Source organism: Trichosurus vulpecula, chromosome 6 (assembly GCF_011100635.1).
Source record: "Trichosurus vulpecula isolate mTriVul1 chromosome 6, mTriVul1.pri, whole genome shotgun sequence".
Taxonomy (NCBI): Eukaryota; Metazoa; Chordata; class Mammalia; order Diprotodontia; family Phalangeridae; genus Trichosurus; species Trichosurus vulpecula.
Window position 1 is genome coordinate 263,995,071 of NC_050578.1, and position 72,089 is coordinate 264,067,159.

Genomic DNA, 72,089 nt, shown 5'->3' on the forward strand with positions numbered 1-72,089 from the left:
AACTATATGAACATAAACATAAAACACTTTTTATACAACTCAAGTCAGATCAAAATGGTTGAAGTGATATTTATTGTTCATGAGTGTGTAAAGCTAATACAATAAAAAATGACATTTTTTTCTTTCTAGGCCAATTACATTACTAAAAATTGTCTACTGAGTTAAGAAAAATAAAAACAAAGTTCATTTGGAAGAACAAAAGTCAGGAATTTCAGAGAAATCAGGAATAAAAGATGTAAAGGAAGCAGATTCAGCTGTACCAGACCTTAAACTATAAGATGAGAGCATTGTTGAAGTAGAAAATGAATAATTCCAATCATTTTAAATTAAAATTTCCTTTTATAAGTGAAGGTAATCTAGTCAAGAATAGAAGGAATGCAGATAACTGGGGGGAGATTCATAGACAATCTCTCAGGTAGGATGTGATTGGGTTGAACTATTGCTGTGGTGTAGGAAATTATGAACCTGTTAGCTTAGGCAAAAAACATGGAAAGACTTGGACTTATGAAGAAAACTTATATCTACCTTCAGAGCAAGAGATGGCAAGTGAAAATATTCATAGTATTGTCTTACATATATGCATATGAGTGTTTATGTTTATATATCTGTATTTTTACATCTATTTATCTAATCTTTCTTGCCATCTATATCCATATTTAATTGTAGTCTTCTTTGCAACAGGAAGTTGGGAGTGATGGTGGAAATAAAATAAAAAGTACACAGCAGAGAATAAACAGAAACATACAAAGAAGAAAAGTTAGGTATTTTTGAAAACAATGTGCAGTATTTATTATATAGGTTTCTTAATGGAAATCTATGATTTTATATAGAATTGTCTCATTATCTACTGTCTATGTGATGTATCTTTGTAATGTGTGTCTATGTAATGTTCTTTTTTTTCCTCTCTCATTTTGTATTTAAGTTTTAAAAAATGAATCAAAAAGAACAAGACATGTGAGTACTGGTTGAAGTCTCTAAGCTGTTAGCACAGAGTAGGTTCATGGCATCATAGAATATAGCACTTAAAACTTATGTCATCAAACTCCAAACTTTTATAGATGAGTGGGACTCAGAGAAGATATTTTTCCCTCACAATATCATAATTCGCAAATAATAGAATTTTTATTTAAACCAAGGTTCTCTAATTATGCAGAATGGCCCCAAAGTCTGATTTACATTAAGCTTTAAAAAATTAAATCTGCCCTAAGATTTTTGGGACACCCTGTAGATCAGACTGTTCTTTTCCAAATGAAAAAAAAATCTGGGACTGAAGCTCAGGGAAGAGATAAAAGTTTTATTCTAGAATTTAAGCAGTTATTAAGAGGGAATCCACTATTTCTACTTCACAGGGAAGACTGGGAGTGACGGCTAGAAGACATAAAGGGGAAACTGAGGTTTTGATAAGGACTTCTTTGCAGTAAGAGATATTCAAAGGAGATTGGCTTTTCTATTGGATAGTGGCACTCTCATGTACATATTATTTTCCTTAATAAAATGTAAATTCACTGATGGCAAGAACTATTTCTTTTTTAGTTTACCAGTGCAGACCCAATGGATAGAATAGTATTTGGCACCAGCATTTTCTAAATGCTTGTCAATTGATTTTCTCAATCAAGGTGATGGGGTGCTTTTGCTTGGACCCTAATTCTAACATCACATTTCCCCTTAGCCTCTGCCTGGGTGCCTGTGCCTAAACTCCAGTTCTAAAAACACATCTCTCCCTAGCTTCAAAGCATTGGCCCTAGAAGTCTCTCTCTCCAGCTAAAGGGCAGTGTGCCCCAAATAACTTATCTCTGCTTCTTCCTCAGTAAGCAGCTATGCCCAACTATAGACTGATTTCCAGATGATACGCTAGATCTAACACATATCCTGGACACAGTCAAATGTATACTCCCTTACATTAATCGTGACTAACAAGACATGTGATGGAATCCACCTGGATATCCCCAGTCAGCCCTGAACTTTTGGTGACTTAGCAAAAACCACACCCACAGGTAGTCCCGCCTTGGGCTATTTACTAGTGAACTCTGGGTAAGATACCTGGTCAGTAGATACAAAAAGTGCATGTTCCTTTAACAACTGAACACTAAAGCTCTCCCTAATCCCATCCCCAAACACGTAGTTGACAGGTTTCACCCTGAAATGTTGTACTTAAACTTTCCCTGTAGCCCTGTATGGTTGTAGGTTCCCTAAGAACTCTTGCCTGCTTTATTTATGTAAAGCGTAATAAATCTTTGCCTCCTTGATTTAAGGAATGCTTGGGTCCACGAATTCATTCTAGGCAACCTGGGAACTTTGGTTTAGGATTCCTACATCCCTGAGTTTCATTTCTCCCTCAACAAAGGAAACTTAAAGCAAAGTTGGGCTATTTACTATTGTAGTATATAATGAAACAGATGGTTTTATTTTGTATTAATCCTCTAGTAGGTACCTTTAATTATATGGTCCATTAAGTAGGACTTATTGGAAGTTTCTAATTAAAAAAACACTAATTAATAAAAAGTCATTCATATTAAGAGAAATATTTTTCTCTGAAAGACTGAAGTTGAAAGAAATCTAGCACCTATTTACTTGCTTCTAATAATGCAGTGGATTCATACACTACGTTGGGCATTAAAAAGAAGGCTTACATGATTTTCTTCAAGAGCCTCCTCAAGGCACCTTTCACCTCTTTGTTCCTCAGACTGTAAATCAAAGGGTTGAGCATGGGGATGACCAGAGTGTAAAACACAGAGGCCATGTTGTCTGTATCAAAGGAGTGGCTAGATTGGGGCTGCAGATACATAAACAGAAGTGTCCCATAGAATATAACCACCCCCGTGAGGTGAGAACCAAATGTGGAGAAAGCTTTGTGCCTGCCCTCAGAAGATTTCATCCTGAGGATGGTCACAAGAATGAACATGTAGGAGAAAAGGATAATCAAGAGCGAAGAAAGGAAATTAAATGCACCAAAGGTCATAATGATTAGTTCAATCTCACTTGTATCTGAGCATGCAATGAATAGCAGGGGAGGACCATCACAGTAGAAGTGTCTAATCATATTTGATTTGCAGAAAGATAATTTAAAAACCTTTATTGTGACCAGTAGGGCTACCATGGTGCTATAGAGGTATGACATAGCCACCAAGAGGCAACATACAATGTTGGACACGATGACCATATAGAAGAGGGGCTTACAGATAGCAACATAGCGATCATAGGCCATGGCTGATAGGATAAAAAGTTCACTGACAATAAATATCACCAAGAAAAATAGCTGTACTGCACATCCATTATAAGAAATCATATTTTTCTCCTCTATGAATCCAACTAGCATTTTTGGCCCAATAGCTGTGGAATAGCCAAGATCAACAAATGCCAGATGCCTGAGGAAAAAGTACATGGGGGTTTGGAGGTGGGAATCAACGCTGATTAGGATAATCAGGCCCAGGTTCCCCACAACTATGGCCATGTAGTTGAGGAAAAATACAACAAAGAGGGGTCTCTGCAGCTCAGGACGGTTTGTGATGCCCATGAGAATAAATTCAGTCACCTGGGTCCCTGTGGTTTCATTCAGGTGGATCGTTTCTTCCATCCAAAGATCATACTCTAAGAAGAAAAGAAAGAAGCCTTCTTTGAGTAGTGTTTGCATAGATAACTAGGTAGCCAGAAATGTGTTAGATAAACACGTGCAGGAATTTCCTCACTCACTTACAATGTATTTTTATCCATTTAGATCCAATGTGGTGAATTCACTCAAATTGAAATAATAACACATTTCATCATCTGATATAATGTCATATCAGGTCTTATCATTTCATATCATGTCAATATCCTGTACCAAGGGGATAGTAAATGTGATTTTATTCTGCATAGTAGTAAATTATAAAACTACTTTTCTCCAAGTGAAGGGACAGGAAAATACTATAGAGATGTTTTTAATATATTTTAACTAGTTAATGGATCAAAAGATTATAATGGAATACTAACGTAGGATAGTGTATATAAGATCACTTTATGGGGGAGTTGTGATGAAGTACTATTTGCTTTGAAGCTAAGTTGAGATGAGCTAATAACATAAACACCACATCTCCAAAAATTCTGTGCTAGTCATATAATAACCTGGTTGTTGAGTCATTGTCTATGACTATCAATTGCAAAGTAATGGCCAGCGCTGAGAGATATATTTTCCTTTTTAGGAATGCCCTAAACCATTGAAGGTAAAGGTCCAGGATCTATTGTCGTCTGTACCTCATGCAGAGATTAATTGTATCATATCCAGAGAGACTCCATAAATCTATTCACTCTTTGTAGTCTCCCTTGCCTTTGTCTTAGCAGAGAGAAAATATTTTTCCACCTGGATTTTGAGGATGACCTAAGATAACGGTTTTGGTGTTTCTAATGTATCCTATTTCGAGACACATTAAAAAGCTTTTTTTAAATGCTTCTTGTTGTTCAGATGATGTCCAGTTACATAGCATTGATTGAAAGATCCCTCTGATCCCCAATATTATTAGTTATCAATATCCCTTAATAAAAGTATTTGATTTCTCTGGTTGCAGAAAAGTTTCTGTGACAACTACCACAGTTAGTAACTGTTATTTGATGGCTTTCCTAGAAAATTTTGTTATTTCAATGTGACCAAATTGTACCCAGGGACCCCAAATTCTTCTATTCTCCCCCACAGTGGGCATAGTAATCAACTTTTTGAACCGAGATTTTTTGAATTCATGTTTTGACATCTGCTGAACTGGAAGTTCACAAACAAAAAGAAACAACGTTACCTACTTATCTGGAAGGTAGAATCTTCTGTAGCTTGTTCACGTAATCTGTACTCTGAGCTGCTAGACTTTATGTTTTTCTCTGTCCCCATGAGACCATATCCCTAAAGGGAGATGTTTAATTAATGTTGTATGAACATGTCATGGAAATTGCCCAGACTGTAAGAACTGAAAATTTCACACACCTACCTAATTTCATGAAGAATTTGTTATATTTCAGGCTTCTGTCTATGGCTGATATGACATGGTTGCATCATGCCCAGGGAAACCGCACAGACCCCCGCAAGAAGATTGTGGCCAAAAAGTTTACTTTAACCACACACACACACTAAAAGCCAAGTAAATGAAGAACACCTAGAGTATAACAAAATATAACATGAAGTTAAATGGCCAAAATGGAGAGTTTGCCTTTTTGGATACATCTCTAGGACAGATGGTTACAAATGGATTTGATGTTGGTCACCAAAAACAACCTGGGGTAGATGAGCAGGCTGGTTTGCCTCTAGAGAATTGCAAGGTCTTTTAGAAGAAGCTAGGTGGCTTAGTGGATAGAGAACTGGGCTTGCAGTTAGGAAGAACAGATTTCTAACCTATCTTCATATACTAGCATTTGACTTACAGGAAGTACTACAACATCGTTCTGCCAACTACTCTTTTCAGTAAAATAGGGCCAAGAATAACATCAACAACAGAGGATCGCTGTGAAGATCAAATGAAATTTTTGGCAGGTAGCTAAATGGCCCAGTGAATTTGTCTCTGGGCCTAAAGTCACAAACAGCTAAGTTCAAAAGTTGTTTCAGATGCTTAAGGTCAGTGTGACCCTTGCCATTTATATTAGTGTTTGTCTAACTCAGTTTCTTAAGCTTTCAAAAGCTGATAAATACACTTCCTAGTCAGATTGTTTTGAGGATCAAATAACATATTATTTGTAAAGTGGTTGGTTAGTACAGACACTGGCCTCTTATATGCATTTGATAAACGGTGAAAATTTTCTTTCTTAATGACGCCAGTCTTTTCTGTAACAAGCCCATATATTAATAAAAAAACTTTTAACAACCTTTTTATTTTGACTTCAGACTTCTCTATCTCTCTCTAGTGCCTTACACCCCCACATTGAAAATAAAATAAACAATAATAAACAACATGTTACCATTATATATGTGAGGTTAGGCAAAATATCTTTCCATATTAGCCATGTTACAAAAATATACAAAATATATCAAAATGAAGGCAAGTAAATTGAAAAAGAATATTCTTCTGTCTTCACTCTGTTTTTATCTGTTCACTCTTTGGAGGTGGATACCATTTTCCTTCATGAATTCTTTGAAATTGTCGTGGATTATTGTAAGTCTTTCACAGTTTATTGTCATTTCCTGTATTGTTTTTATTGTATATAATGCTCTCCTCATACTGCTTGCTTCAGTTTGCATCAGTTCACATAAATTTTCCAGATGTTTTTCTGTAATCTTTTCTATCATTGTTGGATTTGCACAATTTTACATTCTTTTGGGCATGTTTTTTGACAGTTCTCTGGCATAAGACAGTCAATCCTTGGAAGATATGGCACTCTCTTTTTGGACATTTGTGTTGGTAAGCAAAATGGGCTCCTTAGCACTTAGTTCAACAAGTGCCCTTGAAGAGTTGGCTTTTGTTTGTGTAGCCAGAATGGACTTTGTTTTCTTTGAATGACTCAGCTCACCTTGTTGAGCTTCCCTGGACGCTGGGGCTTGCTCTTCTGGGGCAGGACCAGAGCTTCCTGTGTGATGAGTCATGGCGCTGGCTGAGGGGAGGTGTGTTAACCTGGTCTACGCTGGGGGAGGGGCCAAGTCAAGAACCAATCGGCCCTGGTCATTCAGGCAGCGCTTGAGGATATCGAAAACTCTATAAGAGGGGAAAGGACAGCTTGAAGATCCCTTTCCTTTTCCGGTTGGAGCCAGAGACGCCTACAGCCGAAGCTGAGCTGCCGGTAGCAGAGCTGACTAGAGGCTAGTGGGTAATCTTCTTACCGTAGAGGGGAAGCATGTATGTGATTTTGCCTTATACCATCTCGCTTCTCTGTGGCCTTTTGGTTACCCTTATAAGGCGGACTTATTGGGCCTGGAAGCTTTTGATGAAAATATCAAAATGGGGACGCTGGTTTGTGGGATTGTTACTGTGGAGTGTAAATACATGCTTTAGTTCTCCTGCCTTCTGCCTAGAGAATTCCTTATATCCTGCGGTTCCGGACCTTTTAGGCACATATGAGATTCTCTTTGAAATCATAAATTCTGCCTTCCTAATATATTTGGCGACGAGGTGGATGGGATCGCTAGATATAAGATCTCTGTTCAGAAGCAGAAGAACTTCAGAGGAAGAGATGAATATCCCAGGGTGGGAGGATCCATTTTATTCCTCCTTAGCAAAGGAATTGGCTAAAAAAGCCGGACCCTGTGAAAACTGGGAACCAAGGCTACAGAGAGGAGATCCTAAGGATTTGGAAAGGTGTTTACAAGAGGTTGGGATTCAGTCAGGGGCATCACTATCTAGGCAAAGCTGGATAGTGTTATCAGCCTACCGGCTAGTATATGAAAGATTGAGATTAAGTAAAAGAGATGGGGGCACTCCTACCCCACAGCAAGAAGGGGAATCTCAGATAGCAGGAGAACAAATTGCTGCTCAAGAACCCACTGACTCAGATGAGAACTTTTCTATTAATGTGGCTAGGAGCAGCAGGAGGCCAAATAAGCCAAGAGTGCATCCCAACTCAGCCCAGACCAAGCCTGACTGCCTGCTTTGTCCTTGCCATGGTGGCAGGGGAAGCGAGTGGAGGGAAAATGAGACAATGTTAGGGGCTGAGAGAGAAAATGCTACTAGGGTTCAGGACATCCCTCGCACAGAGAATGGGAGATGGTTAAATACTCAGACAAGCGTTCGCCCCGTAGAGAGGAGGAGGACAGAAACCAGAGGTGGCAATTTAGTTACGAGGGAATTTCAGGAAGATTTCTCACCACAAGAGGTCACAGATATTTTGAGTAGATTCAGCCAAAGAGTAGGAGAACCATTAATATCTTGGATGGTAAGGCTCAGTGATCAAGGGGCCGGTGGAATATTAGTAGATAAGAGGGACTGTATGAGATTCATAGGTATCAGCCACGATCCTCTAGTTCAGCAAGCTTTTAGGGAACATCATCAGCAAGGAGATGATGCTAGCAGGACTACTCTGTTGGCATTAGCTGCTGCGGGATGCAATAAGAGATATACTAATGATTCTATGTGGCCCACTGAGCACAGACCCTGGTATTCACTTAAAGATTGTATCATGAGACTAAAGGAGGAGGTAATGAAGACTGCTATTATGACAGGAACTGCAGACAAATATTACAATGATCCCATAGGAATCCCTCATAGGAATTTAATAATTAGGACAGCTCCCCCTGCTTATAAACAACTAATTTTGAATCTGTTACTTGGGGAAGTAGGGACCCATCTTACAGAGGTGATAAATAAGATTTTACAGTTACATGACTTAGGAGACTGGGGACGGGATAGATCTCGAGAGAGAAGGGTGAATATCCAGCAAACTTGGCGCCAAAATGGAGTGACAAGAAAAGAAATGTTTACTGCTCTATTGAGAGCAGGGGTAGGTTTTGAAATGATAGATGGCATCCCAACCAATGAATTGTACAGGATGTACCGAGATAAAGGACTCGATAACAGGAGAGATAGGGAAATAAGAACTGCTCCTGCAAATGCTACAGATGGTGAACCTTCATACCCAAGTGAATCACATGCCAAGGAATACTAGGAAACAGGCCAGGCCCCAGCCCAAATTAAGGAAATACGTAAGCTGGATTGCAGACCTCACATTAACTTGACCATATATTGGAAAAATGGGTCAAGTACAGTAACTAGGGCATTAATAGACACTGGGGCCGAGGCCACCCTTATCTATGGGAATCCAGACAAATTCAGCCATGGAACTACTATTACCATCACAGGACTAGGAGGGACTGAAATATCAGCCAGACAAGTTAAATTGATGATGAAAATTGGACAGTTGCCCAAGAAAGAATATAGTGTGGTTATTGTGCCTGTTCCTGAATACATCATTGGAATAGACATTTTGAAGGGTATGACCTTAAATTTACCTGAAGGGAAATTTGCTGTGAGGAAAATGGGCATTAATGCAGTCTTAGTGGGGAAAATCAAAATGGATCCAATCACTTTGCCCGAACCTTCTGAAGTAATTACTTTGAGGCAATATCGTGTGCCAGGTGGGCAACATGAAATTGCCAACACTATAAGAGAATGTGTTGAGGCAGGAGTGTTAGTCCCTACAACTACTCAATGGAACAACCCTGTCTGGCCAGTCCAAAAGTCAGATGGGACATGGAGGATGACAGTAGATTATAGACAGCTGAACAAAGTGACTCCTCCCTTGTATGCTGCTGTTCCAGACACGGTTACTTTAATAGAGAGAATACAAAAACATGAAGGGACTTGGTATGCAGTTATTGATTTGGCCAATGCCTTCTTTACGATCCCAATAGACCCCAAGCAATGGAACCAGTTTGCTTTTACTTGGCAAGGCCAACAGTATACATTTACACACCTGCCACAAGGATATATTCATAGCCCAACTATTTGCCACAGGATTGTAGTTGAGCATTTGGATGAATTAAAGCTACCTGGTGTACAGCTTACACATTACATAGATGACATCATGATACAGGGAAAGAATATAAAAGAAGTGGAGGAGAGTTTAGCATTATTAACTGACCATATGAAAAGCAAAGGATGGGAAATCAACCCCGCAAACGTTCAGGGGCCAGCTCAAACTGTAAAATTCTTGGGGATACAGTGGAATAGAGGACTGCGAGAAATTCTCCCACAAGCTCGCCAAAAAATTCAGGATTTTCCCACCCCTACTAATAAGAAAGAGGCCCAAAAGTTCATAGGGCTATTTGGTTATTGGAGACACCACATCCCACATTTGGGACAGATTTTAAAACCCTTGTATAAAGTCACCAGAAAGAAATATGAATTCGATTGGGGCCTTGAACAAAGTAGAGCTTTTGAGGAAGCAAAGGCTGCTATACAATTAGCTCTGGACTTATGGCCTATGCAAAATGGGCCAGTGGAGTTACAAGTGACTGTACAAGATGACTATGCAAATTGGAGTCTGTGGCAAAAACAACAGAGCCGAAGTGTACCTTTAGGCTTTTGGTCAAGGAAACTGCCCTCATCTGGAGTGCAGTATACACCTTTTGAGAAGCAGCTGTTAGCTGCATATTTGGCTTTAGTAGAAACTGAGCAACTAACCCTGGGTCATGAAGTGATATTAAGGCCTGGAATTCCAATTATGACTTGGGTAATGAGTACCCCAGCTTCTCACAGAATTGGACATGCACAAGAAGAGAGCATAATCAAATGGAAGTGGTATATTCAGAATAGGTCCAGAGCAGGCAAAAGTGGAGTTTCTGCTTTACATGAATCGGTGGCGAACATTGGCACTGAGAGAAATAAAAAACCCCTTGAATCTAAGCAACAGATGGTGCCATCCTTAGTGAAATGGAATAATGGGTATGATGGACTAAATGTAGAACAGAAGAAACACGCTTGGTTTACTGACGGGACAGCAAAATACTTAGGACAGAAGAGACATTGGAAAGCAGTAGCCTATAACCCCTGTACTAGGCGAACTCTGAAAAGTTCTGGGATAGGGGGAAGTAGCCAATATGCTGAACTGATGGCAGTACATCAGGCCATCAGAATGGAGAAAGGAGGACAGTGTCATATATTTACTGATTCATGGGGGGGTAGCTAATGGATTAGCTACTTGGATGCCTATATGGAGGAATCAGAATTGGGAGATTCATGGCAAACAAGTTTGGGGTAAAGAGTTATGGGAAAATATATGGGACATGTCTTTGGTTACGGATTTGTCAGTTTTTCATGTTGATGCTCACGCGACCCTGACCACACCAGAGCGTGAGTACAATGCACACGCGGATCGACTAGCAAAGATTGCTACTGAATGTATTGTCCCTACTCCAACTCCAACTGATGACTTAGCCTTAGCGAGATGGGTCCACCAGACCTCCGGCCATTTAGGGGTCCAGGCCACCCACCGATGGGCACAGGATCGAGGTATCAGTATCTCTCACGCGTTGTTAAAACAAATAACAGAGGGGTGTTGTATATGCCAATTAGAAAAAGAACGAACTCTTCCTAGGATAGTAACTGGAGAAATAGCAAGGGGAAAAGTTCCAGCCCAAATTTGGCAGATAGATTATATTGGCCCACTACCCCAGGATAAAGGATGTAAATATGTATGTATGTGTGTTGACACCTATTCAGGTGTCCTAGTGCCTTGTCCTTATAAGGATGCAACTCAGAAAAACACCTGTAAAACCCTAGATATTGTAAGTTTATACTATGGAACCCCAATGCAGATTCAAAGTGACAATGGGTCACATTTCAAGGGCAAAGAAGTGAAAAGATATTGTGTGTTGAATAATATAGAATGAATATATCATATTCCATATTACCCACAAGCATCTGGGCTAATTGAAAGAATGAATAGATTGTTGAAAGAACAGCTGAGAAAATTAAGCTCTAATAATTCATGTAGACATTGGAAGGGTAATTTGTTTATTGTTTTACGTAATTTGAATAATAGGCCCTTGGGGGGAGTACACCTCTAGCCGGAATGATGACCCCAAATCTGCAGATTAGCAAACAGCAAACATGTGAGATGCAAAATATTGAATTTTGCACTATGAGGGAAGATGTCCCACCACCATGTCCAGGAACACCTGGCTCGGCAGGATGTGATTTACATTGTATAAAGAATTTTAGGTTGAATAGGAAAGAAATAAGAAAAACCTCTACTGGGGTATGTGTGAGAATCCCCAAGCATCATTTTGGACTGATATTACCTAAACCAGGATTAGCAGCTCAAGGAGTACATGTATTGGCTGGAGTGATAGATTCTAATTATCAAAGAGAAATTGTTGTGACACTCCAGAATTTGGGTGAAAAACCTGTACAATTTTGTAGAAATGATAGGATAGTTCAAGTGATTATTATCCCCTGTGAAAAAAATACCCTTTGTGAAAACTGAACCTTCTCCCAAAATAACTACCAGAGCAACAAAAAGGGTCTGGTTCTTTTGATAGAATAAAATTGGGAGCTAAGGTATGGGTAAAATGGAAGCCCAATGATATTCCAAAGGCTGTAGAAGTCATAGCCCATGGGAAGGACAACACTGTAACAGTTGTCTATTCAGGGGAAGATAATTACTGAATTGTACCCCTGAACCATATATTTTACCGTGAATAAGACTATAATAACAGATTTGTGGAATTCAAAAGTATGGCTGATGCTGATAAATGCCACAAGCCACTCAGAGGGAAGGTGATCTTGTGTGATTAACAGGTGAAAGTTTGTATCTGGGGAGAAGGCCTGGAGGGCAATCCTAGTCTCCATCTAGGATGGGACCCTTTTGGATTAGTTTCCTTATTGTGTTTCCTTTGAAAAGAAACATTTTCTACCTGAGTTAGGCTATGGGGTCGAATTTTTGTATAATTGGAGTCTCAACCAGAATGGGGATGTTATTTTCTGAAGTATACTAGCCCATACTTGCTTACTCTTTTGTTCTTTGTTTTGGTTAACCTTGTTGTTAGTCCTGTCTCTTTTAGGCTTAAGTACCCTACACTTTCAGATGACTGCCTAAGCACCTAGCATTCTTGGAATTTCTGCCAGCTTGCTAAAGAACTGACCTCTGGAATGGGACTCTTGGGGCAGGGACAGTTCTATGTCCAATTTCAGCAAGAAGAAGCTTTGGAAAAAGAGACCTTCACCCCTTACCAAAGGATTTTGAGTCCCAATTGTTCGGGGGGGGGGAGGGGATGATGATGCTATTCTGTGTACTTATGTTGTATTATCCTTGCTGTATTGTTTTATTGTTATGGTATTATTGGCACCTGTTTCCTATGTAATGGATACAAAGATCTAGGGGCCAACAAGTGAGCCATGTGGCCACTCTGATGGTGAGATATTAAGTATTTTGCAAAAGTGATGTGTTCATCTCAGGGAGGTGTGGGGGGATTCTATTGTACAAAAAAAAGGGGGGGAAGAAAAAGAGTTTGTACCTATTTAGACACAAGTTGCCTGTGTAATGGGTGTAAAAGATCTTGGGGCTGAAAGTTAAGGCAATCAGTACATGAGAAGCTCTTCCCTGCCCATTTGAATAGGCTTAAGGTAGGGCCCAAGGTGGGGCTGACTAAGGGAAGGGACTAAGGGAAAGGGGCCAGCTAAGAAGGTCTGATTAGATCTTTGCTCCTAAGTTTGTTTTCCTAAGTTTGCCCCAAACCCCTAATTACTAGATGCTAAGCCCATGTGGGCATGAAGCTCCCAGGGTCTTAAGGTGAGGAGATAAAACCAGAGCCAATCACAGGAGCTTAAGTTCTGGTCACTCAGACCATGCTTGATGACCTCTGAAACTGTATAAGAGGAGAGAACACAGCTTTGAGACTGAGACTTGTTGGAGCCAGTGGCAGCAATAGCAACAGCAACAGACGAAGCTGAAGTCAAAGCCAAAGGAGCTGAAGAAGTAGGCGCTGCCGGAGCAGGGAGGCACGAATGTGATTTGGTTTAATGTCATCATGTTTTTCTGTAACCTCCTGGTTACTCTTGTGAGGCAGACTTATTGGGCCTGGAAACTTTTGGCCAGGATATCAAATTGGGGACACTGGTTCGTGGATCTGCTGCTTTGGAGCTTGAATAAATGCTTTAATTCTTCTGCCTTCTACTGGAATTCCTTATATCCTGAGGTTCTGAACCATTCAGGCATATATACGATTTTCTTTGAAATCATGAATTCTGCCTTCATAATATAGATAGAAGTTGTAAGAATCAGGAAGAGAAAATTTTAAATCATTAGATCTATCAAGAAGGAATATTCTTACTTAATCAGCCCACCAAACCTCCTGGGTTTCTTGCCTCTAGCCCTGTTTTTCCATACAAGCTAAGAAATTTCTCCTAGCCATTGCTAAACTTAATAGGCATTAAGATGAGATGTAAAAATAAAGGAATTAATATGGCACAATTCTCAATGCTTATATTTGATTTTGTCTTTAAATAAAAGCTTCACAAGGGGAAAAAGGTGTTTCGTAGGCGTTCTTTTGAAGAAAACTTGGCATTCTTAATGCATTCCAACTTCAGTAGAAGTCAAGGGTTTTATATATCATCTAAAGAAAGTAATATGATCTTAACTAAGATAGACAGGACATCCTGGCATAGGAAATTAAAAGTTAGACCACATTGGGACCAATATGTCCAATTTTAGGTGACAATGTTGAGGATGGAAATTCATAATTTCTAAAATGAACTGAAAAAAGAAACAAAAATACTGGAAAGACAACAACTCATGACATGTGATCATCAGTAGAAAACAGCGTGTTGTTATCACAAAGAATAGCTTCATGTCTTCATAAATTTTTAACTTGAATGCTGCTTAAAATTTATGTCATTAAACTCCCACATTTTATACATCAGTGTACATCAAAGACAATAAACTTGTTGCCCAAAATAATACAAATCATATGTAATAGACCTGTTATTTACAACCATGTCCCTGAAGGGCACTGAATGGCCTAAAAATCTTAATTCATTTTAAGTTTTAGAAACTAAAATTTGCACTAAGATTTCTGGGACACCCTGTATAACCCATTTTTCTTAACATTGAAGCACAAGAATGAAAGATCTGGGATTACAGGCTGAGGAAGAGATGGAATTTTTCCTCATGAATTATAATAATTGTTATTTAAAAATGTAATCAACATGTTCTGCTCAGAGGAAACCAAGATCAATGGCTAGAAGTAATAGATGGGCAACAGAGGTCATAAAAACTATAAATTTCTTAACAATAAGAAATATTCAAAAGGAGATAGTCTGCTGTGATGAGTAGTACAGTTGCCCTTAATGAAATGTAGGATGACAAGAACTATTTGTTTTACTTTATGTATACCCAATGCCAGGCACGGTACCTGGCAAAACCATTTTCTAACTGCTTTTTAATTGATCTTCCCACAGAAGAAAACTCCAACCATTGTTTTGATGTATATTAGTGTATTACAAAATGAACCAAATTTATAAAGATATTTTTGAACTAAGTCCTCTAATAGTTCCTTTCAATTAAATGATGTAGTACAGGTGGTTGGCAAACAAACTAACAAACAAACATCATCCTTTGACTTCATATTAAAGAAACTTTTTTTGTCTAAATGAAGAGAGGAAAATTTGAGATCAGTTCGCAAAGAAATCTAGCAGAAACTTATTTGCTTCTAATAATGAAATAGGAAAAAAAACATTAAACTGGTTATTAAAGAAAATGCTTACATAATTTTTAGATAGTCTTTTCAAGGCACCTTTAACCTCTTTGTTCCTCAAGCTGTAGATCAAAGGGTTGAGCATGGGGATGACCAGAGTGTAAAAGATAGAGGCCATCTTGCCTATGTCAAAGGAATGACTGGACTGGGGTTGCAGGTACATGAAGAGTAGTGTCCCATAGAACACCACTACCACTGTGAGATGAGAGCCACAGGTGGAGAAGGCTTTTTGCCTGCCCTCAACAGAGTTCATCCTGAGGATGGTCACAAGGATTATCATGTAGGAGGCAATGATAATCAAGAGGGAAAAAAGCAAACTAATTGCAGCAAGGGTCATAATGATTGCTTCGATCTCATATGTGTCTGAGCATGCAATGGATAATAGAGGGAGACTGTCACAGTAGAAATGTCTTATTACATTTGATGCACAGAAAGATGATTTAAAAATATCAGTTGTGATGCCTAGACATACGATGATGCTATAAAGATATGAGATAGCCACTAAGATTCAACATACCCAGTCTGAAATAATGACCATATAGAGGAGGGGTTTACAAATGGCCACATACTGGTCATAGGCCATGGCTGACAGGATAAAGAGTTCACTGGCAATAAATATCCCAACGAAAAATAACTGTACTGTACATCCCTGATAAGAAATGATATTTTTCTCTGCTATGAAACTAACCAGCATTTTTGGCTCAATAGTTGTGGAATAGCCAAGGTCAACCAATGCCAGATGCCTGAGGAAAAACTACATGGGGGTTTTGAGGTGGGAATCTACACTGGTTAGGATGATCAGGCCCAGGTTCCCCACAGCTGTGGCCAGGTAGTTGAAGAGAAACACTATAAAGAGTGGGCTCTGAAGTTCGGGATGGTTTGTGATGCCCATGAGGATGAATTCAGTCACCTGGCTCCCTGTAGTTTCATTCAGATTATTCTTTTCTTTCATCCAAGGAACATAATCTGAAAATAAAAGAAGGAAACTTTCTCTGAGTACTGTTTACATTAGTAATTAGGCAATTAGTTTGCAAAAATATTTTATATAAAATTATCAATAACTTTCCCACCCAATTACAAATTCATTTTTTCAATTTAGGTCCAACCACATCTTATGATTTCATGTAATAGCATTGCATATCCTATCATAATATATCAACCTCTTGTCAGCAAGAGGAAAGTGAATGTAACTTTATTTACAAAATAAAGAATGAATTAGGAAACTACTTATCCCCAAGTGAAGGGATAATATAATATCATGAATACGTTTTAAAACATTTTAACTAATCAACGAATCAAATAATTACAATGGAATCCTGATGAGCAACAGATTATAAAAAATATTTTATGGAAAAACTGTGGTGAAACAGGTATCACATTGGCTTTGAGGCTGACAAGATAAGGGATACACACACACACATATTATATAAATATATATATATGTATATATATATATATATATATGTGTGTGTGTGTGTGTGTGTGTGTGTGTGTGTGTGTGTGTGTGTGATGGCCTGTGACAGAGATAGAATCTCCTTTTAAGGAGGGCCCCAAAGCATTGAAGAGAAAGGTCTAGGTTCTATTGTACTCTTTCCCCCTTGAAGTTTTTAACTGTATGACATCGATGGAGACTCCATATATCTACTCACTCTCTGTAGCCTCCCTTCCTTTTGCCTTGTCAGAACGAAAATATTTTTCTACCTAGATTATGAAGGTGAGCTGGACATTTAATTTTAGTGTTTTTAATGATTTTCATTGCCAAAGACAAGAAGGGACTCTATGACAAAAGAACATGCTTGCCCTTCAGATGATATCTAGTTGCATAGTATCGATCTGAAAGATCACTGGGATCTCATTTATTATTCCCAATCAATGTCCTTTGACAAAAGCTCTTAGATATTTCTGATTGTAGAAAGCCTCTTTGACAATTACCATGGCTAGCTATGTTCATCTGATGGCTCCCCTATACTGGTTTTGCGCCATTACAATTTAAGCGAACTCACCACATGGTCTCTCAGTTGTCCCATTCCCCTTTACAGTGGCCATAGTAAATGGCTTTTTGAACTCAGCTGCTCAGACTCCATATTTTTGAAATCTATGGCAATGAGAAGATCACAAATAATATTACCTGCTTCTCTGGAAGGGAAAAATGTTCTGTGGCTTGTTCATGTTATCTACACTTAGAGTGAGATTTTATGGTTTTTTTCAGTCCCCATGAGGACCTGTCCCTGAAGCACTGGGGAATTTTAATAAATTTCATATGATCATTCCATGGAAAGTGCCCAGTTAGTTATAAGTGACAAGGTTCACTGGTTTATAATTTCATTCATTGTAAATAAAATATAAAATCTACTGCACGGTAGACGGTCTTTGGAAAACATAGGGTTCACCTATGGACCATTGTTCTTCATGAGTGGAGGCATACTTTGTACACAATCCTGCAGTGTAGGTGCAGCTGTCAATAGATTAGTGCCTTCTGTGTTTAGTAAATTTTTGTGCATACAGAGGTTAGTGGGTCAGCTAGAGCTAGGAAAAATATATACCTCTTGTTGAGTTTAGATGCCCAAAATAGTACATCAAACAATGGGGATCCATTTAATGCAATGTTTTATTAAAAAGTGATTGGGAAGACTGGACAGGAGAAAGAGGAAAGGAGAAGGGAGGAGAACTTTCATATAATTCAAAAATATACATTTACATCGAGTATGATATATTAGAGAGCAAGCGAAACATGAGTCAATTCAGCTTTGAAGGTTTTCTTCTATAGGAAGTTTTATTATCCCTGAAGTGGATGGCATGCTCCAAAATGCCCTTCTGAATATGTGATACTTAGCTCCACTGGTGTTCTACTGAGAGTAATAAACACATGCATAATGGTGAGAAGAAACAATCCCGAAAGTGACAAAAGGCAAATCGTACATATTAACTAAGAACATTGATGGAATGGCTCAGTCCAGATGAGGAGAGTATTATGTTTTCTTGAGATTCCCTAAGTACAAGAATTTGAGATCAGTGGGAAAACTACTTACTAGAGAGAATATCAATTCTTAGTTCACATAATGGATTAGGAGAAAGATATGGGGACATGTCAGCAAATTTTATTGTCTGAATCACTCATTTTATCCAACACTACCATAATTTAGGACTACAGATCTTGTTGAGCAGTGTATAAAATGCTGGTCCTAGAGTCAGGAAGATTCATCTTCCTGAGTTCAACCCTGGCCTCAGAAACTAGTTGTATGATGCTGGGCAATTCACTTAACCCTACTTGCGTCCATTTACTCATCTGTAAAATAAGTTGGAAGAGGAATTGATTAACTACTTAAGTATCTGTGCCGAAAAACAAAAGTCAAACAAGTGGTGGCCTGAAAAGTTGGATATGACTAAAAATGACTAAAACTCATCTCATTTACATGCATCTTTGTCATGCTGGACTGGATATACTTCTTCCATTTCTCATACAGATAAGCCAGGCTTCTATTCACTAAGCTTTAGGAATTCACCACAAAATTAGACCTTTGTAAAATGAATTGGACTGCATCTAGAGTTACATGTTAAGTATTTCTGACACTGCTGTGTTCCGTGTTTCAAAGTCCAAAGTCCAACGATATGATTTGCAAAATTTTGACATTTAAAAAGATTGCTTCATGTTGTTCACTCATATTCAACTTTTTGTAACCCGATTTTGGATTTTCTTTGCAAAGATGCTGGAGTAGTTTGTCATTTCTTTTTCCAATTCTTTTACAGATGAGTAAACTGACATAAAAAGACTTAAGTAACTTTCCCAGGGTCTCACAGCAGGTATCTGAGGTCAGATTTGAACCCCAGGCCCAGCCTTCTATCCAATGCACCACCTAGCTACCACAAAAATGATGGCATTTTCAGACACATACAGATTTAAACATTTGTAGAAATACTAATAGCTCTAATACAGGCTGAGTCAACATAATAAAAAAAATCATAATTATTTATAAATTCATTTCTATACCAGGTAAACTACAAAAGATTTTTTTATACAGGGAAGAGCAAATAATAAAATTCTTCTAGGAAAACAAATAATCAAGAATATCAATGAAATTAGTTTTAAGAAGTAAAGAATGGTAGCCTAGAAGTATAAGATTTCAAACTATTTTACAAAGGAGTAATCCTTAAAAACAATCTGGTACAGGCTAAAAACAGTGGTGGATCAGAGGGATAGATTAGGTACACAATACACAGTACTAAGTGACCACAATAAGCTAATATTTGATAAACACAAACTTTCAAGTTTTGGGGTCCAGAACTCAGCATTTATGAAAATTGCTAAGAAAACTGGACAGCAGTTTGGCATAAAGTAGGCATAGACCTATATTTCATATCACATACCAAAATAAACTCAAAATGGGTATATGTTATAGACATAGAGTACATCATAAACAAATTAAGGGAGTGTGAAAAAAAAAAAAAACTTGTCCTTTCTATGGATAAGGAAAGACTTTCCAACAGGAGATAGAGAGAATCATGGGACATCATATGTTAAATGTTGATTATTTTAAATTAAAAGTGTTTTAAACAAATAAAACCAATTACCATAAAATTAGATGGAAAGCAATAAATTGGAATATATAGTATGACAAGTTTCACTAATAAAAGCTTCTATTCTCAAATATAGAAGGAATTGAATTAAATAAAAATATCTCCACTTCATAAACAGTCAAAAGATATGTATAGTCAGTTTGTAGATGAAGAAATCAAAGCTATCAATGTTCAAAGGAAAAAAATTATTAATCACTAATAGTGAATTGCAAGTCAAAACAACTCATAACTACTACCTCATATCTATAATATGGCTAATATGAAAGAAAAGCAAGATGACAAATGATGGAGAGGTTATGGAAACATAGCTATACTAATTTTTCTTAATATGGTTGTGAACTTGTCCAACCATTCTGGAGACCAACTGAGAACTATGCTAATATAAGGTAAGGCCTTGTGATCTTGATACCATTATGGTAGTCTCTCTTTATGTTAGTCTGTAGTTTATAGAATTCAGCCATTGAGAAGTACTGGAAATTACAGTTTTTAAGGTTAATACAGCCCTGTTCGAAAAATAGTTCCTGTCCAAGCATGAGTTTTTGTTTCTTTCCTGCAAGCTCTGTAACTCCAAAAATCAACTAGGCTCTTGAAATCTTGATATATTTATCTATTGGCCAGCTTTAGGTGGTTACCAAAATCAGGAATGAAGTATCTTACATTCATAAGGACATTTTGAAGCATAACATCCTCTCCAGGAGTAAAAACCTTCCCAAAGAAAAAAATCATCCCAGCTAAACTGATCCATGTCTCTCTGCTCCCCCAAACATCACCACCACTACAGGAGTTTTACTCTATGTTAATGTGCAGTTTTTAATTTTATTAAGGTTGTCTCCATTCTTTCCTCCCTATTCCCTCTCCCCGTCTTCCCAATTATGTTTCAATAAAACTTTGCATTAAATTTACCTCATTGTTTTGTATAGCATATGTGATATCGAAATTTATTAAGGTTTTTTTTTTCTTAACTCTGGATAGCCCACTAACCTCTCCATAGACATAAATTTATCTTTCACACAACACCTTGATTTACTGAGAGTTCTTCATCTATTTGACTTTTAATGTGTGGGTGGCTAAAATAAACTGTTTTTGGCTCTAATCCCCTTGTAGAAGTCTATACAATTTTCCTGGGCATGATACAAATGTGGCATATCACCCACAAACAGAAGCCTGCAACATAACAAAGGCTTCATGAAATTAGGTGAGGTCACTCAACTTTATCACTTATTATTATCTGGTTAATTTCCATGATTCGGTCATACAAAATTAATTAAAGATTTCCATTGCTTTAGGCACATGGCCTCATGGGGACAGAGAAAACCATAAAGTCTGACTCTAGCAAGTGTCAGTACAGATTACATAAACAAGCTGCAGAAGATTCTATCTTCCAGATAAGCAGGTAGCATTAATATTTGTTTGTGAACTTCCATTTCAGCAGGTGTCAAAAATACGGGGTCCAAAATTCTCAGTTCAAAAACTTGATCACTATGATCATTATGGTGGTGAACAGAAGAATTTCGTGGCCTTCAATTGAACTCGATCAAATTGAAATGGCATAAAATCATTCCAGGAAAGTCATCAAATGACAGTTCCTAACTGTTAAAATTTTTACTGAAACTTTTCTGTAACTAAGGAAAGCAAAGAGTTTTTCTCAAGGAATACTGATCAATAATAATTTATGGGGTCAGAGTGATCTGTGAGTCAATATTATGTAAGTGGGCATCATCTGAAAAACGAGAAGCACTTTTTAAAATGTCTTTTCATGTTTCTTGGAATAAGATTTATTAAGAAAAACCAAAATTGTTATCCTAGTTCACCTTCATAATGCAGTCTCAAAAATATTTTCTTTCTGATAAGACAGAGAAGGGAGACTACAGAGAGTGAGTAGACATATGGAGTCGCCCTGGATGTCATACAATTAATGACTACATGTAATAGAGACTGTAATAGACCCTGCACCTTTGTTTTCAATGGTTTAGGGAACTCCTAAAAAGGAAATTCTGTCTCTTGCCACTGGCAATCACTTTGAAACTTATAATCATAGACAATGGCCTAACAACCAGGAGATTACATGGTTAGCAGAGGATTTTTGGAAATGTGCTGGATTTGTTATTTATCCTATCACTACTTAGCTTCAAAGAAATTTGACATGTACTTCATCACAATTCCTTCATAAAGTGATGTTATATTCTCTGTCCTACATTATTCGCTCATTAAAATTTTTGACCAACTAATCAGTTAAAATGTATTAAAATATATCTATAATATTGACCTGCTCCATCGCTTGGAGAAAAGATTTCATAATTTACTGTTTTTAGAATAAAAACACATTCACTACCTTCTTTGTGATAGGATATTGCCATGACATGATATGATATATGATATGATATGGTTTTCTATTATATCAAATGACACAATGTGATATTATTTCAATTTGAGTGAATTTACCACATGACACCTAACTAGATAAAATCCCATTGTGACTGAGCAGAGAAATTCCTGCTCATCTCTATCTAACACATTTCTAGTCATTAACTGCTTAGTTTTCTAGGCAAACTACTCAAAGAAGACTTCTTTCTTTTCTCCTCAGATTATGTTCCTTGGAAGAAATGATCAATCTTAATGAAACCTCGGTGAGCCAGGTGACTGAATTCATTCTTAGCAGCATCACAAACCGTCCTGAGCTAAATGGCCCCCTGTTTGTTGTGTTTTTCCTCAATTACATGGCTATAGTTGTGGGGAACATGGGCCTGATAATTGTAACCAGGGTTGATTCCCTCTTCCAAACTCCCATGTACTTTTTCCTCAGGCATCTGGCATTTGTTGATCTTGGCTATTCCACAGCTATTGGACCAAAAATGCTAGTTGGATTCATAGAGGAGAAAAATATCATTTCTTATAATGGATGTGCAATACAGCTATTTTTCTTTGTGATATTTATTGTCAGTGAACTTTTTATCCTATCAGCCATGGCCTATGATCGCTATGTTGCTATCTGTAAGCCCCTCTACTATATGGTCATCATGTCAGACAGGATATGTTGGCTTTTGGTGGCTATGTCATACCTCTATAGTACCATAATATCCCTACTCATCACAATAAATGTTTTTACATCATCCTTCTGTAGGTCAAATGTAATAAGACACTTCTATTGTGACGGTCTCCCCCTATTGTCCATTATATGCTCTGGCACAAGGGAGATTGAACTAATCTTTATTATTTTTTCTGCATTTAATTTTGTTTCTTCCTTTCCGATTATCCTCATCTCCTATGTGTTCATTCTTCTAACCATCCTCAGGATGAACTCTTCTGAGGGCAGACAGAAAGCCTTTTCTACTTTTGGCTCTCACCTGACTGGGGTGGTTATATTCTATGGGACACTTGTCTTCATGTACCTGCAGCCCCAGTCTAGCCATTCCTTTGATGCAGACAAAATGGCTTCTGTGTTTTACACTCTGGTCATCCCTATGATCAACCCTTTGATCTATAGCTTAAGGAACAAAGTAGTGAAAGATGCCTTGAAAAGACTTTTTAAAAAAATGATATAAGCCTTCCCTCTAATGCCCAATATAGTATTATGATTCCACTTCATTATTAGAAGTAAGTATGTACTACTTTTCTCCCAAATTCTCCCTGATTTTTTTCTCTTGTCTTTTAGAGAGAAAGCAGTTCTCTTAATATGTTGTTTATGAATGATTTTTGATTAGATGTTAGTAGTTTTTTTAGAGGTTTACCTCCAATAAATCCTAGTTTGGTGAACCTTTTAAGTAAGGGACCTTTTAGAGGATTAATACAAAATATCTCTATAAAACAATCTATTTCATTATATACTACAATAGTCAATAGCATAACTTTTTAAAGTTTACTCACCTAGGAAAATCAAGTAACAAGCATTTAGTAAATGTTGGGGCCAGTTACCATTCAAGGCATTGGGACTACACTGATAAATTAACAAAAATAGCTCTTGCCATCAGTGAACTTACATTTGAATAAGGGAAGCAATATATCCATGCAAGCCAACTATCCAAAGAGCAGCCAATTTCCTTTTGCATATTTTTTACTGTTAAGTCCTTATCAAAACCAAAATCTCCCCTCTAGGATTTCCAGACATTCTGGGTCTTCTCTGTCAAGTAGAACAAGTTGATTCCCTCTTCTTTATAATAATTCTTCGAATTCTTGAAGAAAACTTCCATCTCTTCCCCCAGCTTCATTCCCATTTTTTTTTTCACTTTTGTGCTAGGATAGAAAGAGTGCTGAGTTATACAGGTGGTCCCAACAATCTTAGGATAGATCTAATTTTCTAAAGCTTAAAATAAACCTAAGTTTTGGGACATTCTGTAGAGTTAGAGAACCTGGGTTTCAATGAAGGTCTATTACTTGTGACCTGTGATATTCAGGCTAATAGGTTTATGTTCTCTGGCTCCCACTCATCTATAAAACTTTAGACTTTGATGACAAAATTTTAAGTGCTTTTTTCAGTTCAAATTCTATGATGCCATGAACCTGTGTTTGCACCAACAGCATAGAGTCTTCAACCAGAATTCACATGTCATGGTCTTTTTTAAAAATTCTTTTTAACTTAAATACAAAACTAGAAAATAAAAGAAAAAATTACATTAGAGTTTTAACAATAGAATATAAGGGAGGATACAATATAAAACAATAAATTTCCATTTAAAGAAAAACTATATAAATACTACACGTTATTTTCAAAGCTGCTCAGCTTTTCTTTGCTTCCTTATATGTTTTAGTTTGTTCTCTACTGTGCAAGTTTTACTTCAGTTTTCCCTTCCTTCCCCCCCCCCCACCTCCTGCTCTAGAAAATGCTACAACTAAACAAGTGTCTAGACAGATGGGTAGATAGATACAGACAGATATAGAAATATACTGATAGAGATATAGAAAGATGTCATAAATATACACATATACACTCATGCACAAATATGTAGGAGTGTGCTATGCATAATTCCACTTGTCATCTCTTTATCTGAAGGTTGATAACACCTTTTTCATAAGCCTACATCTTTCCATGTTTTTCTAAATCAGCCAGCTCATCATTTCGTACACCACAATATTCCAACCCAATCACATCTTTTCTAAAAAATTGTCTATGAAAGTCTCCCCCACCCCCACAAATTTTCTGTCTTTCTTCTAGTCTTGGCTACATTTCCTTTATTTATACCAGAAAATTTTGAATTAAAAAATAGAAATTATCCACTTTATACTTCAACCATGCTCTCATCTTATTGTTTAAGGTCTGATACTGCTCAATCTGTTTCCTTTATAGGTTTTTTCACAGATTCCTTTGAACTTGCTGACTTCTTGTTCTTCCAAGTGAACATTGTTATTTTCTTTCTAATTGAGTAAGATAATTTTTTGGTAATTTAATTGTGATGGTATTAAATAAATAAAGTAAAATTGACATTTTTATTATGTTGGCTTTACCTACTCCTGAAAACAAATATCACTTCAATTATTTAGATCTGAATTTATTTGTATATAAAAGCATCTTGTGGTTCTGTTCATATAGTTCTTGTGTCTATTTTGGAAGGTTTATTGTCAGGTATTTTTTAAAATCTAGTTATTTTTAATGATCTAAAACAATATTAAATCATAGTGTTGACACAGTGTCAACTTTTGCTTAAGTCTGTTGTAGCTTTAACTTTCTCTGAGATCATGATTACTATCTCTGTATTTTTTAAACATAATAAAATCTTCTACCCTTTATTTTATATTTGTGTGTATTTTTTATTTTTATAGTGTTTATATTTAAATTTTTGTATTTATATTTTTGTAGTGTTTCCTGGGAGCAACAAATTGTTGAATTTGAATTTTTAATCTGCTATCCATTTCTGTTTTATGTGTAAATGCATCCCATTCACATTATAAGCTTTAATTATTTGTGCATTTTCCTCTTTCCTATTTTTCCTCACTATTTTTGGGACCCTATTTACCCAGTCCCTCCTCACTTCTCTACTTTACATTTATCTACTACTTTGCCCTCTTATTCTTTAACCTACCCACCCCTTCAAAAGTCCTTCCTTTAACCTTCCCCCCTTGCCCTCTTTTTTGGGAAACTATACATGCATACCTCCAGATATAGATATAGATATAGATATAGATATAGATATAGATATAGATATAGATATAGATATAGATATAGATATAGATATAGATGTAGATGTAGATGTAGATATAGATATAGATAGATAGAGATATAGATATATATAGATATATGGATATATATATGGATATGGATATAGATATAGATATAAATATAGATATAGATTATATGTACACACACAATGCACACATACATACATACATACACAAATATATGTGTATATACATTTTTACATGTGTGCATATGTATATGTGTGTGCATACATATATATATATATATGTATATCCCTATCTCTATATCTATATCTATGTAATTCCCTCTTGCACCCATTGCAGATGATAGTAAGGTTTAGCATTAAACACCCTCTCTCATACCAACTTCTACATCAATTTGTTCATTTGTACTTCATTTGTATCAATGACTACCTAGAAGTATAATGTTTGGCCCTTTTTGAAGACTACTCATAGATGATTCCCTCATCTTCACAAAATCCCTTAGATAGACAATGATGATGAGCAACCTGGTGCGAAATAAAAATAAGAAAAAAATACATGAAGAAATTAGAGTTTAAAAATCAGAGTTCATATAAGAGGATATATTTGTTGAAAAGGTACTAAATTTATTATTTAAAATATTGGAACTGAAGCATGGAGAAGGACCAATTATTGTGACTGAATGAGATGCAACAGCCAGGATATAGGGCCACCACGCAATTCTTGTAGAGGTTTTCCTCCCGATCGTTACGATGATATGCCATTGTGAGGAAACTCTGTTCCAGGAGTCCTATGATGGTACAGTTCCAAAGTATGAGATTCACTTGGGATCCTGCACAGCTGCACAAAGGAAGACCATATCCACAGAAATTTTATTGCAGACCAAAAGAACCAATATCAGTCATGCAGTGATGCACAGAAATAATAATGAATCATTTCTGCCCACTGTCGAACAATATTGAGATGGCACCATATTCATGATTCTCACATGAGACTTTGATAAAATTATATTTTGGGCCCCAAATCATCAAGAAAAACTCTAAAATGTACTTGAAGAGAAGATAAAATATGAAGTAAAATTTCTTTGGTAAATATATGTTTGATAAATTAATTCTTTTGAAATATTTTTAAATTATTAAAATTGACAAAAGTTCATCTTTAGGCTAATAAAAAAAATTAATTCTAGCCATTTTTTTTGGCCAAGAGACGCATCTCTGGTGTCCTGAAACCGAGCTAGTTTTAGAAGAGCATGGCACATTTGAGGAAGTAACGATCAGTCAAGTGGCCACCACAACAATCTAGGCCTAATTGCCTTGTTGAATAGGTATCCACCTCCATTGTCTGTATATGTATAAATGTTTTGGGATTGGAGATGGTGGGCAGGGGGGTCTTTGTCCTTACAATGTAATCAATAGTGCAATGGGAGGGCAAAAGAGTGGTGTATATGAATGATTCATCAGGATTCTAGAGGATCAAAGTCATCAAGGTCATTTGCTGCTAGTAATATATACATATACATATATATACATATTCATATGCATATACATATACACGAATTATATTAAAAAATTGCCCAAAGAGAAGCTTGCTTAGAGGAAGCTTGCTTGTAGGAAGGCTTTCACACTTTTTGCTAATTTCTAATTAGGCACTGAGTCACGAGGGTCATGATGTCTTCTGGCTCTGAGAAGTGTAAATATACACTGAGTTGGTATTTTTCTTTGGAAGTTCACTTATAAGAAGGATCTTTTGATTTCTTGGTCGAGATTTTGAGTAGCCATATGTTCAGACCCCCAACTGCTCAGATGTAAAGACTCTCTTGATCCAGTGATGTGTGTAAAGTGTTTAGCAATATTGCTTCGATTCAGGCCATCAGAACCCTGTCTGTTGGTCTTTGTGCTAATTTCTCAGCTTGTATCTTCTCTGTATTTTCTCTGCTTATATTTTCTTTGATGTTCAGGGTGCTGACTTTTCCCCTGAACTAATGAATGTAACTAAAAGTAAGATTGTTGACCCCTTTAAAGTTGCTTTCCTTTAAAAGCAGATCGAAGAACCTGTTCTAGCAGGACATCCTAGGTATGCTAGGGTGATTGCTATTACAGAAGGCTTTCACAGCCTTTTGGTACTAAACTAATCAGGCAATGAGTCATGAGAGTTGTGTTGCCTTCTGGTTCTGAGAAGTGAATACACACATACATACAAACATACTTATATATCTATATCTATATATCTATATCTATCTATCTATGTATCTATGTATCTATCTATACATATATATATGTATATACATATATGTATGTTCTGGGGTTCATATTTTGCTTTGGGGGTTTGCTTATGAGAAGAACTTTTTGATTCCCTGGACAGGACTCTGAGTAGCCATTTGTTCAGAGGCCCCTGACCACTCAAATGTATCTATGCTCTAAGGGGCAGCAAGGTGGTGGAGTAAATAGAGTACCAGCCCTGGAGTCAGGAGGACCTGAGTTCAAACCTGGGCTCAGATCCTTGACACTTACTAGCTGTGTGACCTCGGGCATGTCACTCAACCCCAAATTCCATGCTTTCCCCCCTCCAAAGAAAAAGATGTATCTGTGCTCCTCCATTCTGGTAGTATATGTAGGCAGTTGTATTACCTTGTTCAGACAGCTGGAGCCCTGTCTGTTGGTCTTTGTGCTAATTTCTCTGCTTGTATTTTCTTTGCTTGTATTTCTCTACGTTCAGAGTGCTGACCTTTCCCCTGAACTAGTGAGTATAATTAAAGATTGTTCCCAAAATGAAACTAATGCCGTTTGGGAGCTTCCACCCAGGACCTCTGTTTGTTTATTTCCCTCCCCTATTATTCTTTTTAGCTTCTAGATCATGTATCCTGTCTCTTTCTTGATAATCCATTCCAATTCACCATTATCTAAGAGCCACTTATTAAGCAACTTATATGCTGGGGACTGGAATAGGTACCGGTAATTAGAATGTAAAAGCAAAACTGTCCCTGCCTTGAAGAAAATGTATTCTACTGGGAGTAATCAACACATGCATAATGCTGAGAATGTACAATATCCTTAAGTGACAAAAGGAAAATTATAGATCTCACACCATGTACATATTAACCAAGAACATGGATGGGATGAGTGTGTGTAGGTTCGAGACCACTACCAAACATTAAAATTGGGTTTGAGTCAGAATGCAGAAAAAGTCCTTTATTCTCTCTCATGAGAAAGGGCACGGCCCTAGTCACTCAATCAGCGTCAGCCAGGGAGTACAAAAGTCCAGAAGCTCGCGGGCTTATTTTTACCCTATTCACTAATTCAGTCCCCATACCTGTACTATCCCACCTTTGGCCAGTTGGACAGACTCACAATCTTTTAGCAAGAAATTAGCTAATCATGGCAAAGCAATTTCTATCCTTCATTAACATAATTAGTCATTGAATTAGTACCCTATCAGAGGACAGCAGTTTCCAAAACCTCATTATGCATTTCCTTTTACCAAATTTGGAGGCAACCAATTGGAAGAGGGTAGAACATTAGTACCCTATCAGAGGACAGCAGTTTCCAAAACCACATTATGCATTTCCTTTTACCAAATTTGGGGGCAACTGAGGCAGAGAACGCTTTTTCCAATCAAAATCATAATGGTCTCAATCCTATAATCTGCATATCCTGTGTCCATATAGGGAATCTACCAATTCTAAGCCCCACCACTTAAGTTTCTTTTCATCAATACAGAGAAATCTCTTGTGTGATCAACATTTCATACCACATGCTTATATAAAGTTAAAATTGGTTTATATTGTAGACATAAAAGATAATTTTATAAGCAAATTAACAGAGTATGAAAAAAATACTTGTTAGTTCTATGGATAAGGGAAGATTTTTTGAACACATGGGAGATAGAGAAGTATCATGAGAGGTCAAATATATAATTTTAATTATATTCAATTAAAAAATGTTTTAAACAAAAAACAAAAATAAGATGGAAAGTAATAAATTGGGGGGAAGTATTTTATCACAAGTCCTTTTTATAGAAGCTTCTATTCTCAAATATGGAAGGAATTGAATCAAATCATAAAAATAAGTCTTTCCCTATTTGAGAAACAGTCATAATAGATGTACAGGCAGTTTTAACATGAAGAAAAACAAAGGTTTAGATATCCAAATGGGAAAAAATGTTCTTAATAACTAATAATTAAAGGACTGCAAGTTAAAACAACTCATACTTACTAACTCACATCTATAAAATTGGCTAATATGAAATAAAAGGAAAATAACAAGTGATGGAAAGGATATGGAAAAAAGTAGGCACACTAGTTTACTATTTATGTAATTGTGAACGTGTCCAACCATTCTGCAGTACTGGGAACTTGGCAATTTTAAGATTAGACTTGGTGACTGATACCAATGGTATCATGGTAGTCTTTCCTTATAAGAGGCTGTAGTTTATAGAATCCAGCCATGGAAAGGTACTGTAAATCATATTTTTAAGGTTAACACAGCTGTGTTCCCAACAATAGTACCCCACCAATCACCAGTTTTTCTTTCCTCTCTGCAGCTCTGTACTCCAAAAATCCACTATGTCCTCTAAATCTTGATATATATATTGGCCATGGAATCTCACATTTGGAAGGACATTTTGAAGCATACTATCTACTCCAGGGTTAATAAAGACAACAAGAACACTTTCCCAGTTAAATTGGCTTAACTCCATGCTCACCAACATGACATGAGTTTTGCTCTACATTAATAAGTATTTTTCAATTGTATTAAGGATCTTTCTCCCCCTTCTTTCCTCCATGTTCCAGGTCTCAGTCACCCCAATCACATTTCAATAAAACTTTGCATTAAATTGACCACATTGTTTTACATATTATTCTTGGCATTTAAACTTAATAAGGTGTTTATTTTCTCCAATTCTGGATGCCCGCCTGACTTCTCCTTAGACATAAATTTACTTTCCACACATGGCCTTAATTTATTGTCAGCTACATTTAAACTGAAGGAAGAAATAGCTATGAATCCACTTTTCTAAAACAATGTCCAATAAGGAAGTCCCATGTCTTCCAAGGGTCGACTGTCTCATGCCAGAGCACTGTCAAAAAACATGCCCAAAAGAATGTAAAAATGTGCAAATCCAATGATGATAGAGATTACAGAAAAAATATCAGGAAGATTTATGTGAACTGATGCAAAATGAAGGAAGCAGTAACAGGAGAACATTGTATACAGTAAAAGCAATATAAGAAATGACAATAAATTGTGTAAGACTTACAATAATCCACAACAATTTCAAAGGATTCAGGATGAAAAATTTTTTCCACCTCCAGAGAGTGAACTGATAAAAACAGAGTGAAGACTGAAGAATATTCTTTTTTCAATTTATTTGCCTTCATTTTCATATATTTTATATATTTCAGTAACATGGCTAATATGGAAAGATGTTTTGCCTAACTTCACATATGTAATGGTATCATATTGTTTATTATTTTTTTTCAGTGGGGGTATTAGGAAACTAGAGGGAGACAGAGAAGTTTGAACTCAAAATAAAAACGTTGTTAAAAGGTTTTTTTTATGGTCCTCTTACAGAAAAAGACTAGAGTCATTAAGAAAGAAAGTATTCACCATTTATCAAATGGATAGTATAGGCCAGTGTCTGTGCTAGCACCTTTACAAATATGTTATTAGACCCTCAAAACAATCTGACTAGGATGTGCCGTTATCAGCTTTTGAAAACTTAAGAAACTGAGTCAGACAAAGACTAATGCACATGACAAGGGTCACACTGACCTTAAGACTCTGACACAACTTTTGAACTTAGCTCTTTCTGTCCTTAGGCCCAGAGACAAATTCACTCGGCCACTTGGCTACCTGACAAAAATTCAATTTGATCCTCACAACAATCCTGAGTTGTTGGTGTTATTAGTGGGCCTATTTTACTGAAAAGAATAATTGGCAGAAAGATGTTATATTACTTCCTATATGTCAAACGCTAGTATATGAGGACAGATTAAAAATCAGTTTTTCTTAACTGTAGGCCCAGTTATCTAAAGACCTTATAATTCTCTAGAGGCAATCCTGCCTGCTCATCTACCCCAGGTCGTTTTTGGTGACCAACATTAAGTCCATTTGTAACCATCTCTCCTAGAGGAGAGGCAAAAAGGCAAACTCTCCATTTCGCCCATTCAACTTTATGTTAATATTTTGTTATACTCTAGGTGTTCTTCATTTACTTGGCTTTTAGTGTGTGTTGGTGGTTAAAATAAACTTTTTTGGCCACCATCTTCTTGCAGAGGTCTGTGCAGTTTCCCTGGGCATGATACAACCATGTCATATTAGCCACAAACAGAAGCCTGGAACATAAAAAAACGCTTCATGAAATTAGGTAGATGAGTGAAATTTTCAGTTCTTACAGTCTGGGCAATTCCCATGACATGTTCATACAAAATTAATTAAACATCTCCCTTCAGGGACATGGCCTCATGGGGACTGAGAAAAACATAAAGTCTGGCTATAGCAGCTGACAGTACAGATTACACGAACAAGCTACAGGAGGTTCTACCTTCCAGATAAGTAGGTAACATTATTTTTTTGTTTGTGAACTTCCAGTTCAGCAGATGTCAAAAAATCTCTGTTCAAAGTTGATTACTATGCCCATTGTGGGAGAGTATAGGTGAATTTTGTGTCCTTGGGTACAATTTGGGCACATTGAAATAACAAAATTTTCTAGGAAAGCCATCAAATAACAGTTTCTAACCATGATAGTTGTCACAGAAACTTTTCTGCAACCAGAGAAATCAAATAGCTTTATCAAGGGATATTGATCACTAATAATATAGGGATTAGAGTGATCTTTCAATCAATACTACGTAACTGGACGTCATCTGAACAACAAGAAGCATGTAAAACAAAGTTTTTTTCACATCTCCTGGAATAAGATACATTAAAAACACCAAAATTGTAATCCTAGTTCATCCTCACAATCCAGGTTGAAAAATATTTTCTCTCTGCTAAGGCAAAGGCAAGGGAGACTACAAAGAGTGAGTAGATTTATGGAGTCTCTCTGGATATCATACAATTAATCACTACATGAGTTAGAGACTACTATAGATCCTGAACTTTTAAAAAGGAAAATCCATCTGTTAGCATTGACCATTACTTTGCAACTGATGCTCATAGACGATGACTCAACAAACAGGTTATTGTATGACTAGCACAGAATTTTTGGGGATGTGATGTTTATGTTGTTAGCCCATCTCAGCTTAGCTTCAAAGCAAATACCTTCTTCCTCCGTAAAGTGATCTCATATACACTATCCTACGTTAATATCCCAATATAGTCATTTGATGCATTAAATAGTTAAAAATATATTAAAACATCTCTATAATATTTTCCTGTCCCCTCACTTGGAGAAAAGTAGTTTTACAATTTACTACTATGTAGAGTAAAACCACATTCACTGTCCTCTTGGGACAGGATATTGACATGATATGAAATGATAAGACCTGATGTGACATGATATCAAATGATGAAATGTGATATTATTTCAATTTGAGTGAATTCACCACATTGTACCTAAATGGATAAAAATACATTGTAATTGAGTGGGGAAATCCCTGCACATGTTTATCTAACACATTTCTAGCCATTAATTACCTAGTTATCTATGCAAACAGTACTCAAAGAAGGCTTCTTTCTTTTCTTCTTAGAGTGTAATCTTTGGATGGAAGAAATGATCATTCTGAATGAAACCACAGGGACCGGGGTGACTAAATTTATTCTGATGGGCATCACAAGCCATCCTGAGCTGCAGAGGCCCCTCTTTGTTGTATTTTTACTCAACTACATGACCATAGTTGTGGGGAACCTGGGCCTGATCATCCTAATCAGTGCTGATTCGCACCTCCAAACCCCCATGTATTTTTTCCTCAGGCATCTGGCATTTGTTGATCTTGGCTATTCCACAGCTATTGGGCCAAAAATGCTAGTTGGATTCATAGAGGAGAAAAATATCATTTCTTATAACGGATGTGCAACACAGCTATTTTTCTTTGGGGTATTTATTGCCAGTGAACCTTTTATCCTGTCAGCCATGGCCTATGACCGCTATGTTGCTATCTGTAAACCTCTCCACTATATGGTCATCATGTCCAAAATGGTATGTTGGCTTTTGGTGGCTATGTCATACCTCTATAGCACCATGGTAGCCCTACTGGTCACAATAAAGGTTTTTAAATTATCTTTCTGCAAATCAAATATAATAAGACACTTCTACTGTGATGGTCCTCCCCTGCTATTCATTACATGCTCAGATACAAGTGAGATTGAACTAATCATTATGATCATTTGTGCATTTGATTTCATTTCTTCCCTCTTGGTTATTCTTATCTCCTACATGTTCATTATTGTGACCATCCTCAGCATGAAGTCTTCTGTGGGCAGACACAAAGCTTTCTCCACATTTGGTTCTCACCTCACGGGGGTGGTTATATTCTATGGGACACTTCTCTTTATGTATCTGCAGCCCCAATCTAGCCACTCCTTTGATACAGACAACATGGCCTCTGTGTTTTACACTCTGGTCATCCCCATGCTCAACCCTTTGATTTACAGTCTGAGGAACAAAGAGGTGAAAGGTGCCTTGAGGAGGCTCTTTAAGAAAATCCTGTAAATCTCTTTTTTAATGCCCAGTGTAGTATATGATTCCATTGCATTATTAGAAGCAAGCAAATATGTGCTAGATTTCTTTCAACTTCTGTCTTTCACACAAAAATTTTTCTCTTAATATGAATGACTTCTTATTAGTTATTAATGTTTTTAAACTATCAGCTTCCAATAAATCCTAGTTCAGTGGACCATTTAATTAGATGTACCTATTAGAATATTAATACAAAATATTTCTATAAAACAATCTATTTCATTATGTACTACAATAGTAAACTGCCAAATTTGCTTCAATTTTCCTTGATTGAGAAAATCAATTAACAAGCATTTAGGAAATGGTGGTGCCAAATACTGTTGTAGGCATTGGGCCTGCCCTGATAAACTAAAAAAAATAGTTCTTATCATCAGTAAATTTACATTTTATGAAGGAAAATAATGTGTACATGAGAGTCCCACCATCTAATAGAGCAAACACTCCCCATTCGATATCTCTTTACTCTAAAGAAGTTCTTATCAAAACCTCAGTTTCCCCTTTATATCTGCCAGCTATCACTCCTAGTCTTTTCTGTGAAATATAAATAGTTGATTATAATAATTGCTCAAATTATCGAAGAAAACTTTCAACTCCTCCCGCAGCTTCTGCCCCAGAATTATTTTTTATTTGGAAAAGAACACTGTGGTATACAGGGTGTCCCAAAAATCTTAGCATAGATTTAATATTTTTAAAGCTTAAAATAAATGAGACTTTTGGGCCATTCTGTAGTCTGTATTAGAGAACCTAGGTTTAATAAAACTCTGTTATTTGTGAACTCTGATATTCTGAAGGAAAAAAAAATCTTCTCTGACTCCCACTCACCCATAAAATTTTGGAGTTTGATGACATAAGCTTTAAGTGCTATTTCAGTTAAAATTTTATGATGTCATGAACCTATTCTTTGTGCTAACAGCTTAGCGTCTTCAACCAATACTCACATGCCATGTTTTGTTTGATTCATTTCGAACTTAAATACAAAATGAGAAAAGAAAAAAAGAGCATTACCAGATAGACAGTAGATAATAAGAGATGATTCTATACAAAACCATAAATTCACACTGAAAAACCTGTATAATAAATACTGTACATTGTTCCAAAAATTCCTAACTTTGCTTCTTTGTATGTATGTGTTTATTCTCTGCTGCGTAATTTTTACTTTATTTCCACCCTCAGTCCCATCCTCCTGCTACAAAGAAGACTACAATTAAATGTGGATATAGATGGCAAGATAGATTAGATAAATAGATACAGACATACAGATATATACACAAAACACTCATATACTATGAATATTTTCACTTGTTATCATTTGCTCTCAAGGTAGATATAACTTTTCTTAATAAGCCCAAGTCTTTCCATGTTTTTTTTCCCTAAGCTAAAGGTTCATAATTTCTTACACCACAGCAATATTTCAACCCAATCACATTCTACCTGAGAAAATGTCTATGAATCACCCCCCTCCCCAATTTTCTGCATTTCTTCTATTCTTGGCTACATTGCCTTTATTTATAAAAGGAAATTTCAATTTAAAATAATTGAAATTATCAATTTTATACTTCAACATGCTCTCACCTTATAGTTTAAGGTCTGGTACATCTGAATGTGCTTCCTTTACAACTTTTATTCCTGATTTCTCTGAAATTCCTGACTTTTCTTCTTCCAAATGAACTTTGTTATTATTTTTCCTAGCTCTGTAGACAATTTTTAGTAATGTAATGGGACTAGCATTGAATACATTAGAAAGAAAAAAATGTCATTTTTCTTGTATTGGCTTTACATACTCATGAACAATAAATATTACTTCAACCATTTAGATCTGACCTTATTTGTATAAAAATGTTTTATGTTTATTTTCATGTAGTTTTCATTCAGGATTACATTTTAATTTGGATAATTAATTTGGAAAAATTACCCTTAGTCATAATACCAGCTCTTTTGCTCTGATATATAGTGTTCTAAGACCTATGGTCCTTCAGTGTAGTAGCTGCTAGGTCTTGCGTAATATTTATTGTAGTTCCATGATATTTACATTGCTTTATTTTCTTCCTACTTACAATAGTTTGTCCTTAACCTAGGAGTTTTGGAACTTGGCTATGACATTCCTATAAGTTTTCTTGAATCTCTTTCCTTGAATCTTTCAGGTGACACGTCTTGTTCTTTTGTCTCTCCAATAATATTGCTTCCTCTCTTTGTTCAATCAACAGCTTATTCATGTCCATCCTGAACACTGTTGCCCAAAATTGAACACAATAGCACTAATGTGGTCTGGTTACGGCAGAATACAATGAAAATGACCCATCCTATACCAGTATGCTGTATCAATCCTAGCAGCAGTACAGTGGGAGGGGAAAAGGCAGGTGTATGTCAATGGTTCCTCATGCTTCCAGGGCTGATCACTAATCACTTCCAGAAGGTTACCTAAGGTATTAGTACAGCTCTTTCAGGCTCACAAATAAGATACTCTGAAGCAAGGTGTGGTAATTGTTAGAGTGAATGCTTGAAAATATGGAAAAAATGAGTAATTGTCCTTACTGTTGGAAGGGCATGAGTGGCACGTACACGGCAACCTCTGAGGTCGTCATCTAAACTCCGTGCTTTCCAATGCCGTAAATCAGAACACGGAATTACTGGTGCTCTCGTTCTTTTTCTAATTAGGCCCTAGGGAAATGATGCTTCAATAGAAATGGACACGTTTTTACTGGAAATGTGTTTTATGGTGAGGAAAACAGAAATACTGAGAACTGTTTTCAGGTGAAATTTGAATTTTCTTTTAATAAGGAGAATCAGAATGAAACTTAAAATAAAACAATAAACTTCTGTTATAGTTATTGTCATCTGGTGGGGAAAAAAGAATTTCAATACGTAAAATGAAAATAATGCCTCTTGGGAGCTTTCATCTTTTTTTTTTTACTTCCCTCCCCTAATACTCTCTCTCTCTCTCTCTCTCTCTCTCTCTCTCTCTCTCTCTCTCTCTCTCTCTCTCTCTTTTGCATGGCATGTCTTCTCTCCTCCTTGGTAAAGTCTTACAGTTGACAATTATTTAAAGGCCACTTATTAAGAAACTTCTGTGTGCTGGGGACTGGAATAAGAACTTGATAATAGAAGGTAATAGCAAAACACTCCTTACTCTGAAGAAACTTCTTTTCTACTAGGAGTTGTGTTTGTCCTTTGTTCTCAAAGAGGACCATGACATCAGGAAATGATGACATGACTTGCAGTTGACTTCGATTTGAGTGAGGAAGGGCTGTGCAAGGTCACCAGCCTCGCTTTCTCCAGCAGAGACATCTGGGTCCAGTGGCTTGATATTCACTATGAGAACTGGAGATGTCCCAGGATGCATTGGGACATCCTGGCCCTTTCAGGTTAAGGTCTTTTCAGGTTCTCACTCTGAGGGAGGTAATGTCCATTCAGTGAATAGGCCTCTTTAAGAAGTTAAACAATGGATGGCACCCTTAATCAAAACTTGGAAAAAAATCAAACTGGAAGGGGAAGACCCTCAGGGTTCCTGGCCAAAAGAGAAACTGTTACTATTTGGAATTTACATTTACTCTGTGCTAGGAGGGCAGGGACCTATTGTCCAATCTATGAACTCCAGAGTGAGATGGTTTGAAGCTTAGTTTTTGAGAAAGAATTCTGGCCAGTTTACCTGAAGTTAAGGCAGCAGCTGTCAGACTTTGGCCATCAAATTGGAGCATGGATTGGAGGCCAAGGCAGAGGCAGAGGCTACTCACATGTTGTGTTTGTCCTTCGTTCTAGAAGAGGACATGACATCAGGGAAACTATGACATGACTTGCAGTTGCCTGGGAGTAATCAACCCATGCATAATGCCCAGAAGGAGCAATATCCTTAAGAGACAAATGGCAAGCTATTGCTATCACACTAGGCACGTAATAACCAAGAACAATGATGAAATGGGGAGTCCAAATGAGGTCAGTATTATGTTTTCCTAAGATTCCCTAAGTAGAATGATTTGAGATAAGTGGGAAAACTACTTATCAGAGAGGATATCAATTCCTGTTGTGTCACATAATGGATTTAATGAAAGATACAAGGCCTTTATTTTGTGAATCATGAATCTTATCCCACAATACCACATATTAGGACTAACTATTTGATTGTGTGGTGATATAATAGATAGGAGGCCAGACCTGGAATCAGGAAGTGTCCTTGTCTAGTATGTGACGTTAGGCAAGTCATTTAACCAGGTTTGCCTCACCTTCCTTATCTGTAAAATGAGCTGGAAAAGGAAATGGTGAACCAACCCAGGATCTTTGCTAAGAAAAACCCAAATTTTCTCATGAAGTGTCAGATATGACTGAAAATGACTGAACTCATCTCACTTACAAATATCTTTGTGAATGGATAGCACCTCCATTTCTCACTCACTTGAGTCAAAACTAAACTGTACTCATTCACCAAAAAAATAGAACAGTTGTAAAATGAAGTGGACTGCCTCTAGTGTTATGGGTTGAATTCTTCTGACACTCCAGTGTTCCATATTCTAAAATCCTACAATTGTTCCTATAAAATTCTGATATTTAAAAAGATAGCTTGTGGTTTTTGTTGTGGTTCAGTTGTTTCCAATTCTTCATGACTCCATTTGGGGTTTTCTTGGCAGCCAGTGGAATGTTTTGCCATTTTCTTCTCCACCTCATTTTACAGATGTGGAACATGAAAGTAAATGGGTGAAATTATTTGATGAGTGTCACAAAGATTGTTGGTGATTGCAGCTAGATTTTAACTCAGGTCTTCCGGACTCCAGGCTCTGTGCTCAATCCTCTGTGGCACACAGCTGGCCCAAAAGAGTTGAAACTTTTTACAAAATAGAGATCTAAACACATGTAGACATATTAATGGCTCATGAGTAAGCTGGACAAATATAATAAAAATCCCAATTCTAAACTTTTTTATCGGGTTATGAAAAATAATAAAATTCTTCTAGAAGCGCATAATTTTAAGGATATCAATGGAATCAATAAAAAAAGTGAAGAATGCTGGCCTAGCAGTACAAGAGCAGAGATCATCAAAACAATCCAGGAATGGCAAAGACATAGACTATTGCATTAGTGAGATAAATTAGGTACATGATACACATTAGTACATGAACATAGTAATCTATTATTGGACAAACCCAAACATCCAAGTTTAGGGAGCAAGAATTCATCATTTTGAGAAATTGCTGAGAAAATTACAAATCAGTTTGGCAGAAAGTAGACTTAGACCAACAACTCATACCATATAACAACACAAGTCCAAAATGGGTTCATGATTTACAGATAAAGAATGATATCACAAGCAAATTAAGGAAGTGTGGGAAAAAAAATGACTTGTCAGATACATGGATAAAGGAAGGTTTATGAACCAAACAGAAGATAGAGAAGATCACAGAAGCTAAAAACATGTAATCTTGATTACAGAAAATTACAAAGTTTTTAAACAAAGAAAACCAGTGCACTAAAAATTAGATTTAACATAATAAACTGGTAAAAAATCTCAAGCTTTTCTCATAAAAGCCTCAATTTTCAATATATATGGAATTGATTCTAATTTACAAAAAAAGAGCCTTTCTCCAACTGTTTAACAGTTAAAAGACATGCTTAGGCAATTCTCTGATGAGGAAATGAAAGCTTTCAATAGTCATGGGAAAAATGTACTAAATTACTAATAATTTGAGAAAAGCAGATTAAAATGACTCTGAATTAACAACTAAAATATGTCAAATTAGCTATTGTGAAAAAAAGGGAAATGAAAAACATTAAAGGGAATGGGGAAAGATATGTACACTAATGCATTGTTTTTGGAGTTGTAAAGTGCTCCAACAGTTTTGGAGAATGACTTGAAACTATGCTGTAATAATATTAGGTCTGCTGATCTTGAGACCACCATGCACAACCATAATTGGTATCATACTGCACGCTTTTTCACAGGGTGAAACTGGGAAGGGGTAGGGCTAGAAGCAAGAAAAGAGTCTGGATTACAAATAAAAAAGGTTGTTAAAATTTTTGAAAAATTAAAAAAAAATGAGCCCCTTTCAGGGAAAAAAAAACTGTAGCAATTAAAAAGCATGCAAGCATTTGTTTAATGCCTAATATAGGTAAGCTTCTTTACTCAACTTCTTACAGCTAATGTCTCATTTGATCCTTAAAACAATCCATACCATTATCTCTGTTTGAAAATGAGCCAGACTGAAAATAAGATGTTTGACAAGGTCCAGACTGCTCCTGTATGTTTGAGAAAACTTTTGAAATCAGCTTTTTCTGACTCCAGGCCCAGAGATATATCCAATGGGCCCCATGGCTATCCAATTAAAATTTCCTTTGATCCTCACAACAATCCTGGAGAGCTGATTCTATTATTAGCCTTATTTTACTAGAGGGAAAATAGACATAAAGAGGGTAATTTATTTGCTGACTGTAAGAGCAAGTGCATGAAGATACATTAGAAATCACCGCTTCCAAATTGCACACACAGAGCTCTAGCTAATAAACCATCTAGCTCTATCTAAAAATATCTTTTAATTCTCTAAAGGCAGTCCAGCCTGTTCATCTTCCCCTGCTTATGTTTGGTGTCCATTACTAAGTCCATTGTGCCCATTAGCGCTAAAGATGCACCCAAAAAAGAAAACTCTCTTTCTTACCCATTCAATTTTGTTTCATATTCTAGTTACTAGATGTTCTTCTTCTACTTGGCTTTTAGTGTATTAATGGTTAAACTAATCTATTCTCCTTGGCTATAGACCTCTTTCACAAGCCTGTGCAATATACTAAGACTTGATGCCAGCAGGATATATCACCCACAAACAGAAGCCTGGAACACGGTAGTTTTTAATTAATACTTAATGAAATTAAGTATACTAGTAACACTGTCACTTATTACTGACTGGGCAATATTCATGACATGATCATATGACATTCATTATCCTTCTCAAGTTCTACAGGGACATGGCCTCATGGGGACCAAGAAAACCATAAAGTCTCACTCTAGGCACAATAAACATGAACAAGCCACAGAAGATTTTCCTTTCCAGGTAAGCAGGTAACATTATTCTTTGTAATCTTCTCATTGTAGTAAATGTAAAAATATGGAGTCTCAGCAGCTAAGTTCAAAAAGCCCATCAGTATGTCTGCTATCATTGTGAATGTGACAATTTAGGAGCCATGTGACGAATTCACACAAATTGTAAAGGCACAAAGCCATCATAGGAGAGCCAGCAGATTAATTTTGCTGGCCATGACGATTGTCAAAGAAGCTTTCTGCAATCAGGGATATCAAATAGCTTTTGTCAAGGGACAGTGATCACTAATACTAAATGGGATCTGAGGGATCTTTGAAATCAATGCTATGCAACTAGATGTCCTTTCAGGAACAAGCACTTTTTAAAAAATAAAATCTTTTCCAGTCCTTAGCAATGAAAGACCTTAAAACACTATAATTTTATGCACATCTTGACTCTATAATCTAAGCAGAAAAAATATTTTTCTTTCCAATAAGGCAATGGAAAGAGAGACTACAGAGAATGAGTAGATACATGGAGTCTCCCTGGATGTCACAATATAAATAACTGCCAGGGGGAGAGACAGCAATAGAACTTGGACCTTTCTCTTCAATGGCTTAGGGCCCTCCTAAAAGGGGGAGTCCATCTCTTGTCATGGGCCATCACTTTGCGCTTGTTAGTTCAAGAAGATGGCCCCAAAATCAGTAGGTTGTATGACCAGCACAGGGTCATACAGGAAAAGTGGTGTTTAACCATCTCTTCAGGGGCAGCTAGGTGACACAGTGAGTAGAGCACCGGCCCTGGAGTCAGGAGGACCTGAGTTCAAATCTGGCCTCAGACACTTGACATGTACTAGTTGTGTGACCTTGGGCAAGTCACTTAACCCCGATTGCCCTGCCAAAAAGCAAAACAAACAAACAAACAAACAAACAAAAAAACCATCTTTTCTTAGGCTCAAAGACAACACCTGTTTCACCACAGTTTTTCCATAAAGATTTCTTATGTGCTCTGTTGTCCTTCAGGATTCTATTATAACTATTTTTATCCGTTAATTAGTTAAAATATATTCAAAATATTATCTTGTCCCTTCACTTTGGGATAAGTAATTTTATAATCCAGTCTTTATTTTGTAAATAAAACCATATTCATTTTCCTCTTGGTAAAACAATGTTGATATGTGATAATATGGTATGATACGATATTCCAAAAATCATGTATTATTGTACTAAATTGATTAAATTAAGTTGTAATTAAGTGTAAAGTTTCTGATCATTTTATCTAAAACTTTTCTACAAAAGAACTGCCTAATTATTGTTCCATAATAGTACTTAAAGGAGGTTTTTCTTTTATTCTCAGATTATTTTCCTTGGATAAAAGGAATGATTAAGTTGAATAAAACCTCAGGGAGCCAGGTGACTGAATTCATTCTCATGGGCATCACAAACCATCCTGAGCTGCAGCGTCCCCTCTTTGTTTTGTTTTTCCTCAACTATATGGCCACAGCTCTTGGGAACCTGGGCCTGATCATTCTAACCAGTGTGGATTCCCACCTCCAAACCCCCATGTACTTTTTTCTCAGGCATTTGGCATTTGTTGATCTTGGCTATTCTACAGCTATTGGGCCAAAAATGCTGGTTAGTTTCACAGAGGACAAAAATATCATTGCCTATAACGAATGTGCAGTACAGCTATTTTTTGTTGGGATGTTTATTGCCAGTGAACTTTTTATCCTGTCAGCCATGGCCTATGACCGCTATGTGGCTATCTGTAAGCCGTTCTTCTATATGATCATCATGTCAGACAGTGTATGTTGGCTCTTAGTGGTTATGTCATACCTCTATTGCATCATGATGTGTCTAGTTATCACAACTAAGACTTTTAAAGCATCTTTCTGCCAATCAAATATAATAAAACATTTCTACTGTGACAGTCTCCCTCTGTTATCCATTGCATGCTCAGACATAAGTGAGACTGAACTAATCCTCATGACCTTTTCTGCATGTAATTTGGTTTCTTCTCTTTTGATTATTCTTGTCTCCTACGTGCTTATTTTTGTGACCATCCTCAGGATGAACCCTTCTGAAGGTAGGCACAAAGCCTTCTCCACCTGTGGCTCTCACCTCACAGTGGTGGTGGTGTTCTATGGGACGCTTCTCTTCATGTACCTGCAACCCCAATCCAGACATTCCTTTGACACAGACAAGATGGCCTCTGTCTTTTATACTCTAGTCATCCCCATGATCAACCCCATGATCTACAGCTTGAGAAACAAAGAAGTGAAAGGTGCCTTGAAAAGGCTTTTTAAAAAATTGATGTAACCTCTCTTTGTAATGACCAATGTAAAGGTCTTCTTGGGTTTTTTTTTTCCAATTGCATTATTATATGCAAATAAATTCCTGCTGGATTTCTTTGTCAAGTATTTCCCCATATTTCTTTCTACATTGAGAGAAAAATATTTCACATAATATGAAGTCAAAGGATGATATTTATTTGTCACGTTTTTTATCATCGATAAGAAAATCCTAGTTTAGTAGATCATTTAATTGAAAAGAATTATGAGAGGATTTAGGACAAAATCTCAATAAAATAAGTTTATTTCATTATATACTGTACCACTATACATTCTAATTTTGGTCATTGTTTCCTTCTGTGGGAAAAATCAATTAATGTGCTTTTAGAAATATGTTGTAGCAAGGACAGTGCCAGCCATTGGACATAAACAGATAAATAAAAAGAACTAGTTCTTAACCTTCAGTGGGCTATCCTTTAACTTTTTTAAAGTAACATTTCAACTCTTCTTTGTTATAATTATTTTGAAAATAACTCTTCATGGTCAAATATGCACAAGTAATTTGCAGAATTCTTAGTTTTTGTCAATGTTTCCTTTCAATGAATAAAAAAAGTGTGTGCCTTGAAAAAAATTAAATAGTTCTTGCAATCAATGCACTTATACTGTATTAAGGGAAACAACATATTTGTGAGAGCTATACTAACTACAATAGAAGCCAGCCTCCTTTTGAATATCTCTCATTAAGATGTTTATTTTTACTATGATCTCAATTTCCTATCTATGAATTCTAGCCATTGCTCTGGATTTTCTCCATGAAGCAAAATAAGTTGATTATCTTTTTTTAAAAAAATTGTTAAAATTCTTGAAGAAAACCTCCATCTCTTCCTCATCATTCAGTCCCAAACTTCGCATTCTTGTACTACAATGGAAAGAATGCTGGGTTATACATGGTGTCCCACAAATCTTATTACAAATTTTAATTTCTAAAACTTAAAATGATTTAAGAGTTTTGGGACATTCAGGACTCTTCCAGAGTGTGGCTTCAAATATCATGTCTCTTACTCGTGACATGCATTATTCTAGGCAGTAAGTTTATTGTTTCGGGTTCATACTCACGTATAAAATGTGGGAGTTTGATGACATCAATTTTAAGTAGCACTCCAGCAGAAAATTTAAGAAGCAATGAAGTTATTCTTCATCATAACAACATACTGTTTTCTACTCACCCTCACCTATTGTGACTTGTTGCCTTTCCAATATTTTTGTTTCTTTCTTCTGTTCATATTGGAAATTATCCATTTCCATCCTGAACATTGTCATACAAAATTGGACACAATGGTCCAAATGTGGTCTGGTTAAGGCAGGATGAAAGGGGCTTTCAGGTCCTATGCCAGGAGATTATATCTATTTTCATGAAGATCATATGACTTTCCTTAGATGCTATATAATAACTTTGACTCATATTCAAGTTGGAATGCACTAAGAATTCCAAGTTTTCTTTGAGAGAATTCCTGTAAATGCATGTCTTTCCCATGATTCACTTGAGAAGCTTTAAAAAAAACAAATATAAGCATTTACAGTTGTGCTGTATGGATTCCTTTTTAAAAATCTCATCTGCAAGCATATTAGGTTTAGCAATTGCTAAGAGAACGTTCTTATCTTGAATGGGAAAAATGGCTAGAAGTAGGAACCCCAGGAGGATTTATGGGCTGATTAAGTAAGGAGGTGCCTACCTGATAGATCGAATGGTCTTAAAATTTCTCTTGTTTCTTCTTCCAACTTCTACCCCCGGCAGAGACATATGGTTCTAACATAGCCAGCATGAAAGACTCTTCTCCAATCTTCTTCAATGAAAAGGGACTTAGGGATTCGTTTTGATCACATATCTGGATATGGAACTTGAAATGTTTAATTGAACATTGGAATTCATGAGGAAGTAAAGCACTATCAAATTGTCGAGGGATTTTGGTGAGAAATGAATTGAAAATAAAGTGCTGACAACTGTCTTTTTCTAAGCACTGTGCTTTTCTTCAGGATTGGTACAGCACACAAATGTTGCAAATCAAGATTTCCCTTGGTCTGATAGTAAAACCGAATTACTTCATCAATAAGAATTTCATAACTGCAACATTTAAAAACATATACTTTCCATAATAACCTTTAAAATTCTCCAGCTTTGTTTGTGTTTCTATTGAAAAAAAAAATCTTAACTAATAATGCTGTTTCCCAAAAGTAACCCACCCTAATCTCCCCTCAAGTCCTTTGGGTTAAAACAGATTTGCAGAATAGCTCTCCTAATGACATCCTTACAATGGTAAAGTAGTCCTACGGGAAACTTTGTTTTATTTGGCTGTATGTTGATTCTCTAATGTTTCTTCCTAAATTATTTCAGAGTTGTGAGAATAATATAAAAGTGCTTTCATGGTACACATTTTAAGACAGGTCTGAGAAGAAAAAAAAAAGCGTGAATAATACCTGACATTTGTAGGTAGAGTTCATAAATATTCCTTCATTGAAGATTCACATCAACATATGTGCCAATGAAGGCACTATAGATATTTTAATTACATGTTACAAATGAAGAAACTGAGCTTCAGCAAATATTAAATAAAGTGTTGAAATCACCAAGCCTATAAGCACTGGGCACAAGGTTGGAACCACATCTTCCTGATTATAAATTCAACATTCTATATTTTGTCTCCTATAATAAGCTGCCTCATAACTTAGGGAAGTACAATGGCTCATAGTAATTATCATGAACATACATCACTTATCATTATCCATGCTCCTGCTTTCTTTCCTCCCTTTCCTCTTCATGTTAATCATCTTCTTCTTCTTCTTCTCCTTTTCTTCTTCTTCTTCTTCTTCTTCTTCTTCTTCTCCTTTTCTTCTTCTTCTTCTTCTTCTTCTTCTTCTTCTCCTTTTCTTCTTCTTCTTCTTCTTCTTCTTCTTCTTCTTCTTTTTCATCATCATTATCATCAAATAAACATTTCCCTAACAATTATTCTTAAGTTCATCGACTGGATCAGGCACTATGGTACACATACACAAATATCAAGTTCAGCATTGTATCATATTAAAATATTTGTGAATTCCATAGTGAAAACGAATGGAAAGTGAATTGTTGCTGGGAAGCACTAGGATTAAGAATCAGTCAAAGAAAAATTAAAAGTATACATGTATTTGGAATTCTACATAAACTTAACAATTGATCAATAAATATTGAATAAGCACCTACTATGTGCCAAGCACTCAGCTAAGTGCTGGGCATAAAAAAAATCTCTACTGCAAGGAGGTCACAATCTAATAGAGGAGACTATATGGAAAAATATATACAAAGCAAGCTAAATATAAGATAAATAGGAAATATTATCCAAAAAAAATCAATCATCCTTAATTAAAAAATTAATTGAATTAATAGGGATTAAGGAAGGCTTTTGATGGAAGTTGAGTTTTAGTTGAAATTTAAATGAAACCAGGGAATTCACATGTAGTATAGAGAAGAATAGTGTTCAAAAAAGGGAGGACTGGTGAGAGAAAGACCAGAGCTGAGGCATAGTGTCTTGTTTGTGGATCACCTAGTAAGTCAGTGTCATTGGTTAAAGAGTGAGAATCAACATACTTTGAAAAGACTGAACAAGAAGGAGAGGTTAAGGCTATGAAGTACTTCAGAATTTCTACATTCACAGAATGCTAAAATAAGAAAAGACCAGTTCCTGGAATTGATATTGAAACCCTAAAATTAATTTAGATGAATTAATGAAAACATAACCGTTAAATGTTTACTCTATCCAAAACTCTTGGCTAAGCCTTTGGGACAACAATAGAAATGGAAGACATCCTATCTTCCCCATGTGCTTGTATCTTAATAGTTGGAGACAATACATAGTGATTCAGTTCTAAGTCAAATGAAGAGGGCGTGAAGTTTTCGAAGTGCAGCAGCAAAGCAAATAATAATGGATCTTCTTTAATTGCATTTTCACTTTTTTTTTAGGTTCAACCAGACTTTCAAAACTTTCATAGTGAATAAATTTCGTCTCTTGGTCAATATTTGTTGCTACCTAATATAATGAAGGAAAGACCATGTTCCACTTCCAAGAAGGGTGTTTCTTTGGGATGATAGTGGATAGTGGCAGTCTTAAAACATGAATGGCTGTGAGGGATTACTCCCATTCTCAGAGCTCTTGAATTTACCTATCCATTGTTAGGAGGTGGTTATCTACAGGTATTCATGATGATAAGAAGTGTTAGTCCATTCTCCCCACTAAATGACATCCTCAAAGAGGGTTTCAAGGATCAGGCTTGAAACAGGGCATTATCCCTGTACCAGAAAATAATATTTGAGATATATACAAGTTCTGCCTGACTCAAACTATCTTCTCCACCTTTAGGACAGCGCTTACATGGCCAACCCCCAGTTACCTGCCTGAATTTGTCAATGTGGTACTGAGCTGAATGTGATTCTCACTGAGCAGCGAACTTCTGAACTCAAATATGAGGCCTCTACATTGCTTGGTCACAAGGTATTAATAGACAAACTCTACCAAACTCAACTCCTCCTATTTCATTTTCAATTCCTAAACAAATTATACCCTACACTATCCTGGAGACATTTTACATCAATTCTGTGAGCTCAGTGACTCCCTCGGAATATAATGTTTGGCCCCACATGTAGAAGCTACCCACCTTCCTCATGGATAATCCCTCATCCCCTCAAAATCACATAGTCAGTGACTTTGGGAGCTCTGGTGTGGAATAAAAATGGGAAGAAAATACATGAACAAATGGGAGCTGAAAAGTCAGTGTTCATATAGGAGGACATGTTCTGTGTTGAAACTTATTTATTTAAAATGTTGGAACTGAAGCATAAGAGAGGTCCATTGGTTGTGGCTGTAGGAAATGCATTAGTGAGGATAGTGTGCCAACACACAATTTTTGTAGTGGGCTTTCTCAAGGTCATTATGATGATTTGCCCTTGTGAGGGACCTCTATACCTGGACTCTTATGAATTGTATACCCCATAATCTGAGATTCACCACTGATTGTGCATAGTAGCATAATGTAATCCACAGAAAATTTGATTCAGAACCATAAATGTCAATATTAGTCATGGGAGGAGACACAGCACAGAGATGATAAAAAGTCATCTCTGCCTAGTTTCTGACTATATCAAGATGGCAACATATGCATAACATACTGGTCTATGGCAAAATAATGTGTTGGGCCTGAAGTGATCCAGGACAATATTACAGACATGTACTTGCAGAGAACTTGCAATCTGAAAACAAAGTTCAATGGTAAATACATATATTTGAGAGATGAATCCTTTCAAAATAAGTTTCAATTTGTAAAACTGACAAAGGTTTATTTGCAAACAGTAAACCATTTTTAACCACTTATAGAAAACAGGGCAAATCTGGGTAGCAAAAAATATTTCTATCCATGCTTCTGCTTTTTTTTTTTTTGCCCAGACAGGCATTATTTGTGTCCTGATACCAAGCTTGTTTCATAAGACCATGCCATAATTAAGGAAGTAAAGATCAGTCAGGTAGCAATATTTATAATCTAGGGTGCATTCCCTTTCTGAATAAATAATTTGCTCCGCTGTTTGCATTAGTATGTATGGATGGGTGTGGAGGTGGTGGACAGCAGTACCTGTATTCCTGGAATGTTGCCAATGGTGCAATGGAAGAGGAAGAACAAGGGCTATATGAATGATTCTTCATTTTTCCAAAATGTCAAAATCATCAAAGTCATTCATTACCGGCTAAAGAATACAAAAATCTTTTTAAAAATCTACATAAGCAGAAATCCAGAAGAATTGAACTTGATAGCATCCTGCTCAATAAAGTGAAAAACAAGAATTTCTTGTGTAAAAACTCCTTTTTGGAAAAAGAAATTTACAGGGAGCACAACAAATCAACTCGGAAGAAATTAATTGTAGATGAATACTTTTAGAGGGACAGCTAGGTGACACAGAGGAAAGGGTGCCAATCCAGGGGTCACAAAAACCTGAGTTAAAATTCAGCTTGAAAATGTCCAAAAGTTGTGTCTCCCTGGGCAGGTCTTTAAACCTATGCCTTAGTTTCCTTATGTTTAAAATGAGAAAAATTATAGAACCTACCTCCCAGAATTGGTATGTATATCAAATGAGAAGATAATTGTAAAGTGCTTAGCATATTGCCAATCACAGAGAAAGTATGATTTAAATAATTGTTATTATTATCATTATTAACTATATTCCATAAGAAATGAGGAATGGATTTATTACCTAAGTATAAATGGCACATCATGAAACAAAAACAGAAGAGAACAAGATCTTAAAATGGACATTGCTGTCAAAGAAGCAATTAACAAGAACCGAGCATTCTGTCATACCCACTGAGACAGGCATTGGACATACAAAAATAAAAATGAAGAAATGAATGAATATAGAAAGAAAAGAAGGAAGAAAAAGGATGTGGTCTTATGCACCAAAACTGGGACTTGAGCTTATACTTTCATGATTCTAAGGCCTGCTTTCCATCCGTGATGAAACATACGTCTCATGATTGTCTTTCCAGTCATAAGTAACACACAATTGAGATGAAGAGAGGCTGCTGTTTTTCTTCTAAATGTGCTGCATGTCACCTGAGGAGGGATTCAACAAGGATGGGCACACTGGACATGCCTAGTAAATGTGTGTGGATAGTGATCACTTTACTACACTGATCACCTAATGACATCATTAGACTAATCAGTGATCGTTTCATAAAGCTTGTATTAGGTATTAATGCATGTGCACAAGGCATACACTCTGAAACAAATTGTGGTAATTGCTAAAGTAGATTATTTACAAATTGCAAAAACAAGTAGTTCTCATTATAGTTGGAAGGGCAGGATGGACTGCATATTTTTTTTCCTTAAATGGAATTGTTAGGCATCTATGTATTGGTGAGTATGAATTCACTGGTCAAATCTACAATGAGGAAAAATGTTAAATGCATTTCTCTGTAGAATTGCAGGCAGTACTTTGCTAGGATTTAAATGAATATCAGATCTGAATGTTTTCCAAAACCCTAAGTCAGAAGATAAAATTATTTTGCTATCATGTATTCTCTAATCAGGCCTCAGGGAAATAATTCTTCAATACATATGGGGACAATGTGTTTGGAGATGAATTTTATGGTAAACAAAAGGGAAAGACTTACAACTCTTCGTTTTAAACATGAATTTTCTTTTAATAATTAGAATCAGAAAGAAACAAGCAAAAGTCATAAAGTGTAGTTTAATTTTTGTCCTTTAGGGAAAACAAAGAATAAAATGAAACTAATTCCTTTTGGGAGCTTCCACCTATGACTCCTGTTTGTTCATTTCCCTCCCCTATCATTCTTTTTAGTTTCTAAATCATGAGTCCTTTGTCCTTCTTGATAATCTCTTTCAAAATCATCTAAGGGCCAATTATTAAGCAACTGCTTTGCTCGGGCCTGGAATAGGTACCAGAAATTAGAAGGTAATAGCAAAACTGTCCCTCCCTTGGAGAAAATGTGTTCTACTGGGAGTAATCAAAACATGCATAATGCTGAGAAGGAACAACATCTTTAAGTGACAAAAGAGAAATTATAGATCTCACTCCAGGCACATATTAACCAAGAACATTGATGGCATGAGCAAGTCCAGATGAGTGCAGTGTTATGTTTTCTTAAGATTCCTTAAGTACAAGGATTGGAGATAAGTGGGAAAAATACTTACCAGAGAGCATATCAATTACTATTAGTTTTATTGTGTGAGTCATGCATCTTCTCTGGCTCTACCATAATTTAGGACTTCTGATTTGTGTTTCTAGTTAAGCAATATATAGAATGCTGGTCCTTGAGTAGAGAAGATTTATCTTCCTGAGTTCAAATGTGGCCTCAGATGCTAATTGTGTGACACTGGGCAAATTCACTTAACCCTATTTGCATCAGTTTACTCATCTGTAAAATGAGCTAGAAGAGGAATTGGTAAACCACTTAAGTGTCTGTGACAAAACAAACAAAATAAAACAAAGTGGTGGCATTAATAATTGGATATGACTAAAAATGACTGAACTAATCTTACATATATGTTCATGATGCTAGAGTGGATCTGTCTCTTCCATTTTTCACTCTGCTAAGCCAGGCTTCTATTCACTAATTCACCACAAATTTAAAATGTTGAAAAATGTAGTGGACTGTCTCTAGAATTACGTGTTCAGTTTTTTTCTGACACTGTTGTGTTCCAGGTTTCAAAGTCCTACAATATCACCTCTAAAATACTGACATTTTAAGAGATTGCTATTTGTTGTTGTTCATACTTTTTCAACTTTTTGTGACCCATTTGGTGTTTTCTTGGCAATGATGTTGAAGTAGTTTGTCATTTACTACTCTGGCACTTTTACAGATGAAGAAACTGAGGTAAACAGAGTAGAGTTAAGTAACTTATCTAGATTCTCACAGCTAGTACATTTCTGAGGCCAGATTTGAACTACAGGCCTAAGATTCTATTCAATGCATCACCTAGCTACCCCCCAAAATACAGCATTTTCCACCCAAATACAGATTTAAACAATTGTAGAAGTATTGATGACTCAGGTGTAAAAATCATTATACCTAAAAATATTTAAAAATTTAGTTCTAGAGCAATTTAACTAACAAAAAATGTTTTATACAATGCGGAAAACTAATAATAAAATTCTTCTAGAAGAATAAATGGTCAAATATATCAAGAAATCAGTACAAGAAGTGAAGAATGCTAGCCTAGAAGAATAAGATTTGAAAATATTTTACAAAGCAGTAATCATCAAAACTATCTTGTACAAGCTAAGAAATAAAGTGCTAGATCAGTGAGATAGGTTTTGTACACAAAACACTGTGGGTACTAAATGACCACAATAATCTAGTTTTTGGTAAAAATTAACTTCTAATCTTTGGGGACAAGAAATTGCTAAGAAAACTGGAAAGCAGTTTGGCAGAAAGTAGGCATAGACCAACATCTCATACTACATACCAATATAAAATCAAAATTGGTTTATATTATAGACATACAGGATAATAACATATGCATATGGTAGGATCATGAAAAAAAAATACTAGCCAGTTCTAAAGATGAGGGAGGTCAAATGTGTAACTTTGATTACATTAAATTTAAAAAGTTTAAAACAAGTCAAAATGAACTTAAAATTAAAAGAAATAAATTGAGAAAAATATTGTATAGCAAGTTTATTTCGTAAAAACTTTGATTCTCAAATAGAAAAAGAATTGAATCAAATTAATAAAAAATAAGTATTTTCCCCGCTAGATAAAGAATGAAAGCATATGTACAGTCATTTTCCAGATGAAGAAATCAATGTTCAAAGGGAAAAATGTTCTTAATCACTAACAATTAGAGAAATGCAACTTAAAACAACTCATATTAATGACTCACATTGATAAAATTGGCCAATACGAAAGAAAAGGAAAATACCAAATGACCGAGAGGATACGGAAAAAATAGTTACACAGATTTAGTGTTTGTATACTTGTAAACTTGTCCAACCATTTGTAACAGCGACCACACTGGCATACCCAGGATGGCTGCTAGCACTAGTTCTTACATCTGCTTTACTAGGAAAGACAGCTGTTTAAGCAGTTAACAATCTAACTTTAATTAAATATACATATCACTCACTTAGTTCAGGGGAAAAGTCAGCACCCTGAACTTCAGAGAAAATACAAGCAGAGAAATAAAGACCAACAGACAGGGCTCTACTGCCTGAATCAAAGCAATATTGCAATGCACTTTACATGCATCACTGGATCAAGAGACTCTTTACCACTGAACTGTAGGAGAGCTCTGACTATACGGCCACTCAGAGTCTCAACAAGGGAATCATGAGGCTCTTCTCATAAGCAAAACCTGACCTCAGAGTATATATATACTTCTCAGAACCAGGGGGCCTCACAACCCTCCTGACTCAGCGCGTAATTCGAAATTAATAAAAGGTGTCAGCCTTCCTACAAGTAAGCTTTCTTCATTGGGCTCCATGTGAGGTCTATTAATGGGTGGGGAAGATCTTTCAATTCCCTTAACATTACACCATTCAGAACAATTGGGAACTATGCTATTACAAGATTAGGCCTGGGGATCTTGATACCTTCATGGCAGTCTTCCCTTGTGGGAGGCTTTAGTTTATAGAATCCACCCATGGAAAAGTACTAGAAATTATATTTTTAAGGTTAATACAGATGTGTTCCCAACAATCATACCCCACCAATCAGCAGGGTTTTTTTTCTTTCCTCTCTACACCTGTGTACTCCAAAAATCCACTATGTGCTCTAAATCTTTAAGTACATATTGGCCAGCTATAGGTAGTTACCCAAATCAGGGATTAAGTATCCTACAAACATAAAGATATTTTGGAGCATTCCATCCACTCCAGGGATAATAAACCTTCACATGGAAGAATAAACTTCCTAGATAAACTGACTTATGTTTCTGTGCTCCCCAACATATCACTATCATTACGTGAGTTTTACTTTATGTTTAACATGTATTTTTTCAATTTTATTAAAGATCTCTTTTCTCCTTTCTTCCCTATTCCATGTCCCAGTCTTCCCAATCATGTTCCAATAAAACTTTGCATTAAATTGACCCCATCATTTACATATTATTCTTGGCATCTAAACTTATTAAGGTTTATTTTTTCCTAACTTTGGATAGCCCTAAATTTATGTCTATAGACATAAATTTAATTCCCAAACAAAGCCTTAATTTATTGACAACTGCTCTAACACTGAAGGAAGATAGCAATATGAGCCCACATGTGTAAAACAATGTTCAATAAGGAAATTTCAGGTGTTCCAAGGAGGAACTATCTCATGCCAGAGAACTATCCAAAACACATGCCCAAAAGAGTCTAAAAATGTGGAAATCCAGTGATGATAGCGAAGGTTACAGAAAAACCTGGGGAATATTTATATGGACTGTTGCAAACTGAAGCAAGCAGTACCAGGAGAACACTATACACAGTTACAGTAATATTGGTAATGACAATAAAATTTGAAAAGCATACATATTCAGATTGATACAATAATCCATGACAATTCTAAAGGATTCTTGAAAAATGCTATCCACCTCCACAGAAAAAAAGAATATTCTTCCATATTCACTCAGTTATCGTCAGGAACTGATGGTCAGTCTCTGTGCTAACCAGTTTACAAATAATTTTTCATTTTATCCTTATAGTAATCTCACTAGGAAGTGCAATCATCTCCTTTTGGAAGCTTGAGAAAATGGATCAGACAAAGATTAAGATACATGACAAGCATCATGGATTCCAAGTATCTGAAGCAACTTTTGAATGTAGCTGTTTCTGACTCCAGGCCCAGAGACAAATTCACTGAACCACTTAGCTACCTGATAAAACTTTAATACGATCTTTAGAAGAATCCCAGCATGTCAATCATCTTAGTAACCCTATTTTGCCAGAAAGAAAAATTGGCAGAAAGATGTTATAATACTTGCCAAAAGTCAAAGAGGTAGTGTATGAGAGTAGACAAGAAATCAGTTCTTCCTAACTGCAGGTCCAGATCTCTATCCACTGCACCACCTAATTCTTTCTAAAGGACCTTGTAATTCTCTAAAGCAATCCAGCCTGCTTATCTAACCAAGGTTATTTTGGGGGCCAACACTAAGTGTCCATTTGTACCCATCTGTCCTAGAGATTCATTCAAAAAGGTGAACTCTCCATCTTGTTAATTCAACTTTATGTTATATTCTGGATAATAAGTGTTCTTCATCTACTTGGCTTTTACTGTCTTTATGGTTAAAATAAAGTGTTTTTGACCACAGTCCTCTTGTAGAAGTCTCTTCTATTTCTCTGGGCATGATGCAACCATGGCATATCACCCAGAAACAGAAGCCTGCCGTGTAACAGATGCTTCATGAAATGAGGTAGACCAGTGGACTTTTTCACTTATTAGTGTCTGGGCAATTTCCATGACGTGTTCATACAAAATTAATTAAACATCTCCACTGCTTCAGGGACATAGCCTCATAGGGACAGAAAAATTATAAAGTCTGACTCTAGCAGCTGGCAGGACAAATTAGAAGAAGAAGCTACAGAAGATTCTGCCTTCCAGATAAACAGGTAACATTATTCATTATTTGGGAACTTCCAATGGACTCCAGAAATCAGAGTTCAAAAACTCAATCACTATGCACATCATAGGGGTGAATAAGAGAATTTTTGTGGCCTCTGGCTGAATTCTATCACCTTGAATTAGCATAAATCATTCTAGGAAAGCCATCAAATAGCAGTTCCTAACTGTGACAGTTGTCACGGAAAAGTTTCTACAACCAAAGAAATCAAACAGTTTTTGTCAAGGAATATTGATCACTAATAATATGTGGTATGAGAGTTATCTTTAAGTCAATGCTATGAAACTGAACATCATCTGAACAACAGGAAGTGTTTAAAAAAGGTTTTCATGTCTCTTGGAAGAAAATATGTTGACACCAAAATTTTTAGCCTAGGTCACCTTCATAATCTAGATGCAAAGAATTTTCTCTCTGAAAAGACAAAGGAAAGGGAGACTACAGAGAATAGATATATGGAGTCTCCCTGGATATCATACAATTAATGACCACATCAGGTAGACAGTGCAATAGATCCTGGACCTTTACCTTCAGTGGTTTAAGGCACTCCTAAAGAGGAAATTCCATTTCTTGGTACAGACCATAACTTTGCAATTGATAGTGATAGACAATGACCCAATAACTAGGAGATTGTATGGCTAGCAGAGGATTTTTGTAAATATATTGCATATGTTATTTATCCTATCACTACTTAGCTTCAAAGCAAACTTGGTATCTACTACATCACAGTTCCTCTAAAGGGTGATCTTATATACCCTATTCCACATTAGTATCCCATTATAATATTTTGACCCATTGATTGCTTAAAATATATTAAAACATATCTATAATGTTGCCCTGTCTCATCACTTGGAGAAAAGCAGTTTCATAATTTAGTATTTTGTAGAATAAAACCACATTTGCTATCTTCTTTGTGACATGATATTGATGTGATATGAAAGGATATGACATAATATGATATTATTTCAATTTGAGTGAATTCACCACATGGCATCAAAATTAATAAATTTACACTGTAATTGAGTGGGAAAATTCCTTCTCATCTCTATCTAACACATTTCTAGCCATTAACTGCTTAGCTATCTATGCAAACAGTACTGAAGGAAGGCTTCTTTCTTTTCTTGTCAGATTATGTTTCTTGGATGGAAGAAATGATCATTCTGAATGAAACCACAGGGAGTCAGGTGACTGAATTTATTCTCATGGGCATCACAAACCGTCCTGAGCTGCAAGGCCCTCTCTTTGTTGTGTTTCTCCTAAACTACATGGCCATAGTTGTGGGGAACCTGGGCCTGATCATCCTAACCAGTGTTGATTCCCACCTCCAGACCCCCATGTACTTTTTCCTCAGGCATTTGGCATTTGTTGATCTTGGCTATTCCACAGCTATTGGCCCAAAAATGCTAGTTGGATTCATAGAGGAGAAAAATATCATTTCTTATGATGGATGTGCAATACAGCTAGTTTTCTATGTGATATTTATTATCAGTGAACTTTTTATCCTATCAGCCATGGCCTATGATCGCTATGTTGCTATCTGTAAGCCCCTCTACTATATGGTTATTGTGTCAAACATGGTATGTTGGCTCTTGGTGGCTACGTCATACCTCTATAGCACCATGGTATCCCTACTGGTTGCAATAAAGCTTTTTAATTTATCTTTCTGCAAATCAAACATAATAAGACACTTCTACTGTGATGGTCCTCCCCTATTGTCCATTACGTGCTCAGACACAAGTGAGATTGAACTAATCACTATCATCTTTGCTTTACTTGACTTTGTTTCTTCCTTTCTGATTATCCTTATCTCCTACATGTTCATTCTTGTGACTATCCTCAGGATGAAGTCTCCTGAAGGAAGGCGCAAAGCCTTCTCCACATTTGGCTCTCACCTCACAGGGGTGGTTATATTCTATGGGACACTTCTCTTCATCTATTTGCAGCCCCAAGCTAGCCATTCCTTTGAGAAAGACAACATCGCCTCTGTGTTTTACACTCTGGTCATCCCCATGCTCAACCCTTTAATTTACAGCTTAAGAAACAAGGAGGTGAAAGGTGCCTTCAGGAGACTCTTTAGAAAAAGCTCATAAACCTAGTTTTTAATGCCTGAGGTATTGTATGATTCCAGTGCATTATTAGAAGAAAATAAATTTGTGTTAGATTTCTTTCAACTTCTCCCTGATTCTTTTCTCGTCTTTTAGAGAGAAACATTTCACTTACTATGAAGTCAGAGAACGATTTTTGATTTGTAGTTAGTGTTTTTTAGTGATAGCAATCTGTAATCAATCCTAGGTTAGTGGAACATTTAATTAAAGGGACCTATTAGAGGATTAATATAACATATTGCTATAAAATAATTTATTTCATTATATTCTACAATAGTGAAAGCCTAATTCTGTTTTACTTTTCCTTGACTGGGAAAATCAATTAACAAGCATTTAGAAGATGCTAGTGCCAGGTAATATTGTAGACATTGGGCATACAGTCTTAAATTAAAAGAAAAATAAATAGTTCTTGCCATCAGTGAATTTACATTTTGTGAAGGAAAATAATATGTACAGGAGAGTCCCACTATCCAACAGAGCAACCAATGTCTTTTTCAATAAATCTTACTGTTAAGATATCTATCCTTATTACAACCTAAATTTCTCCTCTAAGACTTCCAGCCATTCTCCCTGTCTCTCCTGTGAAGTAGAACATGTTGATTTCCTCTTCTTTATGATAATTATTCAAATTCTTGAAGAAAATTTGATTTCTTTCTCCAAGTTCAGTCCCAGAATTTTTTTTAATTTTTGTGTCAAGGATGGAAAGAAAATACAGGGGTTCCCAAGGATCTTAGGATAGATTTGATTTTCTAAAGTTTAAAGTAAATTAGACTTTTGGGCCATCCTGTATAGTTAGAGTACCTGAATTTGAATAAAAATCATACTACTTGTGACCTGTGATATTATGGGAAATAAGTTTATCTTCTTTGACTCCCACTCATCTATAAAATTTGGGGTTTGTTGACATAAATGTTAAGTGTTATTTCACTTAAAATTCCATGATGGCATGAACCGATTCTCTATGTTAACAGCATAGAGTTTTCAACCAGTTCTCACATCATGTCTTTTTTTAAAATTTATTTTAAACTTAAATACAAAATGAGAAAAGAAAAAAAGAGAACATTGTCAAGTAGACATTAGATAAGAGAAAACTGAATACAAAACCATAATTTCAAGAAAGCCTATATAATAAATACTGCTCACTGTTTTCAAAGCTACACAGTTTGCTTCCTTTTAAGTTTTCTTTTGTTTTCTGCTATGCATTTTTATTTTACTTTCCCCCTCCTTGCCACCCCACTGCCTGCCCTAAATAAGGCTAAAATTAAACATGTATGTTTATATACATACTCACCCATACATATATACACATAAAACTCTTACATGCATATGTAATATCATGCTATGTATATTTCCACTTGTCCTCTCTTTCTCTGAATCTGGATAGCATCTTCCATCATGAGTCCAAATCTTTCCGTATTTCTCTAAATCAACAAGGACATTATTTTGTACACCACAGCAATGTCCCAACCCAATTACATGCTCTGGGAGAGATTGTTTGTGAAAGTTCCACCCGCCAACATTTTTGCATTGTTTCTATTCTTGGCTATAATGCTTTTATTTATACCATAATGTTTTAATTTAAAATAACATAAATTATGCATTTTACACTTCAGTAATGTTCTCATCTTATTGTTTAAGGTTGGATACTGCTGAATCAACTTCCTTAATATCTTTTTTCCCTTGGTTTCCTCAAACTTACTGACCTTTGGTATTCCAAAAGAACTTTGTTGTTATTTTTCGTAAATAAGATAATTTATTAGTAATTTAATTGGGATGGAATTGAATACATTAGCTGGGTAAAATTGTAATTTATTTTGACGTTGACTTTACCTATACATGAATGATTAATATTACTTCAATTATATAGATCTGGATTGGTTTGTATAAAAAGTATATTGTTTTTATGTTCATTTAATCCCTGTGTTGTTGTTACTGTTTTCTGGCAGGTACATTGTCAGGTAAAGTTCCTCCCATTCACATTCTAAGACTTCCTTCCTATTTTTCCTTACTTCCCTTCTGACCCTATTTACACTAATAGTCCTCACACCTCTGCTTTACTTGTACATGGTATCTTGCTCTCTTCTTCCTTAACCTGCCCAGCCCTCCAAAAATCCCTCTCTTCTCATCCCCCTGCCCTATCTCCTTCCCCTCTTATTCCTTTCTAAACTTAGAAGGCTTTTATACCTTTCTAGATATATATGTGGTTCACTCTTTAACCCAATCCAAATGAGAGGAAGATTTCAGCATAACACAACCTCCCCTCTGTAGCTTCTTCCATATCATTTTTCCCCTTTTTTGCTTCATGAGATCATTAATCCTTTTCTTTTCTCTTCCTGCCCAGTTTTTTCAATCACCCCATCATTCTCAGCTCAGCCCATGACTTTCTTTCAAACAAAATAATGATGACAGTCATAAGAGTACTGATAAGATTTTCATGTGTAAGAAATAAACAATTTGACTTTAATGAATCTATGAATTGGATATTCTGATGCTAAACTTAATGGGCTTCTCACTAAGCCATGCCAGTGAAGTTGTGAACTCTAATGTGAAGCTTTTACTTGGTTGGTCACATGGTATTAATAAACAAACTCTACCATGTCTAGGGAATATACAATTGGAGCTTCAGCCAAGTTCATTTTCAATGCCTAAACCAATTAGACCATGCTATATACTGAAGAAACTGTCAGTACATGGTAGTTTTTGAAATCTTTTATAGAATGTTATTTTTCCTTGACTATCCATATTTAGTAGTTGTGAGCAATTATTAAGGTATGCATTATAATCTGTAATTCCAGATAAAAGTGAATATATCATTATCACACCCAGGGGAATGCCAGGTGTATATGGATGGATACAATTCTGACTTGATCTTTCAAAAGCTGATTAATGAGAAAGGTCTCCCAAACCTACTGCCATTTTATTTTAATTACTTAAAGAACTAGGAGCTCAATGACTCCCTAGAAGTATAAAATTTGGCCCTTTTTGTAGAAGTTACTCTGATCACTGATAAAAGATTCCCTTATCTCTTCAAAATCCCTTAGATAGCTGATGACTCTGAGACATGTAGTGTGGAGTAAAAACAGGAAGATAATACATGAACAAATGGTAGTTTAAAATCAGGGTTCATGAAAGAGAACATGTCCTTTCTTGAAAAGGTACCCAAATTATTATTTAAAATGTTGGACCTGAAGTATAGGAAAAGACCAATTATTGTGGCTGAAGGAGATGCAACAGCCAGGATAATGTGCCAGCATGCAAATCTTGTAGTGGGTTTCCTCAAGATCATTATGATGATATGCCATTATGAGGGAATTTTGTACCTGGAATCCTAGGAATGGTGCAGTAGTAGAATCTGAGATTCATCTGGGATCATTCAGCGCATCAGAAAGGAATACCATATCCGCAGGAAATTTCATTCAGGAGAAGAAGGGTCAAAATCAGTCATGGGATGGGTTACAGCACAGAGATGATAATAAGTCACCACTGCCCAGAGTCTAACAATAAATATCAAGATGGTACCCTATTCAACATTTCCACATGCGTCTGTGACAAAATAATATTTTGTAACCAAAATTATCAAGAATAGAATCAATGACGTGTACTTGAAGAGAACTCATAAAATCAAAGTTCATGGATAGATATATATGAGAAACTAATCATTTTAAAATATTTTTGAATTAGTAAAATTGATAAAAGCTTATCTGCAAAGATAAAGCATTTTTATGAAACATAGAGCTCATTGTACATTTGTTCAGCAAAAATATTCTAGCAATGCTTCCTCCTCCTCCTCCTCCTCCTCCTCTTGCTCCTCCTTCTTCTCCTTCTCCTTTTCCTTCTCCTTCTCCTTCTCCCTCTCCTTCTGATTATCATTATTTTGACAAAGGAGGCATCCTGATGTCCTGAGAACAAGCTAGTTTTAGAGGAACATGGCATAGTTGAGGAAGTAATGATCAGTCATAAAGCCACCACTGTAATCTAGGACTCATTGTCTTATAGCATAGATATTCACCTTCATCATCTGTATCTGTATGTACAGTTTGGATTTGGAGGTGGTGGTCAGGAGGGTCTTAGTTCTTGTAACTTGATCAACAGTGCAATGGGAAGGGAAAGGGAAGGTATATATGAATGATTCATCATTTTTCCAGAAGGTCAGAATCATCAAGGTCATTCACAGCTACTTAAAATTACAAAATTTGTTCAAAAATTCTACATAATCAATAAACTGGGAAAACTGAACTTGATAAACCCCTGTTCAATAAAGCTGATGATTTAAATTTCTTGGATAATACCCAGTTGTTCGAAAAAATAAAAACAAACTTATGGGAGCACTACAGAGCAGGTTTGAAGAAATTACATGTCGAGTAATCTAATCTTGTACAGGGGCAGCTAGACGACAGGGGGGAGGGGTAACAAATACTTGAATCAAAATTCATCTTGAGAATGCTAAACAGCTGTGTGACCCCAGTACGTTTTTTAATGTCTGCCTTAAGTTTATTTATGTGTAAAATAGGGAAAATTATAGAGTCCAACTCCCGCAACTGGTGTGAACATCAAATGAGAAAATAATTGTAAAGTGCTTAGTACAATGACTGTAACAGGGTAAGCATTATTATTAGAATTGGCAATATTCCATAAGAAATTCAAAATGGATTTATGACAAATATAAAAAGAAGGTTACGAAGCAAAAACAGAAGAGAACAAGATTAATTACTTCCAATAGCTATGGGGGGTCAAATAAGCAATTAAGAAGCATTCAGTCTTACATGGTGTGATCAGCACGGGGCATACAAAGACAAGAATGAACAAATGAATGAGTACAGAAAATAATGAAGAAAAATGAGGTGCTCACAAGTGCCATTGCCAGGATTTGAGCTTCAAACTTCATGATTACAGGACCAGCCTCCCAGCCAATTTTAACACTTGTCACAGAAAAAGTCATTACCAGTCACATGTGCCAAATAACTGAGGAGGGGAGAGGATACTGTCTCTCTAAAGGCTGTTTGTTCCCCAGTTCAACAAGGATGGCCACACTGGACAAGCCCAGTAAATGTGTGTAGATGGTGATGACATTATAAGGTGCATCACTAATCACTTCAAAAAGGTTACATTATGTATTAATATATATTTCATGTTCACAATGCAGATAATCTGTAACAAAGTGTAGTAATTGTTAAAGCAAAGAATCAAGAAATTGGAAAATAAAACCAGAAATTCTTCTTACTACGGAGAGGGGATATCTGGCAATTGTGTGTGTGTACATGCACATAAATGCAAACTATAAATAGATAAATATAGATATAGATATTCCTTATAGGTAATTGATGGTTATCTGTGTATTGGTGAGTGTTGATTTATTGGTAACAACTACAATGAGGAGAAAATTGCTAAATAAATTTCTATTCAGAATTGTAGGCAGTGATTGTCAACTATTTAGATTATTATCAAAACTCGATGCTTTCCAGTTCTCTAAGTCAGAACATAGAGTTACTGTTGTTATTGTGCATTTTTCTAATCTGGTCCAATGGAAATGATGCTTCAATAAATATGGGTACACTTCTACTTGAAATTAGTTTTATACTTAGGAAAACAGAAAGAATTAAGTGCCTTTTCATATTAACTTGAATTTTCTTTTAATAATTGGAATCAGAATGACATTTAAACAAAAGCCATTAACCTTCTGTTACGATTATTGTTATTTAGGGAAAAATATCAATACAAAAAATTAAACTAATGCCTTTTAGGAGCTTCCTTTCATTCTTTTTTTTAAAAAATATTCTCTACCCTTTTATTCTTTTTTAAAAAAATTCAGATTCAGGCCTTCTCTCCTTTTTGATAAACCTTTCCAATTCACTGTTATTTTTTAGGCCACTTATAAAGGAACTGCTATGTGCTGGGGACTGATAGTTACTGGATATTAGAACAGCAAAATACACCTTACCCTGAAGAAACCTGATTTCTACTGGGAGTAATCAATGCAGCAAAAATGCCCAGAAGGAACAAGATCTTTAAGGGACAACAGCCAAGCTATAGATATCACACTAGGCACATAATAACCAAGAACACTGATGAAATGGGAAATCCAGATGAGGTCAGAATTGTGATTTCAGAGTCTGAATGCAGATTGAAGAAGACTATTTTCTTTTTTTGTTTTGTTTTGTTTTATGTTTTTCTTTCTCATGGTTACTCCAATTCATTCTAATTCTTCTATACAACATGACTTATGTCAAAATATATTTAATAGGTATTATATTTATAGGTATATGTTAGGCCTTTATTATATTGCAGGACATCTTGGGGAAGGGGTGGGGAGGGAGAGAAAATTAAAAATTATGGAAGTGAATGTTGAAAACTAAAAATAAATACACTTAATAAAAAGTTATGATTTCCTCTGATTCCCTAAATAAAAGGATTTGAGACAAGTGAGAACTCTACTCACCAGAGAGGATACAAGGCCATGTCAGAAGACTTTATTGTGCGAGTCACACATCTTCTCCTACATTACTATATATTAGGGCTGTTTTCCTCGTGGTACAGTAGATAAGTGATTGGATCTTAAGTCAGGAAGTCTCCTCTTCCTGACTTCAAATTTCTTCTCAGATACTTATTAGTATGTGCGTGTAGGCAAATCACTTAACCCTGTTTGTCTCAGTGTGATCATCTCTAAAATGAGCTGGTGGAGGAAATACACAACAACTCCAGGATCTTTGCCAAAAAAACCCCAAATGCTGTCATAAAGAAATGAACAAAAATGGCTGAACTCATCTTACGAGAATTTGTGAGGCTAGAATGCATCTATTTCCTCCATATCTTATTCAACTATGTCAATCTTCTATCAACTAACCTATGGTTGGAAGACAAAGTGGTATGCCTTTAATGTTATAGGTTAAGTTCTTGTGACACTGTTGTGTTTCATGTTCCCAAGTCTTACAATTGCTCCTTTAAAATTTGATATTTAAAAAGATGGCTTGTGTTTCTTCTAGTTGTTCAGTTGTTCCCAACTGTTCATGATCCTATTTTGGGATTTTCTTGGCAAAGATGGTGGAGAGCTTTGCTATTTACTTCACCAGGTTATTTCATAGATGAGGAAACTGAGAGTAACTGGATTAAACTACTTGACCGTGGTCACCAAGTTAGTAAGTAACTGAGACTGGCTTCAAACTCAGGTCTTCCTGACTGCAGGCCCAGGGCTCAATTCACTGCACCACCTAGCAGGCCCCAAAGAGATGGCAGTTTTCACAAAATGAAGACAGATCTAAACACATGCAGAAATATTAATGGCTCATGAATAGGCTGAGCAAATATACTAAAAAAATCACAATTTTCCCTAAAATTATTTAGAAATTCAAACTACAAAAGAAATTTTTATAGAGCTTTGAGAAATAATAAAATTCTTCTAGAAGAACAAAAGGTCAAGGATATCAAGGGAATTGATAAAAAAATTGAAAAATTGTAGCTTAGTGTCTACAAGCTGTGTTACAAAGCAGTAATCATCACAATCTGAGACTGGCTAACAATAAGACTGGTGCAACAGTGGGATGAAGGAAGTACCCAATACATACTAGTTACTGACCATAGTGATCTAATGTTGAACAAATTCTAGGGCCACCTAGGTGGCACAGTAAGTAGAGCACCGGCCCTGGATTCAGGAGGACCTAAGTTCAAATCTGCCCTCGGACATTTGACTCACTCACTAGCTGTGTGACCTTGGGTAAGTCACTTAACCCCAATTGTCCTGCCTTCCCCCCTCCCGCCCCAAAATAAAGATTACTTGCCAAGGAAAATCAATTAGCAAGCATTTAGAAAATGCTGGTTCCAGGTACTATTCTAGGCATTTGGCCTATGCAGGGGAATTTAAAAAAAAAAGCTGTTGACATCAGTTAACTTACATTTTATTAAGGGAAACAATATGTACATGAGAGTCCCACTATCCAAAAGAACAGTCAAATTCCTTTTGAACATCTACTATTGTGTAGATACATATCCTTATCACAACAAATCCTAACATCCAAGATTATAGGTATTAGGAATCAAATTTTCCAAAGGAATGACAAAGACTCTCCAGATAAGGCAAGCTCATTTATTCTACAATTCTTGCAAGAAGTGGCTGTGCTGCCTGAATAACAACACATCCAAAGGGAAAGCTAGCAATTCAAATCCTGCCCCAAAACTCAAAATCCCTTCCTCATTCCCTCATTGCTGAGTACTTTGAGGTGTAAAACTTCCTAATACACCTACTTCATGTTTCCCCCTTAACATGTACCCCCCTACCCCCACATATATCCCCATAGATCATATATGCATTAAAATGAGCCTTAACTCCTCCTGGGTAGGAAAAGATACTATTAATGAAGCAATTAAGCATGTGTATTTGAAGCCTGGCTGACCCAGTTACCCTACCTTAACCACAGATTTGGTTGAGACTGATTTACCCTTTTCTGAGGATTGTTTTCTGCAAAAAGTCACTAGTTCTCAGAGAAGAAAACCCACTTCCTTGCACCTGTGCTCTATATCTCACATGGGCAAGGACTGATTTCCAAAAATTGTGGATAAAATTACAAAGCAATTTGGCAGAAAGTAAGTATAGAGCAACCCCTCAGACCAAATACTAATACAAGTTGAAAACGTGTTCATATTTTAGACAAAAAATGATTGTGAGGGATGGCTCACAGTGAAGTTCCCTTACTAGTATCTCCCTGCTACACTTTTATCTCCTTGCTAAGCTCCTGTCTCTCTCCTGTACTCTGCCTGAGTGTGATAGATGGCCTACGGAGCAGTTCCCACAGGCCTAAGTTTCATTCCTCCAGAAAGTCCTGAGTTGAGTTTCCATTTTCTCCCAAAAGTTTCTATTTTTCTAGCACCACGTCAGCATAGGTGGGGGAGCTCAGTGCCTGGTCACTCCTACTTCCTAGTACACATATGCATCCAGTCCAAACATGGGCATGTTTGCTTCTCTTGGGTGTTAGCTCCCACATTTAGAATGTAGGCCCTGAGTACCCAGTCAAAGGAGAAAGGGGTAAGAGAGTGGGAGGGGGCATCACATTAGGGAGTAAAAAGGCAAGGGTACAGCTACCAACTTGTACTCCCTGGCCAGTGCCATTAGTGCAGCGAGGGGAAGTACCCTTCTTCATGAGAAAGCAATAAACTTGTTTGTCCTTTCAAGGCATCTAAGTCTCTGTCTTGATTTTGGGTAGTGCTCTCTCTCTCAAACAAGATGATATAATAAGCAAATTAAGGAAGCATGGAAAAATTTACTTCTCAGATATATGGATAGAGGACAGTTTCTAAACCATACAGGAAATAGAGAAGATCTCAGAAGACAGGGTGTAATCTTTGTTAGTGAAAATTTTAAAAAAATAAACTCAATGCGATAAAAATTAGATGAAAAGTAATAAATGGGCCAAAAAAAAACTTTCATGGAAAGCATTTTTTGATAAAAGTGTCAATTCTCAATTATGTGTGAACTCTAATTTGTAAAAATAAGAGCCTTCCCCCAATTGATAAACTGTTAAATAGGCAATTCTCACATAAGGAAATCAAAGCTATCAATAGTCATGAGAAAAAATGATCTAAGTCACTAATAATTAGATAAATGCAGACTAAAACTACTCTGAATTAACAACTACCACCTATTGAATTGGCTATCATGAAAAGAAAAAGGAAAATGACACATATTGGAGGTAATGTGGAAAACCAGGTTTGGAGAACAGCTTGGATCTATGCCTGGTCATCTTGAGACAACCTTGATAGTCTTTGTTTAAACACAGTTGTAGTTTAAAGAATTCAACCATGGGAAAGTACCATCAATAATATTTTTAAGGTTAATACAGGTAAATGGCCAAAAATAATACTCTACCAACCTTCAGCTTCCCTTTGATCTCTGCAGCTGTGTTGTCCAAAAATCTACTGTGTGTCCTAAATCTTGGCTTACATATTGTCAGGTCCAGATGGATACCAAAATCAGTAAGTATCACACATTTAGAAGGGCATTTTGGAGCATACCATCACTTCCAGGGGTACTTAACATTCCCACAGAAGAAAACCTTCAAAGCTGAATTAACTCAGGTCTTTCTGCCACCCAACATATTGCCACCTTTGCTTGAGTTTCAGTCTATATGTACTTTATTAGTTGTATTAAAGATCTCTTTTTCCCACTCCTTTCCTACCTTCCCCTGTCTCAGTCTCCTCTTATCATTAGAACTTTGCATTAAATTTATCCCCATCGTGGAATGTATTATTCTTCACATCTAAACTAAGTAAGAGGTTTTTTTTTTTTCTAACTCTAGATGTTTGTAGCGCCAATGTGATACTCACTGTGAATGCTATGCATTTGCTGATATAGTTCTGAATTGGAAAATATAACAGATTCTCCCACGGAAGGCAAAATAAAAACATTCATTCCAACAACAGAAAGTGAAATCAATCATAGCAACAAAGAAATCTACATACATTAGCAATGCAGGAGGCACAGCCATCCCCAAGCCTTCCCTCCACACACCTTCCCATCAAGCTCCCTTAGTCAAAAGTGCCCCCTCTCACCCTCACTAGGTGCTCTGTACTCTGCCTACCTCCTCTCTCTCCAAGCTGCAACTCCCACATCTTTCTCCCAGCCTTGAGCTCAGGCACCAACTTCCTGCTCCACCCATTTGGCAAGCTCCACCCACCACAGGTTCACGTGACTCAGACTCATGTGACTCAGATAGGTCACATGGGCCTATTGCTGGATAGGAAGATCTTCAAATTGTATTGCCATTGCACTGGCCCCCTAACCTTTCCATACACAAAAGTTTACTAAACATGTAAGGCACTAATATATTGACAGCTGCACCTACACTGAAGGAATTATGTAGTACACTATGCCTCTATTCATAAAGAACAAGGGTCCATAGTGGAACCCTTTGTCTTCCAAGGAGAGAGTATCTCATGTCACAGGATCAGAGGATATATGCATACATACATATATATATATACGTATATACGTATATATTCATTTTTATTTATTTGTGTGTGTGTGTGTGTGTATGTGTGTACAATAAAAGGGCTATGAAACTGAACTAATCCAATAATGATAGAAGTGGTTTCAGAAAAAGCTGGTGAAGATTTATATTTAGGTAAACTGACACAAAATGAAGTGAAGGTTTATATAAACTGATGCAAAATGAAGTGAGCAGAATCAGGAAAACTTTGTATATGATAACAGCAACATCTTAATAACAAGAAACTGTGGAAGACCTGTACTCTGATCAATAATACGATCCATGATGATTCAAAAGAACTCACTGAAAAATGCTATGCATCTCCAGAGAGAAAACAGATGAAACTTGAATGCAGATTGAAGAGAATGTTAATTTTTTCAATTTCGTTGTTTCTGTAAAAAATATATTGCAATGGGGCAGCTAGATGGCGCAGCTAGTAGAGCACCGGCCCTGGAGTCAGGAGGACCTGAGTTCAAATCTGGCCTCAGACACTTGACACACGTACTAGCTGTGCGACCTTGGGCAAGTCACTTAACCCCAATTGCCCTGCCAAAAAAAAAACAACAAAAAAATATATTGCAATGTGGCTAATAAGAAAATATGTTTCACATAATTTCACAAGCATAATGAGTATCATTCTGCTTACTTTTTCAGTGGGTGAGGTGGGAGGCTAGAAGAAGAAAAAGAAGTTTAAGCTAAAAATAAAAAGTTTGTTAAAAATTTTGAACAAATTTAAAAATGGAATTATTTCAGAATAGACTGGAGTCACTACAAACTATACACGCAATTGTTAATACCTAATATACGCTAAGTTCTGTGCTAAACAATTTCAAATAAAAATCTCCTTTGATGCTGAAAACAGTGCCATTAGGAAGTGCGATTATCTGTTTGAAAGTTTGAACAGCTGAGGCAGGCTGAAAATAAGATTCATTACAAGGTTCATATTACTCTTATACATCTCAAACAATTTTTCAAATCAGTTTTTTTCTGACTCCAGGCCCAACATCATATCCACTGGACCAGTCATCTATTAATTACCTTACCTTTAAGCCTAACAATCATCCTGGCAATGTGAAGTTATTATTAGCCATATTTTACCAGAAGGAAAATAATAGACATAAAGATGTTAATTTACTTGCCAAAAGTCAGAACTAGTGTATGAGGATACATTAGAAGTTGGCTCTTTCAAACTGTCCACACAGAGTTCTAGCCATTGCACTCCTTAGCTCCGCCTAAAAAAAAAAAAAAAAAAAAAAAAAAACAAAAAAAAAAAAAAAACAAAAAAAAGGAACCTTTTAATTCTCAAAACTCAGTCCAAAATTCTCACCTCCCCTTGGTTATTTTTGGTGGCCATCAAGAAATCCATTTGTACCCAGTCCCAGTGGTGCATCACAAAAGGAAAACTCTCTTTCTTACCCACCAATCTTTATGTTATATTCTGAGTACTAGATAGTCTCGTCTACTTGGCTTGTAGTCTATTAATGGTTAAACTAACCTGATATACTTGACCACAGACTTCTACAAACCTGTACAATATCCATAGGCTTGATCCAATCATGATATATGACCCACAAACAAAAACCTAGAACACAGTAGTTATTTAACAAATGGTTCAGGAATTCAGTAAACCAGTAAACACTGTCACTTATCATTGACGGGGCAATTTTCATAACATGATCATATGAAATTCATTAAATTTCCATGCTTCCTTCAGGGACATGGACTCAGGAGACTGAGAAATCCATAAAGTCTAACTCTAGGTACAGATAACATGAAGAAGCCACAGAAGATTCTTCTTACCAGAATAGCAGGTAATGTTATGCTTTCTGATCTTCTCATTGCAGTAGGTATCAAAAAATATTGAGCCTAAGCACCTGAGTTCAAAAAGCCAATCGCTATGCCCAATGTGGGGGTGAATGGGACAATTACTGGGCTATGTGGTGAATTTACTCAAATTGTAATGGCATCAAACCGTCATAGGAAAGCCATAAGATGAAAGTTACTAACCAGGACAATTTTCGAAGAAGCTTTCTGTAATCAGGCATATCAAACAGCTTTTGTCAGGGGACATTGATCACTAATAATATACAGGCTCTCAGTGAGCTTTGAGATCAATGCCATGCAACTGGATATAATCTGAAGAAGAAGAATGCATTTTTAAAAATAAAGTCCTTTCCTGTCTCTGGCAATGAAAGGTATTAAAAATGCTAAAATTATATGCTTAGCTCACTGTAGTGATAATCAAGGTGAGGCTTTTTTGCTATTCCTCTCTTAAATGCCTTTAATGGTGCTAGTTTGAAAGGGGCTGGTAAATCATGTCTTGGAGAAAATTGTCTTGGAATGTTTGTCAGCACTAAGATAATGTAATGGTAATCAGGAAAGGACTTTTTGTTGTCTTCTTCTTTGGAATGCTAGAGTAATTAAGTACCTTTGGTTAGTTTTGCCTTTCAAATATAATGACCAGCAAAATGGGATTTTTCACTATTCTTTCTTTGAGTGCTTCTCAGCACTGAGGTCATCAAGTGACCCAGGGCCTTGAGACAGGTATGTAAGATCCAAGGTTGGCGTTTGACTTTTGGGGCTTGCTCACGGAAGTAGTGTTGAGACTTTGGGCAAGCTGTTGTAACTGCCCCCCAGCTTAGACAACCCAGACAGATATTGGTGCTTCTCTGGTAACTATGAATTGTGATTTGAATCAGACAAGGTTTGTCTGTTGAAGTTTGTAATTTCTGTCTGCATTTGCCTTGAAGTTCAGGGGGCTGATCTTTTCCCCCTGAACTAAGTGAGTGATATATGTCTTTGATTAACTGAGATTGTTAACCCCATAAAGTTCCTTTCCTTAGAAAAGCAGATCAAAGAAACTGTGCTGGCAGCTATTTTGCTAGTCTTGTTGGGTCTTACACTTCAACAGCTGCTGCAACCAGAATTGTTATTATACTCACGTTTGTAATCTAGGCAGAAAAATATTTTCTCTTTGATAAGGCAAAGGGAAGGGAGACTACAGAGAGTGAGTTGACATGGGGAGTCTCCCTGAATGTCATACAATGAATAATTGCAAGAGGAGAGACTGCAATAGAACCTGGACCTTTACCT

At 36.3% G+C, this 72,089-nt stretch overlaps 5 protein-coding genes and 1 pseudogene across 5 annotated transcripts; 4 read left to right on the top strand and 2 right to left on the bottom strand.

Annotated features, from left to right (window-relative positions):
* Positions 1 to 2,626: 2,626 nt before the first annotated feature.
* Positions 2,627 to 3,574, bottom strand: LOC118853869 (olfactory receptor 8K3-like). Its single transcript, XM_036764103.1, has one exon. It carries the CDS (start codon positions 3,572 to 3,574, stop codon positions 2,627 to 2,629), a length of 948 nt encoding a protein of 315 aa, XP_036619998.1.
* An 11,476-nt stretch (positions 3,575 to 15,050) lies between these two features.
* Positions 15,051 to 16,085, bottom strand: LOC118855073 (annotated as a pseudogene).
* Positions 16,086 to 22,308: 6,223 nt separating this feature from the next.
* On the top strand, positions 22,309 to 23,250 carry LOC118853751 (olfactory receptor 8K3-like). Its single transcript, XM_036763951.1, has one exon. It carries the CDS (start codon positions 22,312 to 22,314, stop codon positions 23,248 to 23,250), a length of 939 nt encoding a protein of 312 aa, XP_036619846.1. The 5' UTR covers positions 22,309 to 22,311.
* Positions 23,251 to 33,523: 10,273 nt separating this feature from the next.
* On the top strand, positions 33,524 to 34,471 carry LOC118854117 (olfactory receptor 8K3-like). Its single transcript, XM_036764448.1, has one exon. The coding sequence runs from the start codon at positions 33,524 to 33,526 to the stop codon at positions 34,469 to 34,471; it is 948 nt and encodes a 315-aa protein (XP_036620343.1).
* An 8,398-nt stretch (positions 34,472 to 42,869) lies between these two features.
* LOC118853763 (olfactory receptor 8K3-like) lies at positions 42,870 to 43,811 on the top strand. Its single transcript, XM_036763964.1, has one exon. It carries the CDS (start codon positions 42,873 to 42,875, stop codon positions 43,809 to 43,811), a length of 939 nt encoding a protein of 312 aa, XP_036619859.1. The 5' UTR covers positions 42,870 to 42,872.
* A 13,249-nt stretch (positions 43,812 to 57,060) lies between these two features.
* LOC118854079 (olfactory receptor 8K3-like) lies at positions 57,061 to 58,008 on the top strand. Its single transcript, XM_036764394.1, has one exon. The coding sequence runs from the start codon at positions 57,061 to 57,063 to the stop codon at positions 58,006 to 58,008; it is 948 nt and encodes a 315-aa protein (XP_036620289.1).
* Positions 58,009 to 72,089: the final 14,081 nt, after the last annotated feature.

What these genes read in the sequence shown, in the direction of transcription:
- LOC118853763 (XM_036763964.1), top strand. Translation starts at nt 42,873, where the DNA reads ATGATTAAGTTGAATAAAACCTCAGGGAGCCAGGTGACTGAATTCATT.
- LOC118853869 (XM_036764103.1), bottom strand. Translation starts at nt 3,574, where the DNA reads ATGGAAGAAACGATCCACCTGAATGAAACCACAGGGACCCAGGTGACT.
- LOC118854079 (XM_036764394.1), top strand. Translation starts at nt 57,061, where the DNA reads ATGGAAGAAATGATCATTCTGAATGAAACCACAGGGAGTCAGGTGACT.
- LOC118853751 (XM_036763951.1), top strand. Translation starts at nt 22,312, where the DNA reads ATGATCAATCTTAATGAAACCTCGGTGAGCCAGGTGACTGAATTCATT.
- LOC118854117 (XM_036764448.1), top strand. Translation starts at nt 33,524, where the DNA reads ATGGAAGAAATGATCATTCTGAATGAAACCACAGGGACCGGGGTGACT.